The 72,089-nt window shown below is 43.4% G+C and overlaps 2 long non-coding RNA genes across 2 annotated transcripts; both read left to right on the top strand.

Moving 5' to 3' along the window:
• The first annotated feature begins 26,066 nt into the window (after positions 1 to 26,066).
• On the top strand, positions 26,067 to 29,701 carry LOC148687438 (uncharacterized). Its single transcript, XR_015947834.1, has 3 exons — positions 26,067 to 26,447; positions 27,962 to 28,060; positions 29,303 to 29,701. It is a non-coding gene; the product is annotated as an uncharacterized LOC148687438 (long non-coding RNA).
• A 334-nt stretch (positions 29,702 to 30,035) lies between these two features.
• LOC148687437 (uncharacterized) lies at positions 30,036 to 40,510 on the top strand. The gene is made up of 4 exons (XR_015947833.1): positions 30,036 to 30,123; positions 32,176 to 32,324; positions 37,764 to 37,873; positions 40,149 to 40,510. It is a non-coding gene; the product is annotated as an uncharacterized LOC148687437 (long non-coding RNA).
• Positions 40,511 to 72,089: the final 31,579 nt, after the last annotated feature.

The raw sequence follows: 72,089 nt of genomic DNA, 5'->3' as shown, positions 1-72,089 counted from the left end.
CACGAATACAGGATGGGAGACACCTGGCTTGAGAAAAGGATCTAGGAGTCTTTGTAGACCACAAACTTGACATGAGTCTGCAGTGTGATGCAGCAGCTAAAACAGCCAATGCAATTCTGGGCTGCATCAATAGGAGTATAGCATCTAGATCAAGGGAAGTAATAGTACCACTGTATTCTGCTCTGGTCAGACCTCCCCTGGAGTACTGTGTCCAGTTCTGGGCACCACAGTTCAAGAAGGATGCTGACAAGCTGGAGTGTGTCCAGAAGAGGGCAACCAAAATGGTCAAAGGCCTGGAAACGATGCCTTATGAGGAACGGCTTAGGGAGCTGGGTATGTTTAGCCTGGATAAGAGAAGGTTAAGGGGTGATATGATAGCCATGTTCAAATATATAAAAGGATGTCATATAGAGGAGGGAGAAAGGTTGTTTTCTGCTGCTCCAGAGAAGCGGACACGGAGCAATGGATTCAAACTGCAGGAGGGAAGATTCCACCTAAACATTAGGAAGAACTTCCTGACAGTAAGAGCTGTTCGACAGTGGAATTTGCTGCCAAGAAGTGTGGTGGAGTCTCCTTCTTTGGAGGTCTTTAAGCAGAGGCTTGACAGCCATATGTCAGGAATGCTTTGGCAGGGGTTTTTGGCAGGGGTGTTTCCTGCTTGGCAGGGGGTTGGACTGGATGGCCCTTGTGGTTTCTTCCAAGTCTATGATTCAGTGATTCTATGACTCTTTGTGACCCTCTGGATCAGAGCACGCCAGGCACTCCTGTCTTCCACTGCCTCCCGCAGTTTGGTCAGACTCATGTTGGTAGCTTCCAGAACACTGTCCAACCATCTCGTCCTCTGTCGTCTCCTTGTGCCCTCCATCTTTCCCAACATCAGGGTCTTTTCCAGGGAATCTTCTCTTCTCATGAGGTGGCCAAAGTATTGTAGCCTCAGCTTCAGGATCCGTCCTTCCAGTGAGCACTCAGGACTGATTTCCTTCAGAATGGATAGGTTTGATCTTCTTTGTCGGCAAGGTGATGTCTCTGCTTTTTAAGATGCTGTCTAGGTTTGTCATTGCTTTTCTCCCAAGAAGTCGGCGTCTTTTAATTTAGTGACTGCTGTCACCATCTGCAGTGATCATGGAACCCAAGAAAGTAAAATCTCTCACTGCCTTCATTTCTTTCCCTTCTATTTGCCAGGAGGTGATGGGACCAGTGGCCATGATCTTAGTTTTTTTGATGTTGAGCTTCAGACCGTATTTTGTGCTCTCCTCTTTCACCCTCATTAAAAGGTTCTTTAAAAGGCACTTTCTGCCATCAAGGTTGTGTCATCAGCATATCTGAGGTTGTTGATATTTCTTCTGGCAATCTTCATTCTGGCTTGGGATTCATCCAGCCTTTTGCATGATGAATTCTGCATATAAGTTAAATAAGCAGGGAGACAATATACAGTCTTGTCGTACTCCTTTCCCAATTTTGAACCAATCAGTTATTCCATATCCAGTTCTAACTGTGGCTTCTTGATTTCCTGTCTACCGCCACTCCTGAGCAGCGAGGAAACCTCGAGCTCTGAGGTTCCTGGCGCTGCGGAGGGGGGGGAGCCGTGAGAGCAACGCGGCCTCCCAGAAGAACCGCAGATCAAGCTTTCTGGGGTTGTGGAGACTCAGCTAAGCCCTAAAATGACTCCTTCGCCCACCGGCAAGCTCTTTTTAAAAGCCCCGAGAGAGGGTGAAGTAGAGACAAGGGTGCCCTGAGTGGACTCGCTACCTCTGCAGCGCAAAGCTTTGAGCTGACAGCACTTTGAGTGGCAGATACCTCCAAATTTGAAATAATTCAGGACTTTGGTCACCGTGAGTAAAAGAAAGATTTTTAATTCGGAAAAAATTGGCATGGGAGGAGATTTAAAAATGGAGGTCGATCTCCCCCATTGAGAGAACAAAGACGCAGATATCTTGCCCGAAGCCGGGAAGACTGACAGGAAACCTTCAATTTCTCAAAAAGTGGACCTAAAACCTTCTCCCTGAGGCAGGGTAAAGGGAAGAAGGTTGGAATCTATTGAAATCCTTTTATAAATTTGATGTTCGATTGGGTAAGCCCCCCTTTAAGCTGGGGTCGGGTCCCGGGAAGGACCAGCGAGCTGCCATTATGACGTCATAAAGGAAGTAATCTATTTACCTCTTTGAGGTTGTAAACTGTCAATATTGAAGATAATATAAAATATAAGACAGTGAATAAATAGCAAGATAACATTTCTTTTTATAATTGGACTAAATCATGAACAAGATTGAAAAATGAGACTATGCAACCAGTGCGGATATAACTTTTGTTTTTGAAGTCTGGAAATAAGAATCGTGCCAACTTCTGCTCTGCAATCTATGCTGTCCCCACGAAATTTGAGACGACAAGGATGGCAGCAGACACAGCACCACCTGACTCTTCAGACTTTGAACAGCAATTTTTGGAATTAATTTTGGACTTTTAAAGTGAACTGCGTCAGAATGCAATTCAGCCTTTTAAAATAAACCAGAGCTGTACAGAACCTGAAAAGGAACTAATTTCAACAGAGAGTGTGGAGCCACTAAGCCTGGACAATGTAATTGAACCCAAAGAAGAAGAAGAAGAAGAAGAAGAAGAAGAAGAAGAAGAAGAAGAAGAAGAAGAAGAAGAAGAAGAAGAAGAAGAAGAAGAAGAGGAAGAAGAAGAGGAAGAGGAAGAGGAAGAAGAGCAAGGCAAATGGAGCATTGTGCCCCAGTGAGGGGGCGGGGGACAAGACTTATACTTAAATCAATGGGCTTTCAATGAAGAACCAGCATGGAACATTGCACCCTCAGTGAGAGGGGGGGAGCAAGCTCCAAGCAGGGGTCAGAATCTATGGGGAATAAAAACTGGGAAAAGGCTGAAATGTAGATACAAAGTTGGATGGTGTGGTGCTATAGTTAAAGATTTGGGGAGGCAGCAGGGGACGAAGAGGGAAGAGTGGTGGTTGGGCTGGGATAGAGTAGGAGTGGGGCGAGGGGTATCAACGTATGTTATTTTCTGATTGATTAAAATGATCCGGAACTGGAACGATTTAAGGAGCTAGCTGGAGACCCTGAGTCCAGGGGAGGGGGGGGGGCTGAATTAGATTTAATTGTTTAATTGTGATCATGGTAGAAATAGTATTAGTTGAGATGGAATTTTTTGAGAAAAAATATAGGCTATGGGGAGAAATAGAAGATAAATGGATGGGAAAGTAATTTTAGATTTAGAATATTTAATGATTGATAGAATGTGGATAGTTGATGTTTTTTAGATTAGAAACAAGATTAGGGTAAATTGATAATGTTAAAATGTGTTAGATTGATAGACGAAATAATATGAAAACTGCTTAATTTGGATTTAAAAATGGACCCAGTGTGGGGGGAATTGAGGAAGTCAACAATGTTAACTAAAAAATGATAGTAAGAATATGTTTTGCTTTTTATGCTTTGTATTTTTGTATTTTTTCTGTTTTTGTAACTTTGTTTTTGTTTGCGTTTTTTCTTTTTCTTTTTGTGAAGGAACATCAATAAAAATAATTTGAAAAAAACAACAACTAACTGTAGCTTCTTGTCCCACATACAGATTTCTCAGGAGACAGATGAGGTGATCAGGCAATCCCATTTCTTTAAGAAGTTACCATAGTTTGCTGTCGGCGACACAGTCAAAGGCTTTTGCATAGTCAATGAAGCAGAAGTAGACGTTTCTCGGGAACTCTCTAGCTTTCTCCATAATCCAGCGCATGTTTGCTATTTGGTCTCTGGTTCCTCTCCCCCTTCAAAATCCAGCTTGCACTTCTGGGAGTTCTTGGTCCACATACTGCTTAAGCCTGCCTTGTAGAATTTTAAGCATAGCCTTGCTAGCGTGTGAAATGAGGGCAATTGTGCGGTAGTTGGAGCATTCTTTGACACTGCCCTTCTTTGGGATTGGGATGTAGACTGATCTTCTCCAATCCTTTGGCCATTGATGAGTTTTCCAAATTTGCTGACATATTGGGTGTAGCACCTTAACAGCATCATCTTTTAAAATTTTAAATAGTTCAGCTGGAATATCATCACTTCCACTGGCCTTGTTATTAGCAGTGCTTTCTAAGGCCCATTTGACTTCACTCTCCAAGATGTCTGGCTCAAGGTCAGCAACCACACTACCTGGGGTGTACGAGACCTCCATATCTTTCTGGTATAATTCCTCTGTGTATTCTTGCCACCTCTTCTTGATGTCTTCTGCTTCTGTTAGGTCCTTTCCACTTTTGTCCGTTATTATGGTAATCTTTGTACGAAATGTTCCTTTCATATCTCCTATTTTCTTGAACAGATCTCTGGTTTTCCCCATTCTGCTGTTTTCCTCTATTTCTTTGCATTGCTCATTTAAGAAGACCCTCTTGTCTCTCCTTGCTATTTTTTGGAAATATGCATTTAATTTCCTGTATCTTTCACTATCTCCCTCGCATTTTGCCTGCCTTCTCTCCCCTGCCATTTGTAAGGCCTCATTGGACAGCAACTTTGCTTTCTTGCATTTCCTTTTCCTTGGGATGGTTTTCGTTGCTGCCTCCTGTATAATGTTACAAGCCTCCATCCATAGTTCTTCAGGCACTCTGTCCACCAAATCTAAATCCTTAAACCTGTTCCTCACTTCCACTGTGTATTCATAAGGGACTTGATTTAGATTGTATCTTACTGGCCCAGTGGTTTTTATTACTTTCTTCAGTTTAAGCTGGAATTTTGCTATAAGAAGCTGATGATCTGCATTACAGTCAGCTCCAGGTCTTGTTTCGGCTGACTGTATAGAGCTTCTACATCTTTGGCTGCAGAGAATATAATCAATCCGATTTTGATGCTGCCCATCTGGTGATGTCCATGTGTAGAGTCGTCTCTTGTGTTGTTGGAAAAGAGTGTTTGTGATGACCAGCTTGTTCTCTTGACAGAACTCTATTAGCCTTTGCCTTGCTTCATTTTGAACTCCAAGGCCAAACTTGCCAGTTGTTCCTTTTATCTCTTGACTCCCTACGTTGCATTCCAATCCCCTATAATGAGAAGAACATCCTTCTTTGGTGTCATTTCTAGAAGGTATTGTAAGTCTTCATAGAATTGGTCAATTTCAGTTTCTTCAGCACCGATAGTTGGTGTATAAACTTGGATTACTGTGATGTTAAAAGGTCTGCCTTGGATTCGTATCGATATCATTCTGTCATTTCTGAGATTGCATCCCATTACAGCTTTTGCCACTCTTTTGTTGACTATGAGGGCCACTCCATTTCTTCTACGGGATTCTTGCCCACAGTAGTAGATATGATAGTCATCCGAACTGATTTCGCCCATTCCCATCCATTTTAGTTCACTGATGCCCAGGATGTCAGTATTTATTCTTGCCATCTCATTTTTGACCACATCCAGCTTACCTCTATTCATGGTTCTTACATTCCAGGTTCCTATGCAATATTTTTCTTTACAGCATCGGACTTTCCTTTCGCTTCCAGGCATATCCGCAACTGTGTGACCTTTTGGCTTTGCCCAGCAACTTCATCAGCTTTGAATCTACTTGTACTTGTCCTCCGCTCTTCCTCAGTAGCATGTTGGATGCCTTCCGACCTGAGGGGCTCATCTTCCAGCGTTGGCTGTTGTCTTTGTCCATGGAATTTTATTGGCAGGGATACTGGAGTGGCTTGCCGGTTCCTGCTCCAGGTGGATCACGTTTAGTCAAAACTCTCCACTATGACCTGTCCATCTTGGGTGGCCCTGCATGGCATAGCTCATAGCTTCTCTGAGTTATTCAAGCCCCTTCACCATGACAAGGCAGTTATCCATGAAGGAGCACTTATCAGTGTCCAATTCAGAGTTTGTGCAGATCTATTGTTCTATCCAAGTACAATTATCTATGAGTTTCCCTGTGTTGAAGGTCAGTTGCATGCAGGGCTTTTTTGCATCTGGAACTCAGTTCTGACACCTCTCAGGTGGAGACCATTATAAAGGAGAAGGGAAGTGTTTGTGGTCAGTTCCAGTCAGTGGCGAAGCAGCATGCTCTGATACCGGGGGTGGAGAGCAAGCGGGGGCATGGCTGGCACCCTCTGTGGGGAGGATGTGCGCCCAGGGGGCGTGGCACGCATTCTGGGGGTGTGACACACCCCCAGGCATGGTACCTGGCGCACGGGGTGTGTGCCTCGTGTGTCTGGAGCAGTGCCACGATGGCACCGGACCGGAATAGTGGTGTGGGGGGCAGGCTGCTCCCTCCGCACTCCCGTTCCTCCGCCAGTGGTTCAGGTACCCTTTTTTCATGAAAAATAGCAGTGGTGGCATGTATGTTTTGATGATGATACGTTCAATAAATGTAGACCAGAAATGTTGAAATTTGACTGCTTCCTTTGCTTTAACTTTTCAAATGGAGATTTGCACCAATGCACTTTGCCATATTTCCTGGTACAAGTGTTGTGATAGGCAGCTTTCCAATATTACCAGCATAGCGTAAGGAGTAAGGATCTGAAATCAACATTTTCCTGGGTTTAAGCTTCATGTGGAATGCTGATTGGATATGATGAGCAGCCAATCAGGAAATGGTATAGCTGAAATGGGAGGAGTTCTGGAATGCCTGACATCACAAGGGAGGTGGTTCATAGCCAGTGGAAGGATGAAACACCCTTAAGAAGAAATTAGAGAAAAGATTGTTCCGTGACAACACCAAGGTATCCAAACAGGAAGAGGTCTGATGGGTGGAACACGTTCCTTACACGCTATGATATTTGCAGGGTCTCATTCCAGGGCCAAAAGGTCACTAAGCGGCTAAATGTATATACCAGGGGTGGCCAACTCTCAAGAGACTGTGATCTACTTTCAGAATTAAAATCTGGCGGTGATCTACCCCCATTTTGGGGGGTTTGGCTCAAAGTTGTTGAGCTTTTTTAGGGAGAAAGAAAGGGGGTGTGTGACCAGATTTGGTAACCTTTTTGGGGGGAGCACTGCCCCAATAATTTTCTTACAGGGGACAACAGAAACTTTTAGAGATTTCTTGGGAGAGAATTGCATAAAAGCACTTGCAAAACTGTACGCCGCACAAACTCCTTTACCCACTCCATTAACCTACCTATCAAGATTTCTTAAAAAGCACATGCCTTCATCCATTGTTAGCGTGACACCTGCATCACCATTTTGGTAACAAACTGTTCGATACCACGCGAGTTCTGTGTCAGGGCCAGCTTCAGGGAATCCTTAAGGTGCTCATCTGTCATGTTTGAACGTTGCTTACTCTTTGTCATTTTTAAATATGAAAATGCAGATTCACACAAATAAGTAGAACCAAAACATGGGTGTAAAATTTCACTGCATCTTCTCAAATTTGGAAATTTCTGTCTGGGCACAAACTTCCAAAATGATTCTTCTTCTGCACAGGCCCTCAGAAAAATGTCATTTTTCAGAGTTAATATCTCATTTTCAAAGATATTTTCCACAATGAGTAATTTGTACTGATAGTGACAGCAATTTTTTAAATGTCCAAATCAGATTTGAATGGAAATGACATGTACTCTACAATTAATTCAATTTTTTTTGAAGTTGCCAAATCTTTTTTCTAACTCCAGAATAACAGAACCAATTTCAGCCACATACTTCTCTGTTTGAAAAACAAATTCAGGATCCCCCCCCCCAGATGGTCCTGCATATTAGGAAAGTGATCAAAGTTTTTGATTGTAAGGTCAGCCATCATTAGCTTAAATTTTGTTTTGTAGGATGAAACTATTTTAATGTCGCCAATGCATTTACCTTTACCTTGTAGCTCAAGGTTCATATCACTAAGTTTACCTGTGAAATCAGGAAGGAAAGCCAGATCAAACAACCACTCGTCATCTTTTTAAAGGGGGGGGGACCCTAAAGTTGTTGACTTTTTAAGGAAAGGTTCCCCAGAGTTGTTGACCTTTTTTTAGGGAGCTGACACAACGCTGACACGTTATCTCTGCTTGGGAAAAGAAAACCTCAATATTTAAGCTACATAGAAGGTCTACCCTTTGAGTAGTGTTTTAAAAAAGAAAGAAACAGAAGACACAACATATACATGCAGTTTATTCTATCTCATTTTCTGAACTACTGCTATCATTTTCCATTTTCTCTTCCTCTTCCCTTTTGCCATTTTTCTCATGGACTTCTAAAAAACTGCTTTGAAGGAAAATGGGGGGAAAAACCTGTTTTTCCTCCCATTTTTCCGGGTTTTTCCCCCAGGCCCTCATACACGGTAGGCCCTGTTCTAAGAGCTGCATTTTATAGTACTCACTTTTGTGTCTTAAGCCCTAAATAACTTTGGTGGTGGTGGGGAGCTGGGAGGTAGTTTATTCCCATGAAAGCAAATGTGCTGACGTGTGGGGCTGGTATATACCAGGTTTCCCTGCCCCTTTGAGCCACTGGGAGCCAGCTAGGAGCACCCATCTCTCTCTCTCCCCCCAGCTGGTAGCCAGCTAGGGGTACCCATCCACCTCTCTCTCTCTCTCTCTCTCTCTCTCTCTCTCTCTCTCTCACCCCAGCTGGGAGCCAGCTAGGGGCACCCATCCACCTCTCTCTCTCTCTCTCTCTCTCTCTCTCTCTCTCTCTCTCTCTCTCTCTCTCTCTCTCTCTCTCTCTCTCCAGCTGGGAGCCAGCTAGGGGCACCCATCCACCTCTCTCTCTCTCTCTCTCTCTCTCTCCCCAGCTGGGAGCCAGCTAGGGGCACCCATCCACCTCTCTCTCTCTCTCTCTCTCTCTCTCCCCAGCTGGGAGCCAGCTAGGGGCACCCATCCACCTCTCTCTCTCTCTCTCTCTCTCCCCAGCTGGGAGCCAGCTAGGGGCACCCATCCACCTCTCTCTCTCTCTCTCTCTCTCTCTCTCTCTCTCCAGCTGGGAGCCAGCTAGGGGCACCCATCCACCTCTCTCTCTCTCTCTCTCTCTCTCTCTCCCCAGCTGGGAGCCAGCTAGGGGCACCCATCCACCTCTCTCTCTCTCTCTCTCTCTCTCTCTCTCTCTCTCTCTCTCTCTCTCTCCAGCTGGGAGCCAGCTAGGGGCACCCATCCACCTCTCTCTCTCTCTCTCTCTCTCTCTCTCTCTCTCTCTCTCTCTCTCTCTCTCTCTCTCTCTCTCTCTCCCCAGCTGGGAGCCAGCTAGGGGCACCCATCCACCTCTCTCTCTCTCTCTCTCTCACCCCAGCTGGGAGCCAGCTAGGGGCACCCATCCACCTCTCTCTCTCTCTCTCTCTCTCTCTCTCTCTCCAGCTGGGAGCCAGCTAGGGGCACCCATCCACCTCTCTCTCTCTCTCTCTCTCCCCAGCTGGGAGCCAGCTAGGGGCACCCATCCACCTCTCTCTCTCTCTCTCTCTCTCTCTCTCTCTCTCTCTCTCTCTCTCTCTCTCTCTCTCCAGCTGGGAGCCAGCTAGGGGCACCCATCCACCTCTCTCTCTCTCTCTCTCTCCTCTCTCTCTCTCTCTCTCTCTCTCTCTCTCTCTCTCTCTCTCCCCAGCTGGGAGCCAGCTAGGGGCACCCATCCACCTCTCTCTCTCTCTCTCTCTCTCTCTCTCTCTCTCTCTCTCTCTCTCTCCAGCTGGGAGCCAGCTAGGGGCACCCATCCACCTCTCTCTCTCTCTCTCCCCAGCTGGGAGCCAGCTAGGGGCACCCATCCACCTCTCTCTCTCTCTCTCTCTCTCTCTCTCTCTCTCTCTCTCTCTCTCTCCAGCTGGGAGCCAGCTAGGGGCACCCATCCACCTCTCTCTCTCTCTCTCTCTCTCCAGCTGGGAGCCAGCTAGGGGCACCCATCCACCTCTCTCTCTCTCTCTCTCTCTCTCTCTCTCTCTCTCTCTCTCCAGCTGGGAGCCAGCTAGGGGCACCCATGCACCTGTCTCTCTCTCTCTTTCTCCCCCCCCCCAGCTGGGAGCCAGCTAGGAGCGTCTTTCTCTCTCTCTCTGGCTCCCAGTGGCTCAAAGAGACAGGGACAGGGGGGAAATCCCTCTGTGAGTCGGGGCTCCCGCTTTCCTCCAGCTACTCACTCAGGCCCTGTTACGTCCTGAGGAAAGCAAAGCCATTCCCCCCACCCCTCCCTCTCTGCTGGCATGAGGGAGGAGGAGCCGGGGAGCTCTAGGCAGGCAAGCGGGACGGGGAGCGATCCAGGCATTCTGTGCAATGCACTAACACAGTCACACACATACTGGTAAGCTCTGTATCGGAAAGAGGGAAGGAGCTCTCCCTGCAATTGCCCACGGTTATTGAAATTTTGTGGGAGAGAGACAAGAGTTCTTGAGGGTTTTTTTAGGGGGAGAGCTCTTTCTTTTCTTTTAGGCTGGCGATCACTAAGGAACCCACAATCTACCCGGGAGCTACCAGAAACGTCTTGGGGATCTACCGGTAGATCGCGATCTACCTGTTGGCCATGCCTGGTATATACCTTCCATCAAGGATGGGGAGCATGTGGCCCTCCAGATGTTATTGGTCAACAACTCCTGTCATCCCCAACCATTGACCATGATGCCTGTGATGGAGGGAGTTGGCACCCAGGAACATCTGAAGACCTCATAGATAACAATAATAATAGTGTTTTATTACTTATACCCTGCCCATCTGGCTGGGTTTGCCCAGCCACTCTGGGCAGCTGCAAATGGATTAAAAACAGAATAAAACATCACACATTAAAAACTTCCCTAACAGATCCCATGTTATCTATTAAATGGTGAACATCTTACTGGAACCTTGTAAACTAGATGTCCAGGAGTTTAGAGAGGAATAGGATGCAAAATAAGAATGTGCTATATTACTTTAAAAAATATATAAAATGCTTTGGAACCCATATGGAACATCTCTTAACTGAGATTGATCCAGCAAAAGGAAGAAAGAGACGTTTCAGTTAAATTGGACTCAACAATGTCTTTACGGGAAACGATGGTCTAATACTGACAGACGCCACTGACTACCTAATATGCTCCTAGTCTTATACTCCATTTGTTTTTCTCTGTTTCTAGATTGTTGTTTCACATAAAATACTGATAAGATGGGGAATCCAGCGCCTGCAAAGCCTGCAGCACCGGCGGAAGCACCAACAGAAGCACCAGCGGAGGCAGAAACACCAGCAACTATAACTGATGGTCTGTATACAGCAAGTCATATGGGATGAAGTTTCTCATAAAGGAGAGGAATGCACAGGAAATGCAAAGCTTCTGTCTGCTTCTTTTCCAGGTCGAACTCCAGAGTCTTTTTTTTTTTTTTTGTAAATTTATTTATTTGGTTCTTCAACTTAAAATTTTACAACCAGCTTTCCGGTCGCGCCGCGCGGCCATTCAGTCGGGTTTCAGTTCAGCAGGACTGAATGGCAACAGCGGGCGATTCTTCCTAACAAAAGGCTAAAGAATGTACCATGAGTACTTTGGATATTAATCTGACTTAATTTGGAATAAATTGGCCACGGATAAGGGGTTTAAAAGAAGGAAGCCAGCCCCTATCTACTGATTGAAGCGGTAGCAGCAAAAGTTACTGAAGCCGCAAAGTTTTTTTTTGGAGACTAAGACTCTTTCTGGAGAGCTGTCAAACCTCCCCCATAGAGAGGGGGGGGGAGACGATTTAGAGGTACTTAGAGAGCAATTAAGCAATTAAGCAATAAAGAACTAAAGGGAGTCATTTGCTGGAAAAGGAGGACCTGTCAGCTCAGCCAGAGAATACAGGCTTTGTTAGTGTAACAAAGCCTCAAAAGAACTGGAAAAGAGCTGTGAAGTCTGACTCTATATAACTATTTGGAAATTGGAGACAGTGTTATTTGGAAGTTAAGGACTTGCCACATTGTTGGAATTAAGTTATATCAAGAAAACTGCAATAGACTTTGATGGATTTTGGCTATACCCCTATGGACAGAAAGAAAGTACTCGTCGCCTGTGAGAAAGGAGCTTGGTCTCCGGCACCTACCCAGTTGTTTGGGTTACATAAAGGCTTGGTGACCTTGGGAGCCAGCTGGAGAAAAGTGAATGTTTTCCAGCATTGCAGCCACTGTTGGCAATACAGTGGGGTTTCGAATTAAGAGGAAACGAAAGTAATTTCCAGCACATCGGCTGCTGTGTGGATTATAAAATATTTTGGGTTTTGGTGAAAGAGAAGGTGTTTTCCAGCACATCAGCTGCTGTGTGGATTACAAATGATTTGTGTTCTGGATGGAAAAATTTATGTGATTTCCAGCACGTTGGCTGCTGTGTGGATTACAAAATAATTTTAAGGGCAGAAGTTCTACTGGTCTAGCACATTAGCTGCTAAGTGGATTACAAAATTTGGGACTCTGCAAAGAAGGCACCTCTCTGGAACTAAAGACATTATAATCACATTATGGATTACAGTTTTTTGGTTTGGGAAGGCACAACAGCTGCCTGGTGGATTACAAATTATTTGGCAATCATAAAGGTGGAATATACAATTAAAAATGTCGGGCACGGACAAAAAAATGCAATTGAGAAGGGAATCCAGAGATCAAGCTTTTCAAGAGCAAATTTTGGAATTTATGAAAGAAAATAAGCAGAGCCTACAAAGTTTAACTACAGAGGTTAAAGCTACTACAAAGTGCCTCCAGGAATTTAAAGAAGAATTTGGAGTGCTGAAAAAAGATCTTCAGGAAGTAAAAACACAGGTCTCTGGTTTAAATGTAAGAGTGACAGATATTGAAACAACTAAGTTAACGGACTTAGAAAAGTTGCAGGAAGAAACACAAATTAGGCTTGCTTTTATTGAATTAAAAGATAAGGAGAATCAATTACGACTCAGGAATTTGCCGGAACTGGAGAAGGGAAAAGGAGATTTAGGAGATTTAATCGCACAAGAATTTTCTGATTGGTGGGGCCTGGACAAAGAAGAGATAAAAGCCACTATTTTGAGGGCCTACAGAGTAGGCCCAAAAAAGAAAAAAGATTCTAATTTTTTGAATGATTGTATAGTGGTTTTTCAAACAAAGGATCAAAGAGATAAGATACTAGGCCATCACTATCAGAAAAAATTGGAAGTTCTCCAGCATACAATAATTTTGTTTAAAGAAACGCCTAAATTCTTTTTGGCTAAGAGAAATAAATTTATAGACCTGACAACGATTTTGATAAGGAAAAATATTTTCTTTAAGTGGAAATTTCCAGAAGGCCTGGCATTTAAATATAAACAAAAAGAGTATAAGATCCGATCGGTGGAGGATAAAAGAAGATTTCTGGAAAGCCACGCAGAGGATTTTAAATCATCAATTGGAGGAGACCAAGGTTTGGGAGCAGGAGCTGGACCAGGAGCATTCGACTTAGAACTGCTGGCAGGAGCAGGAGCTGGGACTGGTGCTGGGCCAGGGGAAGACGTTTAAATTACAAAGCAAGACAAGATGGCGTTAAGAGTACTTTCGTGGAATGTGAATGGGCTAAATTCAAGCGTTAAAAGAAGGAAGATTTACCATGTAGTCAAAAAACAGAATTTGGATATTATTTGTTTACAAGAGACCCATGTAATTAGAACTCATAGAAAAATTCTGCAAAATAAGTTTTTGGGCCAAGAATTTATATCTGCTGACAAAGTTAAGAAAAGAGGGGTAGTCATCTATGTAAAGGAAAAATACAATCCTAAATTGTTGTTTAAGGATGAAATAGGGAGATATATTGCAGTGGAAATATCTCTGCAAGGCGAAAAATGTTTGATACTCGGAATTTATGCACCAAATGAAGCTAAATCAGACTTTTTCAAAAATATACATACTGCGTTGTTGGATTATTTGGACTATAAGATCATAATGATGGGAGATTTTAATGGGGCTGTATCGACTATGATGGACAGAACTCAAAGACAAAAAATATCTAATGAGGGCAAACTTCCAAAAACATTTTTTGATTTGGTGGAGAACCTGGACTTAGTAGATGTTTGGAGGCTAAGAAACCCATTGGAAAAAGAGTTCACTTTTTTCTCGGACTCGCAAAAGTCAGGAAGTAGATTGGACTACATTTGGATTACAAAGGACTTATGTCCAAAAGTGACAAAAAGCGAGATATGCCCCAGAACTTATTCAGACCACAACACAGTTTTAATGGAATTGAAACAGTATCTGCAGGGTTCTTTTAGATGGAGAATGAATGACTCTTTATTGAGAAATGAGCAGATAAATAATAAGGCCCAGAAAATGTTGAAAGATTATTTCGAATTAAATTTGAATAAAGGACAGAATATTACAGTGGTTTGGGATGCCAGCAAAGCAGTAATGAGAGGATTTTTGATTCAGCAGAACACAATTTGGAAGAAGAGGAGAAATGAAAAGAAGGAAAATATTTTGGACAAATTGAAAGAAAAGGAAAAAAAATTGAGAGATAATCCGAAAAGTCAGGAAGTTCAAAAAGAGATAAAAGCTTTGCAGGTGCAGTACTCCCAAATAATAAATGAAGAAATTGAATGGAAAATTAGAAGAATGAAGCAAAGATCGTTCGAATCGGCTAATAAATGTGGGAAATTGTTGGCCTGGCAATTGAAGAAAAGACAAAAAGAGAATACAATTATAAAGATCATGGATGAAGGAAAATCTATTGAGAACCCTGCAGAGATAAGGAAATGTTTTACAAAATATTACAAACAGTTATATAAAAGGGAAAAAGAAGATTTAGATGGAATAGAGAAGTTTATAAAAGAAAATGGACTGCAGAAAATTCCAGTACAGCAAAAGAACCTACTGAATCGTTTGATTACAAGACAAGAGGTTGAAATGGCAATTCAAGAACTGAAAAATGACAAAGCCCCAGGACCTGATGGACTTACCTCCAAGTATTATAAAACATTAAAAAACTGGTTGATACAACCATTAATGGAGGTAGCAAATGAGATTTTAGGGGGGGGGCAAAGCACCAGAGACTTGGAAAGAAGCTTTTATCTCTCTGATACCAAAACCGGATGTGGACAAGACCCAGGTTAAGAATTATAGACCAATCTCCTTATTAAATGTGGACTATAAGATATTTGCTAGTATTTTGGCGTCAAGGCTGAAAAGGGTGTTGAAAGACTTAATTCATAAAGATCAGGCAGGATTTCTGCCTGGTAGACATATGAAAGACAATATAAGAATCATAATAGACATTTTGGAGAGGTTGGAAGTGAAAATAAACACCAAAGCAATGTTAATTTTTGTGGATGCCGAAAAAGCTTTTGATAATATTTCTTGGACTTTTATGAAAAGAAATTTTGAAAAAATGGAGGTTGGCCAAAATTTTGTTAATGGGATTAATGGTATTTACTCTGAGCAAAGAGCTAAGATCATTGTGAATAATGTGGTATCAGAAGAGATAAGAATTGAGAAAGGAACAAGACAAGGGTGCCCACTCTCCCCCCTGTTATTTATTTCAGTCCTGGAGGTTTTGCTGAATATGATAAGGAGCGATGAAGGTGTCAAAGGAATTACAGTGGGTACAAAACAATATAAGTTAAAAGCCTTTGCAGACGATTTAGTACTGACTTTGCAGAACCCTGAACAGAGTGCGGTGAGAGCACTGCAGATAATTCAAGAATTTGGCAGGGTGGCAGGCTTTAAGTTAAACAAAGGGAAAACTAAAGTATTAGATAAGAACTTGACATTGCAAGAGAGACAGAATATAGAGGATTGCACAGGACTGAAGTGTGCAAAAAAGGTGAAATATCTGGGAGTTAATATGACGTCAAAAAATTTGAATTTGTATAAAGACAATTATGAGAAGTTATGGAAAGAAATCCAAAGAGACTTGGAAGTATGGACAAGGTTGAATTTATCTTTAATGGGTAGAATAGCAACTGTTAAAATGAATGTATTGCCGAGAATGTTGTTCTTATTTCAGGCCCTACCGATAGTTGACAAAATGAAATGCTTTCAAGAGTGGCAGAAGACATTGTCTAAATTTGTCTGGCAGGGGAAGAAGCCAAGAATTAAATATAAACTTTTGACTGATGTAAAAGAAAGAGGAGGATTCTCCTTGCCAGACTTAAAGATTTATTTTGAAGCCGCAGCTTTTTGTTGGTTGAAGGAATGGTTCTTGTTAGATAATGATGATTTGCTGGACCTAGAGGGCCATGACAATGCATTTGGCTGGCATGCATATTTATGGTATGACAAAGTGAAATTGCATAAAGGTTTTAAAAGTCATATAATTAGGAAATCATTGTTCAATGTTTGGATGAGATATAAAGATTTGTTGGAAAGAAAAACTCCTAGGTGGATTTCACCACTTGAGGCAAAGAAACCTAAAAGGACAAATATGGATGAGAATAGGTTGAAATACAAAGATATTTTGATGGAGGTGGGAAACCACTTTAAGTTAAGACCATATGAACAATTGAAAGATAGGTTGAGCGATTAGTTCCAGTATGTGCAGATAAATGAAGCATTCAAGTTAGATAAAAAAATAGGATTTCAACCAGAAAAATCGAAATTAGAAACGGAATTATTAGAGACAGACCACAAGAACTTGTCCAGAATGTACAATTTGTTGTTAGAATGGCATTTGAAAGATGAGCAAACGAAATCAGTTATGATTGAATGGGCCAAGGATCTGGGTCATAATGTGATGATGTCGGAGTGGGAAAAATTGTGGAAGAAAGGTATGAAATTTACGGCTTGTACGGTGTTGAAGGAAAACTTGATGAAAATGATGTATAGATGGTATCTGACGCCGGTCAAGTTAGCTAAAATGTACCACAAAAGCGACAATAAATGTTGGAAATGTAAGCAGGATGTTGGCTCATTCTACCATATGTGGTGGACATGCCCAAAGATAAAAGGCTTCTGGGAAATGATTTATAATGAATTGAAAAAGATGTTTAAAAACACATTTTTGAAAAAACCGGAAGCCTTTTTGCTTGGAATAATTGGGGAAGAAATTCCCAAGGACGATGTTAATTTGTTTATGTATGCCACCACAGCTGCTAGGATTTTAATAGCAAAATATTGGAAAAAAGAGGAATTGCCTTCGATGCAGGAATGGCAAATGAAAATGATGGACTATATGGAACTGGCAGAACTGACAGGAAGACTCCGGGACCAGACAAATGACAAAGTTTTAAAAGATTGGAAGAAATTTAAAACGTATATAGGGAATGTATTTGACAATTAGAGTTTGAATATCCAGGAAAATAAAGAGGTTAAGGCATTAGGGAGATAATAGAAGATTGAAAGTCAGAAATTAGGGTAGATGATATGAAGATGAATTAACTTTGAAGCGTTAAAGGGATTACATGATGGATAAGGAAGATGATTTAGAAACTGCTATAGAAGTTTATAAAAATGAAAATCAGATAGTAGGGAATTGGGGAAGCCGGAAGACAATGAATATTAAAATGGTTGAGAAATGATATATTTTTCCGTTATATGTTGTTTGATTTGTGTTTTTTTTTGTATTTTGTATTTTGATGTTTTCTGTATTTGTATTTTTGTATTTAGTATTTTGTATGTTTGTTGATAAAATTAATAAAAAATATATTAAAAAAAATAAATAAAATTTTTACAACCACATGTTAACATACCATATAAAAACAAGATTCCACAGAATCTCCTGGCCTCTCCTCCTCCCCTTTGTGGGTTCTATTGTTAGTCATTTCCTCCTGCATCTTTTATAATAATGCAAACCTTTTACATTTCTATTATGTCCAAAATTCACCATTAAACTACAAGTGGTAATCCAACTGCACTAAGAATTTTAGCTGTTTACAATGGTTTGAAAGAGATTATAAACATTCCCCATTCCTTTTCTGCTCCTTTGGGATTTTGGCACCTAGAATTCCTAAAAGAAAGGCTTTGGGGTTTTTTTTTGGGGGGGGGGTTTAAACCTTTTCCCCCAATTCATTAAATTTCATTCCCCAAAATTCCTTTACTACCTTACATGTCCACCACATTTGATAAAAGGTGCCTTCTTTTTCCTTATATTTCCAACATATATTTGACCCTGTTTATACATTTTTGCTAATTGAAATCATTTTCATATAATTTTCTTTCAGCGTACAACATGCTGTGAATTTTAAATTCCAATTCCCTAAGTTCTCCCATGCTGCAAGTTGTATATTATACCCCAAATTTTTCACCCAGTCTATCATTGCTGATTTAACCTGCTCATCTTTTGTATACCATTCTAGTATTAATTTATACATCCTTTCGAGTAAATTTGTTTTGTTCTCCAACAGCTCTTTTTCAAATTTAGAGCTTTCATTAGAAAAGCCATTTTTTTGTCCATCTTGAATGTATAATTTAGTTTATGGTGTTGAAATCATTCAGTTAGTAATTCTTTTATGTCCTCAAACATCTTAAATTGTAATTTTACTTCCATTAACAGCTCTTTATACGTTCCCCAGTCATTTCTCATATTCAATTTTTTCTAAGGGTATCACTTCAAGTGGGGAGAGCCACCATGGTGTTTTTTGTTCTAGTAGATTTTTATATTTCCCCCATACCTCATAAACCGATTTTCTTACAACATGATTTCAGAAAGCTCTATGTACTTGAACCTTCTCATACCACAGATATGCATGCCAAACATACCTACTGTCAGAACCTTCAAGGTGTAAAACATCTGTGGTTTTTAATAATATTCATTCCCTTACCCAGCATAGACAGGATGCCTCAAAGTATAGTCTTAAAGCTGGTAGGGAGAATCCACCTCTGTCTTTAGAATCTATTAGCAATTTATATTTTATTATTGGCTTCTTCCCCTGCCAGATTTATTTTTGCCACTCTTTGAAGTGTCCTTCATTGCTGATCAGGCATGTTGATTGAAATAAAAATAACATTCTTGACAATACATTCATTTTGATTCCTGATATCCTTCCCTATAATGATAAGTTCATGCTTCCCCACACATCTAAGTTTTTCTTTATTTCTCTTCAGACTCTTACATAATTATCCTTAAAAATATGTATATTCTTAGCTGTTATCCATACTCCTAAATATTTAACTTTCTTCTCAATAGTCAGTTCTGTTACTCTTTGTAGGTTTTTTAAATATTGCTCTGTCACTTTTTTCACCAATACTTCCATTTTACTTAGTTTGAAACCTGCTACTTCTCCAGACTTGAGAATCTGATCCAAGACCCTCTGTATACTAGCCACAGGGTCTTCTGCAGTTACCAAAGGTCATCTGCAAATGCCAAGGTCTCTAAAACTGAAAACTAATCAATAATGGGGTCAGGGGACATCACATCTTAAATCTTCAATAAGTTCCAGAAGTTGTTTTTGAAAGTCCAAGTCAGATGATGTCGTGTCTATTGACACCCTGCTGGTCTCAAATTTCCTGGGAAAGCAGAGATTACTAGACAGGAATGGTATAGTTCTTATTTCCAAAATTCAGAGAAAAAAGTTATGTCCGATCCGGTTACAAACTCTGATTTTTAATTCTTCTTCATATCTTAAAAATCTTCTGTCCATTTATGAAAAGGGCATTGTCCAACTTCATGTACACAGCCTTATGTTTTGTGCTCTCTTCACTGTTGACAGTTTCCAGCCTCAAAGAGGCAAGCAAATTCCTTTCTATTATGATGTCATAATGGCGGCTTGCTGATCCCTCCAGGGACCCGACTCCAGCTTTCAGGGGGCCTTTCCCCAGCCCAGAATAAAGATCTTTACAGGGGTTTTCTAGGTTCAATCCTTCTCCCCTTTACCCTGCCTTGTTGTTGTTTAGTCGTTTAGTCGTGTCCGACTCTTCGTGACCCCATGGACCAAAGCACGCCCCCTGCCTTAGGGGGAAGGTTTTAGCTCCAATTTTTGATAATTGAATGCTTCCTATCAGTCTTTCCGGCTTTGGGCAAATTAAATGCGTCTCGATTCACTCAATGGGGGAGACCGACTTCCTCTTTAAATCTCCTCCTGTATCCAATTAAAAATATTTCAAAGTCTTTTTCTTTACTTACGGTGTCCAATGTTCTCAAATCCAGCTAATTTAGAATAATCCACCGCTCCAGGCTTCTGGCATGGAGCTTCACGTTGCGGGGGTAGGAGTTTAACTCAAGCATCCCGTCTCAACTCCGCTCGCTCTCAGCGCCCTTATTAGGGCTACCGGGGGGCGGAGAAGACCAAAAACGGTGCAGCTGAGTCCCCACATCCCCAGAACGCTCAATCTGGGGCTCTTTTGGGGAGTCCACGTCGCTCTCACGGCTCCCCCCTCCCTTGTAATGCTAGGGAATCCTGGAGCTCGGGAATCTCTCGCCAGTCAGCAATGGCGGCAGACCAGAAGTCTGTCAACCTTACTCTTGGCAACTTACCCTGCCAAATAAAATAAGAAAGATCCCTTTGCCAACCTTTAAAACATTTTGTCCCAATAATTATTGGGACCGTCTGGGAAAAAAAGAGTGTTTTGGGGAGAATTGACATTTTTATCATGGATATACTACCCAATAGAGACAAGTTCAATTTATTCCATTTATTTAAATATCCTTTGATTTACTTCCACTTTTTCACATAATTATCCTTATACAAATTGGTGTTTTTATTTGTATTCCAGATCCCCAAATACTTAGTTTTCATGGTGATTTTAAGGCCTGTTACCCTTTCCAATTCTTCCTGTTCCTTTACCCCAATATTTTCATTAATAATTTAGATTTTTCTTTATTTAACTTGCAACCCGATACTCCTCCATAATCAGTCATTTTCTTTAAGGCTTCCTGTATACTTTCTTCTGGATTTTGTGTACTAATAATTACATCGTCCGCAAATTACATCGTCCGGGGGTCACCACTAGGGACGTGCCTTAGGCCCTAACCTCCCTAGGCGTCAGACAGGGCCACCCCCCTCCCAGAATCCTTTAACAGAATACCCTTCAATATGTGGGGCAGGTGATGGCTCTACCTCCCCCTTTCCATCTACAGAAATATTCCAATTCCTAACTGCCAATTCCCTAAAAAGGTGTGACAATCTGCTACAAGGTAGACGAAAACCAAGTGGCTGGTGCCAATTTGCGAAGTGGAAAAAATCCTACCAGGCCCCTCTACGGTGACCAACCAAAGTCCATAGCAAGGTCAAGGAAAGAAAACCTTAAAGGGCACGGGGGGGGGACTGGGACCAGAGCAGCTGGAAGCCGGAAAAGAGAGTGATCTCCCAGCTGTGGCCTGTCCTGACAAGACAGAAGTACTGTTTGTGGGGGACAGGAGGCGAGCAGGTGTGGAGGACTCCCTGGTCCTGAATGGGGTAACTGTGCCCCTGAAGGACCAGGTGCGCAGCCTGGGGGTCATTCTGAACTCCCAGCTGTCCATGGAGGCGCAGGTCGATTCTGTGTCCAGGGCAGCTGTCTATCAGCTCCATCTGGTACGCAGGCTGAGACCCTACCTGCCCGCGGACTGTCTCGCCAGAGTGGTGCATGCTCTAGTTATCTTCCACTTGGACTACTGCAATGCGCTCTACATGGGGCTACCTTTGAAGGTGACTCGGAAACTGCAACTAATCCAGAATGCGGCAGATAGACTGGTGACTGGGAGCGGCTGCCGAGACAACATAACACCAGTCTTGAAAGATCTACATTGGCTCCCAGTATGTTTCCGAGCACAATTCAAAGTGTTGGTGCTGACCTTTAAAGCCCTGATCTGATGGGTGGAACACTTTCCTTACAAGCTAAGATATTTGCAGGGTCTCATTCCAGGGCCAAAAGGTCACTAAGCGGCTAAATGATAAACTACAAATGGTTTTTCTGAGTGGTGGTGCAATCTAGGGCTGTGTACAGGTGCTGTCTTGCCAGCGTCCCCTACTGGCTGTTTGGCCAATAACAACCACCAGGCAAGCAAGAGGTTCTTTGGATTCCACTGGACGGAGGACTGACAGACTCTTAGGTAGAGACAAACTTTTATTAATTGGTAAACATTAGCAAAGAAATTGACCAGCAACGTAGAGTAGAGTCTAATATAAAGCCAACAGCAAGTGGAATAAACCAGCGTTTCTCAACCGCTGTTCCGCGGCACACTAGTGTGCCGCGAGACGCTGGCTGGTGTGCCGCGACGTGCGGCGACGAGAAGGGCGATTTGCATTGTCACGTGCCTGGCGGCCGCCAATACTCAACACTGACCCGCTGGAAAGCAATATTTCTCCTCCTCTTTCCCAAAGCTCAGTGCAAACGAGCCTGGCGGCCACCAATACACAACTCTAACCCGCCGGAAAGCAATATTTGGCAAGTGTTTCTTACAGTCATAATTATAATATAGGGTGGCACAGAGTTAATTTTTTTAACCTTTTTAATGGTGGTGTGCCTCGTGATTTTTTTCACGGAACAAGTGTGCCGTAGCCCAAAAAAGGTTGAGAAACACTGGAATAAACTACAAAGCTAGCAATATAACCAATAAGCAAAAGATCTTAGGCAACAGCAACAACATAGATAGGATAGGTTAAGTTCTCTTCAGCCGATGAAGATCTGGAAGGCTTTTCTGGGAAACTTCAGACTGGCCGGCGGTCGTTCTCTTCTCACTATGGAATGGAGCATAGAACAGTGTGTCACAATCTCCCTGTCTCCTTCAGTTGCAGGCCCTTATATAGATCATAGAGTAGGTCTCATGCCAAGCTGGCAACAGACGTAATTCATGATGTAATTCCATTCCCATCCTTTGATCTAGCCTGGGAGTCGACACATGTGGGCATGAGCCTTCATTTGCATTCTTTAGCCCTGTGGTTCGGTCAAAGTAATCTTACTTTCCGTGTTCCCAGACAACAGGTTCCTCCTTCTTTCCCCCATGCAGTCAGGTGTTTGATAGCTGGCCAAGCCATGAAGTTGCTTTCACTTCTTCTCAAACAGCCATGTTCCTTATATTAAAGCTCTAGCTACATTGCAAACCAGGAGCACCACATTCTGTTTTATTCCCTGGCAATACAGGTGCCCTGCTCTGATTCATGGGCCCAGTTTGCAAATCCAGATCTAGATCATGATCCAGAAAATATAGGTCTTTGGGAAACTAGCATATCAAGGGCTGCTAGCTCAGATGGCTTCGAAACGGAATTAGATAACAGCCCTCTCCTTCCTTCCTTCCTTCCTTCCTTCCTTCCTTCCTTCCTTCCTTCCTTCCTTCCTTCCTTCCTTCCTTCCTTCCTTCCTTCCTTTCCTTCTGCCACAGCATCAGATGTAAGGCTGGGTCTTTGAAAAAAGAAAACAAAATAGCACACTTGGAGAGCCTGTGTAACAGCTTCCCCTCTACTTCTTTTCCACGTCCAACTCATGGTCTCCAAAGTCTTGTTAGATTCAGTTGGATTTATATGCATGCAACTGAGACCAGTTCTAGTACTTCATCTTTTCTGATGATCAGGAGGTACCGGTAGTTATATAATTAAATCAAGGATGGGGAGCATGTGGCCCTCCAGATGTTATTGATCTACAACCCCCGTCATCCCCAACCATTGACCATGATGCCTGTGATGGAGGGAGTTGGCACCCAGGAACATCTGAAGACCTCATAGATAACAATAATACTGTAATAGTAATTTATTATTTATACCCTGCCCATCTGGCTGGGTTTGCCCATCTGGCTGGGTTTACCCAGCCACTCTGGGCAGCTGCCAATGGATTAAAAGCAGAATAAAACATCACACATTAAAAACTTCCCTAACAGATCCCATGTTATCTATTAAATGGTGAACATCTTACTGGAACCTTGTAAACTAGATGTCCAGGAGTTTAGAGAGGAATAGGATGCAAAATAAGAATGTGCTATATTACTTAAAAATATATATAAAATGCTTTGGAACCCATATGGAACATCTCTTAACTGAGATTGATCCAGCAAAAGGAAGAAAGAGACATTTCAGTTAAATTGGACTCAACAATGTCTTTACGGGAAACGATGGTCTAATACTGACAGACGCCACTGACTACCTAATATGCTCCTAGTCTTATACTCCATTTGTTTTTCTCTGTTTCTAGATTGTTGTTTCACAGAAAATACTGATAAGATGGGGAATCCAGCGCCTGCAAAGCCTGCAGCACCGGCGGAAGCACCAACAGAAGCACCAGCGGAGGCAGAAACACCAGCAACTATAACTGATGGTCTGTATACAGCAAGTCATATGGGATGAAGTTTCTCATAAAGGAGAGGAATGCACAGGAAATGCAAAGCTTCTGTCTGCTTCTTTTCCAGGTCCAACTCCAGAGTCTTTTTTTTTTGGTAAATTTATTTATTTGGCTTTTCAACTTAAAATTTTATAACCACATGTTAACATACCATATAAAAACAAGATTCCAACGAATCTCCTGGACTTCCCTCCTCCCCTTTGAGAGCCAGTGTGGTGTAGTTGTTAAGAGCGGTAGACTCGTAATCTGGGGAACCGGGTTCGTGTCTCCACTCCTCCACGTGCAGCTGCTGGGTGACCTTGGGCTAGTCACACTTCTCTGAAGTCTCTCAGCCCCACCCACCTCACAGAGTGTTTGTTGTGGGGAGGAGGGGAAAGGAGATTGTTAGCCGCTTTGAGACTCCTTCGGGATATCAAATCCAAACTCTTCTCTTCTTCTTTGTGGGTTCTATTGTTAGTCATTTCCTCCTGCATCTTTTATAATAATGCAAACCTTTTACATTTCTATTATGTCCAAGATTCACCATTAAACTACAAGTGGTAATCCAACTGCACTAAGAATTTTAGCTGTTTACAATGGTTTGAAAGATAGATTATAAACATTCCCCATTCCTTAAAATTTTCCTGACTTGATTCTTCCGTTCATTTTTGCCATTTTGGCATAATCCACCAACTTGATCTGCCATTCTTCTCTGGTAGGGACTTTATCTTCTTTCCATCTCTGGGCCAATAACATCCGTGCAGCCGTGGTCACATACATAGTCTTTTCTGCCCCTTTGGGATTTTGGCACCTAGAATTCCTAACAGGGCCGTCTTAAGCGCCCGTGGCACCGTGGTGCGCCGGATCCCTCCGGCGTCCTCCCGCCCCGTTTCCCAGAGCGGTGGGAAGTGTTGGTGCTGACCTTTTTAAAGCCCTAAATGGCCTCGGTCCAGTATATCTGAAGGAGCGTCTCCACCCCCATCGTTCTGCCCAGACACTGAGGTCCAGCACTGAGGGCCTTCTGGCGGTTCCCTCGTTGCGAGAAGCCAAGTTGCAGGGAACCAGGCAGAGGGCCTTCTCGGTGGTGGCGCCTGCCCTGTGGAACGCCCTCCCATCAGATGTCAAAGAGAAAAACAACTACCAGATTTTTAGAAGACATCTGAAGGCAGCCCTGTTTAGGGAAGCTTTTAATGTTTAATAGATTATTGTATAACAGCCTCTCATTAGCCCTTGATAGTCAGAGCAATGGAATGTTCAGCCATCTTCTGTGGCACCTCAAGCGGAAGTCAAAATCCTTGACATTTGTAGATATGCATCTATTTTAGAAATTATGTTCTTGTAATAGGGAGATTAAGTGCAGGACAACAAAAGTGAACATTGTGAACTCTCATGCTTGATGAGAGATTTATACTCCAGCCAATGTGTTCATACTCTTATCCCCCATGTTATAATGGCTTTTTGTTTCACAGAGAAGATAGAGATACCAACAGATGCAAAGCGTGCAGAGTCCATAAATAAAGAAGTACCGGATTCACCACCAGAAGCAGCAGATGAAACTGATGGTCTGTATACAGCACAGTTATCTGGGATGAGGTTTCTCATAAAATAGAGGAATGCATGGGAAAGGGGAGTTGATGGGGAGACAGGCAGGAAGTGGAACCAGTCATGTTGTGCCAGGAAGGAGTGCAGAGAAAAGCCCACACAGCTCTTTGGGTGCCAGAGGTCCACTAAGCCCCATAGAAACGCCAGGATTCAGCCCCCTCTTTGCTGCTGGCTGTGGTGTTCCTTTAGTGTGTGCAGCCAGGAATGGCTCTACCATTAGGCAGAATGAGGCAGTTGCCTCAGGTAGCAGGTGCTGGGGTGGGTAGGGATGTGTAGACCACACAAGCTGCACTCCACCTTCTCACTTAGTCTGCTGCCCCATCAGCAGCATCGAAATCAGCCAATGGCCAGTCCAGCCCAGCTTCTGTATGTGGAATTATGTGTTTGAAGGGAGCATCTTCTCATTTGCCTAGTGGGCAGAAAGTCCTTTAGTATCAAAGGCTACTGTATCCTGATCCAGACGTTGGTCAGAAAGGTTTCCTCAAGCAGCAAGGTATCCCCCCTTGCTTCCTCCACCTGCTTACCCACCCAGATTACCAGCCCTTGAACAGTTGACTGTCTCTGGCTGATGGCTGCCACAGCATAGGGAAACCCCTTTTCCTGGAGTGGCAATGGCATGTTGGCTTGTTGCTGTTTAGTCGTTTAGTCATGTCCGACTCTTTGTGACCCCATGGACCAGAGCACGCCAGGCACTCCTGTCTTCCACTGCCTCCCACAGTTTGGTCAAACTCACATTGTTAGCTTCGAGAACACTGTTGGCTACTGATGGCTAAATCAAAATTTTCTTTCTTCAAGCATCTGCTTTTCAGGAGTTGGTTACCTTCTTAAAATCTCCAACGGGTGAAAGATTTATCGTACTTGAGATTTTCATCTTTACTGTCCTGACACTGCTGCTTTTCCTTCTGTGTAAGTACATAATTAGTATACTTTGCAACTAATGTCACGGGCTTTCCTTCAAGGCCAATAGCAATTCCAAAAAGAGATGGCAGGATCCACCTTCCATTTACCCTTTTCATCTCTCTTTGATATCAGGGAGGGAGTTAATGGCAATGGCACTGTTTTGTTCTCCCTGAATAAGTGAGTTCCAGCACTTGGAACAGAAGCACAGGCTAACACAAGTCCCTGGGACTCCCTGGGCAATTCCCTTTCCCAGCTTGCAATTCTCTCCTCCTTTCCCAACTAATCCCCATTTGCTGTGGGAGAGCCCCCATTCCTGATCCTCGCCACCCTGCCCTCTGCTAGGGCTCCAGTCCCTTGAAGGAAAGTGCTTGGGAAAAACAGACTGCAAAGGCTAAGGCCATGGCCAAAGTGGGTGGGTCCACAGCCTACCTAACTGTTGAGATATATGCAGAACTTTTTTTCAGCCGAAATTCATCAGGACTCTGTTCTGGCCCCTATCAGGTGGGCGCCAGTGCCATTGTAAGAGAACAAGGGAGGCATTCATGCTGAGTTCCAGCACCATCTTTTCTAGAAAAATAGCACTGGATAGATGACCTATTTGCCTAGCTAATTCATTCTTAAAGGGCACTCCAAGGTAATCAAAGCTCAGGGGAGGGAACAAAATGACCCCAGAATTTGCATATTTTAAGCATACGGTAGGGCATGAGGCAGCTTGGCAAATGCAAGTCTGTAGGACAAAGAGGACAGGTGTATCTGGACACCCAAAAATTTACAGCTCTCTAAGGAAGGCCAACCACCTGATGGCAGAAGCAACAGGCCAAATGGAAACAGGACTTCAGACCCCCAGAGCAGCCAAAGTCAAGGCAAATATAAGGCCTGAGAGCAGAGAATATTAATAGAAGTCATAGTCATGTTTTTGTTGATTTGATTTTTTATTCACCCTTCTCCCTAAGGTCCCGGGACATGTTACAAGTCAGCGCTTAAAATTCAATATTAAAAGCAGTTTGAAACCAAGTATCCCCTGTGACAGTTATATTACCCTATTGAGCGATTTACGACTCAATTAGGGCTACTCACGTCGCCCGGCACACTTCCTTGCAACTCTGCTGCGTGGACCCGGGCTCGGCAGTGAGAATGCAGAGTCTCTCCTCCTTTTGCGCACAGCGGTAGCTTGTATAGCCCTCAGATATAAAGCCTTGTAAGAACACAACAAAGTCCAGGTTCTTCTACTCACTACTGAAGTTTATTTACAGAGAAAATACAGACGTCCTGGGGAGATCGCCGACATCTTGCCTCTCTCTCCCAGACAGAATCGAAACCAACTGTTACACAAAGAAAGTTCCCCGTATGTTCTGGGAACTGTAACTGTAACACGATCTCTTCCCAGTGGTCAGGTGGTACACTGTACACAGTTTAACCCCTTGGTTACCTGTTACTCCTCACATCCCCTCCCCCAGGTCATCAGACTAGTGTGCTAGAACACAATTTATTCATTTCTTTTCTACCTACCTCCTTCTTAGATCAGAAGGAACTGAAAAAAAGAGAAGAGTTTCAAAGGGGAATGGATATGATTCGAAATGCTGTTGTTGGGATTGATTCAAATCATAAGGACAAGGATGGTAAGCATTTTATATAGAAATCCTCACTTTTGCTAGAACATGTTTAATTTAAACAGATTTCAATTCCTGTAGTTCAATTTGGGATTCATATTGAGTGAGCAATACATATATTCAATGAAACTAATCACCCAGCAGAGTTTATCACTTTTTCATTGCTCAGCAGGAAGAAAAGCAGGTGATTGCAATTCTCACATCTTCCCACTAGAGATGCTGTCCTCCCCCATCACACTGTAATTCACAATGCTTGTGCTAGTGCAAGATTCTAGCACTAGCACAAGGGAACGTTGCCCCCACTTCTCCCTGCATGCCATCACCAAAGCTGCTCTCCAGGGTGGTGGGAAACTTCAGAACAGATTGGAGGGAAAGGGGCTGAAGATTGCATTGCACAAGGAGAAATCCTGGCAGTGACATAAGGTCCGGCTTAGCTCTATGTGGAATACAACTCAATATTCATCAGAAAACGAGTTTGGGTGCCTCTATTTTCTTAGATCTCACAAAGCATAATTAAAACTGCAAAGTATTGTTTGCATATTTGGCTTTTCTGTGGGACTCGAGGTGCTAATTGGTTTGTGACCCTGTGATATTCCCAGCAGAAAAGGAGGACATAGGAGGGGAACATAAAAGATACTTCATGCCAGTGTGGTGTAGTGGTTAAGAGCGGTAGACTCGTAATCTGGGGAACCGGGTTCGCGTCTCCACTCCTCCACATGCAGCTAGTCACACTCTGAAGTCTCTCAGCCCCACTCACCTCACAGAGTGTCTGTTGTGGGGGAGGAGGGGAAAGGAGATTGTTAGCCGCTTTGAGACTCCTTCGGGTAGTGATAAAGCAGGATATCAAATCCAAACTCCTCCTCCTCCTCCTCCTCCCCCTCCCCCTCCTCCTCCTCTTCTTCTTCTTCTTCTTCTTCTTCTTCTTCTTCTTCTTCTTCTTCTTCTTCTTCTTCTTCTTCTTCTTCTTCTTCTTCTTCTTCTTCTTCTTCTTCCGTCACTTTTAATATGAGAATAGGATAGTAGATTGCATGGGTCTTTGGTCTCATCCAGCTGCAGGATTCTTCTGAGGCTTTCTATTGGTGATCTCAGCCGCAGAGAATCAAGTCTGTCCTCATATTCATAAGAACCCCATCCTGGAGCTCTGCTTCTTGTTTTAGGCTTGAGTGTTCCAAAATGTTTGGAAATGGTTTCTTAATATTTGCAGATTGCTATTTCAGATATCCCTGCCTTAAACTGTTTCATATCTTTTAGACTTCCAAATACTCGCTGTAGTTGAAAACTTAACAGAGGAAGTGCGGTATCGTACCAAAAGAAATGACCAACTGCAAAAGGAAATTGGTAAGATACCCTATGATGCTGAAGAATTGTAGTGCAGTGGGAACCTGCCCTGAGTCTGCACCAGCTGAAAGGCCCTCAGAGGACAGGATCACACTTCAAAATGACCATAACAGATTAGACAACTGGGCCAAAGCAAACAAGATGAATTTTAAAAAGGAGAAATGTAAAGTACTACACTTGGGCAATAAATAAATAAATTAAATTCTATGATTCTAGATTTGTGAAATGTAGATATTAGTGATGAATGTTAGAATATCATAAGGAGGGTTTGAGGGAAGTCATGACCCTAAAAAGCCAAAATGTTGAAATATAGAAAATAAGGTGATGGAAATTTTTACTGTAGTTAAAAAGTAATAAAAAATTATATGGCAACCCCCCCCCACTCACATTCAAGCCACCTCCCAGCTTCTTTCTTCGCCCTCACCTCTGCCGTATACCAGGGGGCCAAACAGGATGCATGAAGTGGAAGAGTTTGCTCAGGGCCAATTGTGTCGATGGCCCAAGCCAAGGTGTCATTGGAAAGAATAATTACTGTATCTGCCTTTCCGACGACATCTGTTCACGGAAATTTTTAATGGTTGGACTCCAATTGTGTTTTATTTTGCTATTTCAGATATCCCTGCCTTAAACTGTTTCATATCTTTTAGACTTCCAAATACTCGCTGTAGTTGAAAACTTAACAGAGGAAGTGCGGTATCGTACCAAAAGAAATGACCAACTGCAAAAGGAAATTGGTAAGATACCCTATGATGCTGAAGAATTGTAGTGCAGTGGGAACCTGCCCTGAGTCTGCACCAGCTGAAAGGCCCTCAGAGGACAGGATCACACTTCAAAATGACCATAACAGATTAGACAACTGGGCCAAAGCAAACAAGATGAATTTTAAAAAGGAGAAATGTAAAGTACTACACTTGGGCAATAAATAAATAAATTAAATTCTATGATTCTAGATTTGTGAAATGTAGATATTAGTGATGAATGTTAGAATATCATAAGGAGGGTTTGAGGGAAGTCATGACCCTAAAAAGCCAAAATGTTGAAATATAGAAAATAAGGTGATGGAAATTTTTACTGTAGTTAAAAAGTAATAAAAAATTATATGGCAACCCCCCCCCACTCACATTCAAGCCACCTCCCAGCTTCTTTCTTCGCCCTCACCTCTGCCGTATACCAGGGGGCCAAACAGGATGCATGAAGTGGAAGAGTTTGCTCAGGGCCAATTGTGTCGATGGCCCAAGCCAAGGTGTCATTGGAAAGAATAATTACTGTATCTGCCTTTCCGACGACATCTGTTCACGGAAATTTTTAATGGTTGGACTCCAATTGTGTTTTATTTTGTTGGAATTCGCTCAGAGTTGCTGAGGAAAAAACAAAAATCCTTCCAGTAGCACCTTAGAGACCAACTAAGTTTGTCATAGGTATGAGCTTTCGTGTGCATGCACACTTCTTCAGATACACGGAAGCTCATACCTATGACAAACTTAGTTGGTCTCTAAGGTCCTACTGGAAGGATTTTTTATTTTTATTTTGACTGCGTCAGACCAACACGGCTACCTACCTGTAACTGAGGAAAAACAGTTAGATGGGCAGAATATTACAGTCATACCTTGGTTTAAGTATGCCTCGGTTTGAGTACTTTCAGTTTAAGTACTCCGCAGACCCGCCTGGAACAGATTAATCCACTTTCCATTACTTTCAATGGGAAAGTACGCTTCAGGTTAAGTACGGACTTCCGGAACCAATTGTGTTTGTAAACTGAGGCACCACTGCATGAAGTATCATTGTTGTCGTCGTAGTCATCATCATCATCATTATTCAGTTGTTCCACAGCTCGGCCAAAGCTTGGCAGGAGCACCACCCACTTTCAGATCAGCTGGAAAATCACCCAGAGACATTTGGAGGCCCACTGGATCCATCCTGCCAGCTCAGGCAGGGAGACTGCTGGGCAGCAAAGTGGGTGGTAAACAAGCAGGATTCCTCATCTGTCCCAGTTGCCCAATGCCAGGTAAAGGTAAAGGGACCCCTGACCATTAGGTCCAGTCGTGTCCGCTTCTGGGGTTGCGCGCTCATCTCGCATTATTGGCCGAGGGAGCCGGCGTATAGCTTCCGGTCATGTGGCCAGCATGACAAAGCCACTTCTGGCAAACCAGAGCAGCACATGGAAACGCCGTTTACCTTCCCGCTGTAGCGGTTCCTATTTATCTACTTGCATTTTGACGTACTTTCGAACTGCTAGGTTGGCAGGAGCTGGGACCGAGCAACGGGAGCTCACTCCGTCACAGGGATTCGAACCGCCGACCTTCTGATCAGCAAGCCCTAGGCTCAGTGGTTTAACCACAGCGCCACCTGGGTCCCGCCCAATGCCAGGAACAAACATTTTAGATTCCCCTCCCTCCCCGTCCGCAACTGGACAGAGAGCCTGGAGAGAGAAAGATAATTTTGATAAACCACAGCTACTCCCCCTCCTCAACCTTCAAGTCTGCCCTGATCCTGCCCTGAGTATCCAGGTGGAAACAAGTGGGGGAGGTTCTTGACTGCACTCCCTGTTCCAGCTATGCCCACCCAGGTATTTACCGCAGCATCAGCATGGGTTGAAGAGTTAATGTTGTTCTTTTTTAAAAGATTTCTGAGCTTCCTAGATGAATACAGTATATGTTGTCATGTGCCCAGAGAAATGAACTTAACAAAAATATTTGAAATCTGCACAGACATACAAGGTGGTTCCCCTTAAATTCCCTATCTTGTTTTCTTTTTCTCTTCTTCCTCCATACCTGGCTGGCTCAAAGACATCCTTTCTAGAAAAGGTTGGGTTGTAAATACAAATGAAAATGCGTACTATTGGTTTTCTGAGGAGGAACAATCATGGATGAATTCCCGAAAAGCGTGTGAGAGGGATGGCGCCCAGCTCGTTTCTATAGAAACAAGGAATGAACTGGTGAGCATCAAAGCTAAGTATAGGAATCATAGACTCATAGAATCGTAGAGTTGGAAGAGACCACAAGGGCCACCCAGTCCAACCCCTTGCCGAGCAGGAAACACCATCAAAGCATTCTTGACATATGCCTGTCAAGCCTCAGCTTAATGACCTCCAAAGAAGGAGACTCCACCACACTTCTTGGCAGCAAATTCCACTGTCGAACAGCTCTTACTGTCAGGAAGTTCTTCCTAATGTTTACGTGGAATCTTCTTTCATGTAGTTTGAATCCATTGCTCCGTGTCCGCTTCTCTGGAGCAGCAGAAAACAACCTCCCTCCCTCCTCTATATGACATCCTTTTATATATTTGAACATGGCTATCATATCACCCCTTAACCTTCTCTTCTCCAGGCTAAACATACCCAGTTCCCTAAGCCGTTCCTCATAAGGCATCGTTTCCAGGCCTTTGACCATTTTGGTTGCCCTCCTCTGGATATGTTCCAGCTTGTCAGTATCCTTCTTGAACTGTGGTGCCCAGAACTGGACACAGTACTCCAGGTAAGGTCTGACCAGAGCAGAATACAGTGGTACTATTACTTCCCTTGATCTAGATGCTATACTCCTATTGATGCAGCCCAGAATTGCATTGGCTTTTTAAGCTGCTGCATCACACTGTTGACTCATGTCAAGTTTGTGGTCTACCAAGACTCCTAGATCCTTTTCACATGTACTACTCTCAAGCCAGGTGTCTCCCATCCTGTATTTGTGACTTTCATATATTTTTTTTGCCCAAGTGTAGTACTTTACATTTCTCCTTGTTAAAATTCATCTTGTTTGCTTTGGCCCAGTTGTCCAATCTGTTAAGGTCATCTTGAAGTGTGATCCTGTCCTCTGGAGTATTAGCCACCCCTCCCAATTTTGTGTCATCTGCAAACTTGCTCAGGATGCCCTCAAGCCCATCATCCAAGTCATTGATAAAGATGTTGAATGAGACTGGGCCCAAGACAGAACCCTGTGGCACCCCACTAGTCACTACTCTCCAGGATGAGGAGGAGCCATTGATGAGCACCCTTTGGGTTTGGTCAGCCAGCCAGTTACAAATCCACTGAATGGTAGCATTTTCTAGCCCGCATTTTACCAGCTTCTTTACAAGAATATCATGGGGCACCTTGTCAAAGGCCTTGCTGAAATCAAGATAGGCTACATCCACAGTGTTCCCTTCATCTACCAGGCTTGTAATTCTGTCAAAAAATGAGATCAGATTTGCTTAATGATCTGCTCTAGAATCTTTCCTGGTGTTGATGTCATGCTGACTGGGCGGTAATTGTTTGGGTCCTCTCTTTCCCCCTTTTTGAAAATAGGGACAAGATTTGCCCTCCTCCAGTCTGCTGGAACTTCGCCTGTTCTCCAGGAATTTTCAAAGATTATTGCCAGTGATTCTGAAATCACCTCTGCCAGTTCTTTTAATACTCTTGGATGTAGTTCATCTGGCCCTGGAGACTTGAATACATCTAAACTAGCCAAGTATTCTTGTACTACCTCCTTACGTATTCTGGGCTGTGTTTCCCCTGCTGAATCATCTGCTCCATATTCTTCAGGTCGGGCATTGTTTTCTTTTTTGGAGAAGACTGAGGCAAAGAAGGCGTTGAGGAGTTCTGCCCTTTCTCTATCCCCTGTTGGCTATATGTTTGAATTCCTCTCTGGTGATTTCCCCCCTTTTCCATTTTTTGTACATATCCCTTTTAAATCTTAATTCAGTTAAAAGTTCTTTAGATAGCCACCCTGGCTTCTTTAGAAACCTTCCATGTTTCCGTCTCATTGGTATTGCCTGAAGTTGTGCTTTTAATATCTCCCTTTTAACAAACTCCCTTCCCTTTTAGTATTGCTGTCCATGGGATCTCACCCAGCGTTTCCCTAAGTTTTTTGAAGTCAGCTTTCTTAAAGTCTAGGATTTGAGTCTTAGTATGCTTGGTTGCTCCTTTCCGCCACTTCTACCCCACTAACCAGGTCATCACTATTGGTTAGGACCAGATCTAAAATGGCTGATCCTCTTGTTGCTTCTCCCACTTTTTGGATACTGAAATTGTCTGCAAGGCCAGTGACGAATCTGTTCAACCTTATGCTCTTGGCTGAGTTTGACATCCAACAAATATCAGGATAGTTGAAATTCCCCATTACTACTATCTCACTTCCTGTAGAATGCTTGGTCATCTGTTCCAGGAAGGCATCATCTGTGTCCTCAGTTTGGCTTGGGGATCTATAGTAAACTCCCACAATGAGATCACTGTTATTTTTTCTCTCCCTTAATTTTGACCCAGATACTCTCAACTTGGCTTTGAAGTTTTAAATCCTGGATCTCTTCACAGGTATACACATTCCTGACATATAACACTACTCCTCCTCCTTTCCTGTTTGGTCTATTTCTCTGAAATAGATTGTATCCCTCTATTACTGCATTCCAATCATGAGACTCATCCCACCAGGTTTCAGTGATGCCTATTATGTCGTATTTAGTTTGCTGTACCAAGAGCTCAGGTTCATCTTTTTTATTTCCCATGCTCTGTGCATTAGTATGCAGACATTGAAGACCATTGATCATTCCCCCATGTCTCTTATTTAAGGATATTTCCCTCCCACCACTAGGTCTGTGTGCTTTTTGCTCCATTTGGTCCTTGACATTTGGATGATCATCTTCAGAACTTGATAGACTCCTACCTTCAGGACCATTGTCTCCCTCCCCCACATGTTGTTGTTGTTTAGTCGTTTAGTCGTGTCCGACTCTTCGTGACCCCATGGACCATAGCACGCCAGGCACTCCTGTCTTGCACTGCCTCCTTGGTCCTTGACATTTGGATGAACATCTTCAGCACTTGATAGACTCCTACCTTCAGGACCACTGTCTCCCTCCCCCACATAAGTCAGTTTAAAGCCCTCCTGATGAGGTTTTTGAGTTTCATAGCAAAACATTCCTCCCAACCTTTGTGAGGTGAAGCCCCTCACTTGCCAGAGGTCCATCTTCAAGAAACTGCAGACCGTGATCTAAGAATCCAAACCGTTCCTGTTTGCACCATTTGTGAAGCCAGTTGTTCACTTCCCCTATTTTCCCCTCTCTCCAAAGGCCATGTCGTTCAACTGGGAGGACAGATGAGATGACAATTTGTGCATTTAATTGCTTCAACTTCCTGCCCAGAGCCTCATAATCACTTTTGATCTTCTGGAGGCTATGGCTTGCAGTGTCATTGGTTCCCACATGGACCAAAAGGAAGGGGTATTTATCAGTGGGTATTATGATTCCTTGCAGCCGTTCTGTTACATCTTTGATCTTGGCCCCGGGGAGACAGCACACCTCTCGAGACATCTTGTCAGGCCCACAGATCACTGCTTCTGTACCCCTCAGTAGGGAATCCCCTATCACCACTACACGCCTCTTCATAGGCTTGGTTAGGATTCTTCCATGTGCTGTCCCTTCCAAGGTTACCTGCATATTCCCGGAGGACTGACTTTGCTGCTCGTCTTCATATTCCTGATCAACTTTGATGAGGGAGAGATCTTCAAATGGAGTCTGTTCCTCGTCTTCCGTGTTAAGGGAGAGCACTTCAAATCGATTGTGTAGTTCTAAACACTCAGAGCGATCCCTGGGCCTTCTGCTTCTATGAGACAAACCCACAAAACCTACAGAGTGTCTCCCAAGCTCATCTCACCTTGTGCTCCCTTCCTCAGCCACTGCACTCCAAACACTGACTAGCTCCCCCCACAGCTAGTAAACTGACTCACCAGAAGCCCTAACCTCTCCCCATAGGAGAGGTAGGGGATGTCCTTGAGTCAAAGGGCTTCTATTAAGAAGGTCCTATCCACCTGTGTAGGGACACAGGTGGCGCTGTGGGTTAAACCACAGAGCCTAGGGCTTGGTGATCAGAAGGTTGGCGGTTAAAATCCCCACGACGGGGTGAGCTCCCGTTGCTCGGTCCCAGCTCCTGCCAACCTGGCAGTTCGAAAGCACGTCAAAGTGCAAGTAGATAAATAGGTACCGCTACAGCGGGAAGGGAAACGGTGTTTCCATGTGCTGCTCTGGTTCGCCAGAAGTGGCTTTGTCATGCTGGCCACATGACCTGGAAGCTGTACACCGGCTCCCTAGGCCAATAATGCGATATGAGCGCGCAACCCCAGAGTCGGTCACGACTGGACCTAATGGTCAGGGGTCCCTTTACCTTTACCTTCACCCACCTGTAGGCAGGCAATACAGCAACTCCATCAGTCAAGCCCAAGGGGTGGGAGGGCCAGGGAGCAGCTGCTACCATCTGGAACTCAATAAGGTTTCTTGGAGCTGCTGAGCTCTAATAGAATGAAGCTGGCAGTCAGGAAGGAGGTCGAGGAGGAGGAGAAGGAGATGATACTTCACAGGCATCTATCTCTTGGATTCTCTGTAAATTCTTCCTCTGCTCTTTGAGATGTATTGAGTGCTTAGAAAAAAGGCTTCCCTCACCACCCTAACCCTAACCTGGCATGAGGGTATCATGGAGACGACTCTAGCGGAGCTTGCAAGGTATATCCCTCTGTCAGCCCCATAGCCCAGGTAGAGGAGCTACAGGGGTGCTACAGGGCACAGACATGGGTGAGACCCCATTGTCATGCCATCAAGTATATCACAACCAGACGGATCCCAGTAGCTCTGTAACCAACAAACAAGCATAGATACAGAAATGGGAGTATTTGCCACACAGGGTCACTGTCCTGCTAGATGGTTCCAAGACCAACTGTTCTATGGCACAGTCATTTACAGTACAGTGGTACCTCTACTTACAAATAACTCTACTTACGAATGTTTCTACTTACAAATGGAGCTCTGTCCGCCATCTTGGATGCGGTTTAGATAGGATTTTTTCTACTTACGAATTTTTAGATAGGGTTGCTTCGACTTACAAATTTTTTCTCCCAATGCATTCCTATGGGATTCGACTTACAATTTTTTTCGACTTACAAATGTGTGTTCGGAATGCATTAAATTCGTAAGTAGAGGTACCACTGTATCTGGAAATTGGAACTCTGTGTCATGACTGGAACACATATCCAGCCAGTCTCGGTGAGGGCAGGTGAAGTTACCCTTCACTACAATATATCCTCTTTGGGGTGCTTCCTTGATTCCATCATCAGCAACATCTTGGGTCAGGGGGACAATAGCATATCCTCAGTACAAAATTATTCTTGGTTCTTGATGCAACCATACTTGGAATACTATGCATAGTTTGGATCACGGCTTCCTTCAAAAATATGGATTTTGCCTTCAAAGGTGACACCTGCGTCTTTTGAAATGTGTTTGTTTTATGCCTGTTGGATGTTTGTAAAGGGCTATAGTAGCTCAGAGAAAGGGACGTGGTCTAGAAAGGCTTTGAGAGAAGTGCCTTGCTCCTCATTCCTACTGAAGAATTTCTGTTTTTTCTTTCTCCCCACCGCTACCCTAGAAATTTGTGGAGAAAGAAGTAAACATCCGAAAAAAGACTTTTTGGCTTGGACTCTTGAAATACGAGCCAAAGAAATGGAAATGGCTGTCAGGCGCAATACTTAAAGATGAGTAAGTTTATGAAGAAACATTTGTTAATGGCATGCATTCCAAAAAGTTGCAGATGTTGTTTACATAATTGATCATTTCCCTCTCCAAATATATTTTGCCCTGCATTTTGCTCTATTACCAAAGATCTACATACCCTCCACATCATTATGCAGATGAGTGCCTGCTTCTTCTCACAAGGTTGGAGCGGCAGGAAGGCGACTCTTTTTGCTTCTCTAACCTAGTGAATGCAGTGATTCAGAAGAGGATGAAGGCATACCATACTTTTAAATGGTTTCTGCTGATTAACTCAGCTTCCAAAGGAGTTGCAGGAACCTAAAACTGAGCAACACTCTCTTTAGGAAAATATTTCTACAGTTATCTGCTAAACAATCTGAATAACCAGCAATCTCAAACCTAAAAGAATAGGAGCAGGTGAAGTGTGCGAGAGGGTAGATGAATCTCACTCTCTTGGATACAAATTTGAATACATGGGCCAAAGCAAACAAGATGAATTTTAACAAGGAGAAATGTAAAGTACTACACTTGGGCAAAAAAATTGAAAGGCACAAATACAGGATGGGAGACACCTGGCTTGAGAGCAGTACATGTGAAAAGGATCTAGGAGTCTTGGTAGACCACAAACTTGACGTGAGTCAACAGTGTGATGCAGCAGCTTAAAAAGCCAATGCAATTCTGGGCTGCATCAATAGGAGTATAGCATCTAGATCAAGGGAAGTAATAGTACCACTGTATTCCGCTCTGGTCAGACCTCACCTGGAGTACTGTGTCCAGTTCTGGGCACCACAGTTTAAGAAGGATACTGACAAGCTGGAACGTGTCCAGAGGAGGGCAACCAAAATGGTCAAAGGCCTGGAAACGATGCCTTATGAGGAACGGCTTAGGGAGCTGGGTATGTTTAGCCTGGATAAGAGAAGGTTAAGGGGTGATACGATAGCCATGTTCAAATATATAAAAGGATGTCATATAGAGGAGGGTGAAAGGTTGTTTTCTGCTGCTCCAGAGAAGCGGACACGGAGCAATGGATTCAAACTACAAGAAAGAAGATTCCACCTAAACATTAGGAAGAACTTCCTGACAGTAAGAGCTGTTCGACAGTGGAATTTGCTGCCAAGAAGTGTGGTGGAGTCTCCTTCTTTGGAGGTCTTTAAGCAGAGGCTTGACAGCCATCTGTCAGGAATGCTTTGATGGTGTTTCCTGCTTGGCAGGGGGTTGGACTGGATGGCCCTTGTGGTCTCTTCCAACTCTATGATTCTATGAGTCTATGTATTCGATATTCTTGTTAAATAGACCTTCCCAGAAGAATGTGTAGCCTCCTTTTTCTTCCTTCAGTTGTCCCTCGCCTGCTCTTTGAGTCTCTTGAAGCGCTGCAATATCAATGTTAAAATGTCGCAGCTCTCTTGCATTGATGGCAGTTCTGTGTTCAGGACACTCGCTGTCTGTGTTATTCCATGTTCCAAAGTTTAATTGTCTTTTACGACCGCTAGGTGGTGACTCCACAGGGTGCGGTAATCCAGTCAGGGGAAAAGGGAGGCAGACTATGTTTAGGGCACCTTTTCTAGCCCCTCCTCCTTCTTGGGGTGAGCAGAGTGGATCCTAAAAAGGGCTGCTCAGTTATGGATACAGCTGCCAAGCTGCTCAACTGCCTCGTTCCTTGAGTCAGAATGACTGAATCTGTATCCACCGCCCATGTGCCAGTTCATGACTAGGGGTTTCCAGATTTCATGATCCTGCCCCCATTACCATTTGCTGATCGCCATGAGACTTTTGGGGTTTGGGTGGGGGTTTTGGAAGACGCCTGTGCGTGATTTTGTTTCCTATGAGAAATCACTTCATGTGAAAAGAAAATAGACAGTCTTGACCCACAGTTGTGGGTCTTCGAAAGTTGGGCTTCCGTGGGCCGTTTCTGGCAAAGCTACAAGGCTTTTACCACAACAAGAATCCAGCCGCTGTGCTTAATGCTCTGCAAAGAGAACTGTTTTTGGTCTGCGCAGCAGAAGCGTTTTACTGGACCAGTGCAGAAAAAACTCTTAACAGTTACCCCATTCAGGACCAGGGAGTGTTGTTGTTGTTGTTGTTGTTGTTGTTGTTGTTGTTTTCCATGTTGTTTTCCATGGTTAGAATTTAAAACATGGGGAGAAAAATCCATCACAATTGTGAGTGGGTGTTAAGAGAGAAAGAGCTGAACATCTTTTTAATTCTAGAAGGCATGGGGAGCAGGTGAAGAAGTAGACATCCAATTTTGATTGATCAGTGCTGCTCTTTCTTTTCTTTTCAGCTTCTGGCTTGTGAATGAGCCAAGGAATGCCCCGAAGTACGACTGTGGTGCAATGACCTATGGTGGCTATTTTACAAGTTGCTGGGTAGCATTAATCTGTGAGCACATGACGCAGTATATTTGCAAGAAGGTGCCGGATGATGCTTGGCTCTCTTAAGACACTTGAAGATGGACAAAACTGGACCTCATGATCACTACGCAAAAAGCACTACCCACCCCACTGTTTTAATGCAGAATCCACACTCTGCCATTTAGATTATGGGACTCTCTGGCATCAGACCTCAAAAACACATTGAAAAGACCTTATTCTGCAAGCTCAAACATAGATGACTACAAAATAAAGAATGGAAGGGTTCAGTCATAGCCTGTTTTCTGTTTAATGTATTTATTTGCAATGCATACCAAAATTTGTTTCCTTACTCTGTGTGTTTGATGCCCGGTTGCCCCTTCTGATCTCCATGGTCGCTACCTTACAAGGCACAGAAGGACAACCATGCATGCCAGGCAAGGAGAATGGGGGCCACCCAGCGTTTGGTGTCCCATCTAGAAGACTCATCACAAATACTGTACAACTTTGGATTCATCACTGGGAAATTCTGGCGCCCTTACGGCAACAAACACATTGAACTGCTCTTGATTTCTTCAGAATTTGGCAGGGGGCAAGGCTGGGGTCCACACGATTGCTGGCACAGCACTGGCAGCATGTGGTTCTCCTTCCATTGCATTCATGGTGGCAGGGGTGCCAACTTGAATAAAATATAATATAAAATATAAAATAAAAGTTTCCCGTCACCCTGCTGCATCACACTCTTGACTCATGTTAAGCTTGTGGTCTCCTTAGACCCCTAAATCCTAGTAGCCATTTTATTTTCTTATTATTATTAGATTTCTATAACGCACTTCACTCAACGATCACAGTGTGATAGCTTGCATTTTTGTGGTACAGAAAGCCTTAATCTAAGTGTAGAGATCATTTCTTACCTATTGATTCACGTAGAAGGTTCTGGAATTTTCTCTGTGAGACACAAGCTGGATGTTGGTTCCTTCTCTAGCTGGTGCAACCTGGAACATTTTAGCTGACAAGTAAGTTTCCATTCTGCTGAGAGCAGGTGTTGTTTTGGGTTAAGCTGGTTTAAGAAGAATGACCAGGTCCTGTAATCTATCTTCCAAGGTCATGGTGTCTTTCAATAACAGGCCAGAGGGAGCCTGGTTTAATTCTCTCTTTTTCTTTCTTGGTTCTCTCTCTGCTTTGTTTCTATGTGTTTTTTCTCATTTGAGTGGTGATTTGTATGTGGTATATTTCTATTTGGTTGCCCAGCTAAAGAATGGAAAGGCCCCAGGTCATGATGACCTTCCACTGGAAGTGTTTAAAATCGACCCGAATTGGTGGGCACCCGTATTAGTGGCCCTCTTCTCTCATATTGACAGAACAACTCAGATCCCAGAGGACTGGGGGCTGTCAATTATTATTCCCATCTATAAAAAAGGCCCGATAGATGATCCAAACAACTACAGGCCAATAAGTCTTTTGAACATCTTAAGCAAACTTTACACCAGTTACTTGAGTGAGAAGCTGTGGACGTGGATAGAATTGGATAATATACTTAACGATGCTCAAGCAGGCTTTAGACAGGGAAGATCAACACTAGACCATTGCCTAACTCTCCAACATCTGGCTGAGAAATACACCTCACAATTCAACACTAATCTCTTTGCAGCATTTATCGATTTTAAAGCTGCCTTCGATTCGATCCCACGCACCCGCCTCTGGGATAAACTCATTAAATCATCTATAGATCGGTGATTACTGCTTTTAATATTCAAATTATACACTAATACATACCTGCGAGTAAGATGTAATCGGGAAGGCCTACTCTCGAACCCACTCAAAACAACAAAAGGAGTTAAACAGGGATGTATTCTGGCCCCTCACCTGTTTTATATTTATATTAACTCTCTTATCATCCAGATAGAAGAGGCAGACTCGCATCCCCCCAAACTGACGAACCAAAGGATCCTCATCTGACTCTACGCAGATGATGCGGTCATTCTGTCACAGACCCATGTTGGCCTACAAAGAGCATTAAACAAACTGGCACAATACTGCAAGGTGGAACAGCTTTTAGTGAACTTTCAAAAAACTAAAATAATGATATTTTCCAACAAAAGGAAAACATTTATCTGGCAAATAGATAACCAACCTATCAAGCAGGTGACCTGCTTTAAGTACTTGGGTGTAGTCTTCCAATCCTCCAGGAAGAACACGGCGCATATTAAACATGCATCCTTGTTAGCACAAAGAAGTGTGGCTGCGATTGTAAGATACCATCGCTCAACAGGGGGGAATTATATCCCAGCAGCCCTCAAGTTATGTTACATATAGGTCCAGGCAATGGGGTTGTCGCAATCTCTTTATTCACAGCAGACAAGTGAAAGACAAAGACCAACTCCCAGCCTACTGCTATATATATGTAGCCAACTGGGCTAGCCTACAAACTCCAGGTGAAACTAATTAACTAACTAAAACAGTCACTCCTAGCCTTAACTCCTTCCTGGCTACTCTGCTCCTGTGTTGTGCTTGCTATTCAATACACAACAAGTTATTTGCGGCCAAACCACTAGCCCAACTACTGTATGGCGCCCCATTTATGATAACCTCTAAATTGGATGCATATGAGAAAATCCAATCGGGATTCTTAAGATCTATATTCCTCACGCCCAAATGCGTTCCTAATGCAGCCTTACGATTGGAAGCTGGACTACAGGAAGTAGAATCCAAAGTATGGCAATCAGCTCTACTGTACAGTGGTGCCTCGCTAGACGAATGCCCTGCTAGACAAAAATTCCGCTTAACGAAAGGATTTTCTGATCGGAGGTTGCCTCGCTATACGGCGAAGTTTTCTATGGCCACCGCTTCGTCTTGCGAAGCGTGGCCATTAAAACCTCCGATCAGAAAATCAGGGCATTCATCTAGCGAAAGGGGAACCAGCTGTAGCAAGGAAAGAAGGCAAAGGAAGATCAGCTGAGAGGCGCTGACAGCTGTCACCGCCTCTCAGCTGATCTTCCTTTGCCTTCTTTCCCCGTTGCAGCTGGTTCCCCTTTGTGTTCCGCTGGTCTTTGCCCCGGCAGAGACCAGCGGAACACAAAGAGGAACTAGCGGGGGAGGAACTAGGTGTCCGCCCGCTTGCCTTTGCCGAGGCGGCGCTTTCTCCGCGAAGGCAAGCGGGCGGGTTAGGTGTCCCTCCCCCGCTTGCCTTGCCGAGAAAGCTGGGTGCCTTCCCGGCGAAGGCAAGCGGGTGGGCTACGTGTCCCCCGCTTGCCTTCCCTGAGTAAGCTGGGCGCCTTCTCAGCGAAGGCAAGCGGGCAGGCTACATGTCCCCTGCTGCTCGCCTGCGGAACTTCTCCAGGGGGCCTCTTGGAAGCCACAGAGCCTTTGCTCCTGGGGGCTAGGACTTCTGGACTGTGCCGCCTGCACCAAAGGGTTATTGGCCCCGATTCTGGAAACCCAGGAGGCACCCACTGGACAGCAGGGCGCCCCAGTACCTAAGCAAAGGCACCTAGAATCATAGAGTTGGAAGAGACCACAAGGGTCATCCAGTCCAACCCCCTGCCAAGCAGGAAACACCATCAAAGCATTCTTGACATATGCCTGTCAAGCCTCTGCTTAAAGACCTCCAAAGAAGGAGACTCCACTCTGAAGGTTTTCTAATGAGTAATTTATTACCTCATTAGAGCTTTGCCAAAACATTGCAACAGTCCAGGCACTTCTGCTGCCACTCCTGGCAAAGAATTGCAGTTATCTCCTCTCCTGTCGCAGCGTGAAGACTGTGTGAACTTGCAGGGCCAATACACTAATAAATCACAAAGAACAGTTTCTCTCTTCTAAGCTAAAGTCTTTTATTTACAAAGCATAAATCAGCAGACTCCCCTGCGAGCAGCTTTCCATGGCTGACTCCCTGTTGAAAACGAAACCAATTACAACAACATACAGAGAACAAAGGAACATTCCCGGATGTAGGGACTCCTCCCTTCTTCTCCTCACACAGCTTCAGGCTGCTTAACCCTTTTGTTGTTGTTTAGTCGTTTAGTCGTGTCCGACTCTTCGTGACCCCATGGACCATAGCACGCCAGGCACTCCTGTCTTGCACTGCCTCCCGCAGTTTGGTCAAACTCATGTTCGTAGCTTCGAGAACACTGTCCAACCATCTTGTCCTCTGTCGTCCCCTTCTCCTAGTGCCCTCCATCTTTCCCAACATCAGGGTCTTTTCCAAGGATTCTTCTCTTCTCATGAGGTGGCCAAAGTATTGGAGCCTCAGCTTCACGATCTGTCCTTCCAGGGAGCACTCAGGGCTGATTTCCTTAAGAATGGATAGGTTTGATCTTCTTGCAGTCCATGGGACTCTCAAGAGTCTCCTCCAGCACCATAATTCGAAAGCATCAATTCTTCGGCGATCAGCCTTCTTTATGGTCCAGAAGGCTTAACCCTTTAACAGCCTGATATTCCTCACACCCCCTCTCGCCTGGACACTTAACCCTTTAACAGCCTGATATTCCTCACACCCCCTCTCGCCTGGACACTGGGGAACAGTGGGTATCCAAACCTACCCCAAAACCAACCCCTTGCAGAATTCCTCATGACGTTGGAAACTCAAGGGCTTTGTGAACCCATCTGCTAGGTTCTCCTGTTGCTTGGAGGCAGCGCTCCACTCCTTCTTCAGGGCCTCCACCAACACCCGAAGTTTCTCGGCCTGCTCCTGGGAGCTCTGCGCTTCGGCTTTCATAGTTGAGCACCTCTCAGCTGCCCGGGAAGCAGCAGTGGCCATTTCCGACTGCAGGATCCGCAGCCTCTCCTCCAGCTTCTTGCTCTTCTCGGACTCAGCCAGGGCCAGCCGCCTCCGGTCCTTGATCTCCATGGGTGTTCTGACACCCTTGCAGTCAGACATTCTGAACTTCTCAAGCAACTGCTCAATCTTGCCTTTCTGACTGAGCAAGAAACTACCATTCTCAACTTGTCAACTTGCACTCCTAGGTAAACTTTCACTGCACCTAGGTTCTTGAGCTTGAACCGCTTTCCTAGCTCCTGTGCAAACATCTGCACCTGCTTCTGACTTTTAGCCAGATAGATGATGTCATCAACAAAGACCAGTAACAGCTTTTGCTGTTCTCCTTCACTTCTGAGATACAGACACCTGTCAGCTAGACACCTCCTGAACCCTAAGCTCTCCAAAACATCATGCAAACATAAGTTCCAGTTCCTCGCGGACTGTTTTAAACCATAGATTGACTTGTGCAGCTTCCACACCTGACCTGGCACATCGCCCTCAAACCCTGGTGGAGGCAACATGTACAGTTCCACCGCAAGATCTGAGTTCAAATAAGCTGTGTCCACGTCAAAGTGGTTGACAACTAAACCTCTCTGTGCTGCTGTCGCTAAAAGCATCCTAAACGATTCACTGTGAGCTGTCGGAGAATACACATCCGTGAAGTGCAATCCTTTCAGACCTAGGATAAGAGCACGTCTTAGCTTTCGCTTTCTTTCTTTCTTTTAAAAAATATTTATTAAAGATTTTTATACATACAAAAATACTAGACACAATAAACACAAACAAAAATACAAAAAGAATACAAAATACAAAAAACAAAACACACAAAAATAGAAAAATATACAAAATTCAAAAGCTTCTTATTTTTAAAACCTTATTTCTAATCTAATGACTTCCTCTTCCTCCTCCTGCTCCTCCTCATATTTAGTAAATTCTATATCTTACATGAATTCTAAATTTGCATCAATATTACCATAATATTATATCTATTTTTCCTTATCTTTAAAACACTCAATCTTTCATCTTAATTCTAATATCCCTATCTTCTAACGATATTTATTTTCAAACCCTTGTGTAATCTACAACATCCTTGTATCTCCCTCACCACCACTAGATCAATCTATTACGTGTTTATTTTTCAAATAGCTTTTAAATTTCATCCAATCCTGCTTCTTCACTCCGATCCCGGAGTCTCCCCGTCAACTCAGACAGTTCCATATATTCTATCACTTTCTTCTGCCATTCATCCACAGTTGGTAATTCTTCATTCTTCCAATTCTTTGCCAGTAGTATTCTTGCTGCTGTTGTGGCATACAGAAAGAAAACAACATCTTTCTTGGGGATATCATCCCCTGTAATCCCAAGTAGAAAGGCCTCTGGTTTCTTAACAAAAGTGCATTTCAGCACTTTTTTCAATTCATTATAAATCTTTTCCCAGAAGTCTCTCACTTGCGGGCACATCCACCACATGTGGAAGAAGGTACCTTCCTGCTTTTTGCATTTCCAGCACTTATTGTCTTTTTTGTGATAAATCTTAGCTAACTTTACCGGAGTCAGATACCATCTATACATCATTTTCATTAAATTTTCTTTTAAAACTGTACTCGCGGTAAATTTCATATTGTGCTTCCATAACCTTTCCCAATCTTCCACCATGATGTTGTGCCCCACATCATTTGCCCATTTGATCATAACACTTTTTGTTTGCTCATCTTTTGTATGCCATTCCAACAATACATTATACATTTTTGATAGATTTTTACTTTTAGAATCTAACAATTCTGTTTCTATTTTCGACTTTTGCATTTGAAAACCAACTTTCTTATCCATTTTAAACATTTCATTCATCTGATGATATTGAAACCAATCTGTTACTTTACTCTTCAACTCCTCATATGATTTTAACTTTATCTGCTCACCATCTTGCATTAAAATATCCCTATATCTCAACCAATTTGTTGACATATTCAATCTTTTTTGAGTTTTGGCTTCCGCCGGTGAAATCCATCTGGGTGTTTTTGGTTCTAACAAAACTTTATACCTATTCCATACATTAAAGAGAGTTTTCCTGATAAGATGATTTTTAAAGCCTCTATGAACTTTGACCTTGTCATACCATAAATATGCATGCCATCCAAAAGCATTATCATGACCTTCCAAATCTAAAACATCATCATTTTCTAAGGCAAACCATTCTCTTAACCAGCAAAAGGCTGCTGCTTCAAAATATATCTTCAAATCTGGTAGGGAAAAACCTCCTCTTTCACATCTGTTAAAAGTTTATATTTAATTCTAGGCTTTTTCCCTTGCCAGATGAATTTAGATAAAACCTTTTGCCATTCTTTAAAACATGCAACATTATCAACAATTGGTAATGCTTGGACAAAAATAACATTTTTGGCAATACATTCATCTTTATAACAGCAATACGGCCCATCATTGACAACTTTAGATTAGACCATCCTTCTAATCTAGGTCATGTTTTATCTCTTTCCAAACTTTTTCATAATTATTTTTTAACAGATTGGTATTTTTAGCTGTCATATTCACCCCTAGGTATTTCACCTTTTTCATAAAAGTCAATCCCATGATATCTTGTAAATTATTAATTTCATCTATTGTCAAATCTTTGCCTAAAACCTTTGTCTTTGTTTTATTTAGTTTAAATCCTGCCAGCTGTCCGAACTCCTGAATCAATTCCAGCGCTTTTACAGCGCTTGTCTCTGGCTCCTGTAATGTCAATACTAAATCATCAGCAAAGGCTTTTAACTTATATTGCTTTGCGCCTACTGTAATTCCTTTCACCTCCTCATTCTTCCTAATCATATTCAATAAAACTTCCAGGACTGAAATAAATAAAAGAGGGGATAGTGGGCACCCTTGCCTGGTACCCTTTTCAATCCTAATTTCCTCTGAGACTATATTGTTGATTATTATCTTAGCTTTCTGGTCAGAATAAATTGCTTTTATGCCATTAAAAAATCCTTGTCACATCTCCATGTTTTCCAGATTCTGTATCATAAAACTCCATGAAATATTGTCAAAGGCTTTTTCTGCATCTATGAACATTAACACAGCTTTAGTATTTATCTTTACTTCTAACCGTTCTAGAATATCAATAATATTTCTAATATTATCTTTCATATGCCTTGCAGGCAGGAAACCCGCTTGGTCTTGATGAATCTGATCTTTCAATACTTTTTTCAGTCTTGCAGCCAAGATATTTGCTAAAATTTTGTAATCCACATTTAGCAAGGAGATGGGACGGTAATTCATCATTTGTGTCCTGTCCATATCCGGTTTGGGTATCAGAGTTATGTAGGCCTCTTTCCAGGTGTCGGGTGCTTTTTTAAAAAAAATCATCTTTATTCATTTTACACATAGAATACAAATTACCAAATACAAGAAAGAAGAATGAGCACAAAAAAGAAGAAAAAGGGAAAAAAAGAAAAAAAATACAAAAATACAAAAAAAGCAACAGCTACAAAAAGAATAAGAATATCTAATAATCTTATATCATTCTTAATTCATTTGGACTCCCCCGGTTCCCCCCTCATTGGCTTCTTATTTCAATCCTTATAGAGCAGTTTTCACAAAATACCAATTATTTTAAAATCAATTAACATTTCCTCTCAAATTACCACCTTTCAATTTTATCCGCCCCCGCGGATTTCCCCCCCCTCCGCAGTAGCCAGAAGCCTTGGAGCTGAGGCTTCTGCGCCCTCTCGCCAGCGCAGCAGACCGGAAGTCTCCCCAGGTGTCGGGTGCTTTGCCCCCTCTTAAAATGTTGTTACACATGTCTTTCAGCGGTTCTACCAGCCAGTCCTTTAGTACTTTATAATACTTTGCTGAGAGTCAATCAGGTCCTGGTGTTTTACCTAGCTTCATTTGTCCTATTGCAAATTCTATTTCCTGAGTTGTTATGTTGTAACTAAGTAAATTCTTCATTTCTGGCGGGATCTTCTGCAGTCCATTCTTTTCCAGGAATCGTTTAATCTTGGCCGTTTGATCTTTTTCTTTCTTATAAAGTCGTTTGTAGTAGTTCTGAAAACAACGCCTTATTTCAACAGGGTTCTGTATTATTTCCTCATCTTTCTTTAAAGTTGTAATCGTATTCATCTTCTGTCTTCTCTTCAGCTGCCATGCGAGCAATTTCCCACATTTATTTGCAGATTCAAAAGTCTTTTGGTTCATCATTTTTATCTTCCATTCAATTTCCTGATTTAATAACTGCGAATACTGAAATTGTAATAATTTTATACTTTTCTAGAACTGTTGATTTTTTGGGTCTGTTCTTAACTTCTTTTCCTTTTCTTTTAATTGTTCCAGAATCTTTTCTTTTTTTCTCATTTTGTTGTTTTTTCTTTATTGCATTTTGTTGTATCAAAAATCCTCGCATGACGGCTTTACTTGCATCCCAGATCACCCTTTTATCCATTTCAGATCTCAGATTGATCTCAAAATAGTCTTTCAGGGTTTTTTGGGCCTCTTTTACTATTTTCTCATTCCTCATTATGGCATCATTCATCCTCCATCGAAAAGCCCCCTGTATATTTAGCTTGATGTCAAGGCCTACTGCATTGTGATCAGAACACGTTCTTGGGTATATCTCCGCTTTAGATATCCTAGGTATCAGTTCTCTAGAGATCCAAATATAGTCAATTCTTGACCACGATTTTTGAGATTCTGGATAGAAAGTTCATTCTTTTCTAATGGGTTTTTAATTCTCCACGCGTCTATTAAGTCCAAATTTTCCACCAACTCAAAGAAGGATTTAGGTAATCTTCCATCGTTTGTGAACCTCTGCCTTTGTGATCTGTCCATTAAAGTGGATGATCCCCCAGAATCAGTGTCTTATAATCCATATAGTCCAATAGGATATCATGAATCTTCTGGAAAAAAATTGCTTTCGCATCATTTGGCGCATAGATTCCCAAAACAAGCCATTTTTCGCCTTGTGCTGTTACTTCCACTGCAATGTATCTGCCTTCTTCATCTTTAAATAATAATTTAGTTTCCCATTTATCTTTGACATAAATCACAATTCCTCTTTTCTTCACTTTATCCGACGTAATGTAAGCTTGCCCTAGTTTTTTGTTAAGTAGAAATTTTCTATGCTGTCTTTTGATGTGTGTCTCCTGCAGGCAGATAATATCCAAATTCTGCTTTATCAAATCATGTTGTAGACGGCTTCTTTTAACTTTGGCATTTAGGCCTCGTACATTTAATGTTAAAAGTTTTAATGCCATTTTCCTCTTTACTTTCCTCCGACTGCTCCCAGGGAATCTAGTTATGGTTCTGGCAATTCTGGTACTTCCACGTTCAAATCCTTAGCGTTTCTCTCCAGAAACTTGCTCTTATCTTCCAAATTTTTGATTCTTGTTGTTTTATCTTTGTAAGTGAAGGTCAAGCCCTCGGGAAATTCCCAGCGAAATGGAATATTCTTCTTTTTCAGGGCACTTGCCAGATCCAGGTACTGGTTTCTAAATGCAAGGAATAATTTCGGGATAAATTTAAACAAAATAACTTGTTGACCTTTTATCTTCAAATTTTCTTTAAAGTGCCAGTTGAGAATTTCGTCTCGTTGGGCTCTTGTCTGAAACTCTACGATGCAATCTCCAAGTATCTTGGCTCCCTTCTGTCCTCTTGGTCGCAGTCTGTAGACCTTTTGTATCGTTTTCTGAAGTTCCTCTCTATCCAATTTCCACTGGTTTGTGAAGTCGTCTATCACCTGATCTTTCAGATTTAGTTCTTCTCTGTCTGCCTCTGGGTATTTTCTTAAAATTAAGTGATGTTCGCGGTCCTGCATCTGAAGAAAAGCCACCAAGATCTGTGTAGCTTGCTCCTGTCGTTGGAGAGAAATTCTTTGCTGTTCCAGTTCTGCGATTCTGTCCGCAGCTGCTTTAACTTGCTCTTTACATTCCTTTGCTTCTTTTGTAGCCAATTCCGAATCTTTTTGCACTTTACTGATTGCTTCAGTGTTGGCTTTCACCGATGCATCAATTCCATCCAATCTATTGATCACTGCTTTGACCGATGCATCAACTGCGTTGACATCTGCTGAGTTCACATCCAATTGGTCTTTGATTTCTGTCAGGGCTGTTAGAAGCTGCTCAAATTGTGTTCCTTGTAATCCTTGTTGTGGTCCCTGTAGTTCTCCAGGCTGTAGTACTGGATTTGATGCTCTTCTAGGTTGCCCCGCAGCCTGTGCTTGTCTAGCTTTTTCCAGTTTTTGTGGTCAGTTCCGGTCAGTGGCAAAGCAGCATGCTCTACTACCGGGGGTGGAGAGCAAGCGGGGCATGGCTGGCACCCTCTGTGGGGAGGATGTGTGCCCAGGGGGTGTGACGTGCATCCCGGGGGTGTGGTATGCCACCTGCAAGGGCGTGACGCGCATTCTAGGGGTGTGACACACCACCGGGCAAGGTACCCGGCACACGGGGGGTGTGAGTTGTGCGTCTGGGGCAGTGCCCCGATGGCACCGGACCGGAATAGTGGTGCAGGGGGCAGGCTGCTCCCTCCGCACTCCCGTTCCTCCACCAGTGATTCTGTTACCCTTTTTTTCTGGAGAAATAGCAGTGGTAGCATGTATGTTTTGATGATACATTCAATAAATGTAGACCAGAAATGTTGAAATTTGACTGCTTCTTTTCCTTTTCCTTTTGCTTTAACTTTTCAAATGGAGATTTACACTAACACACTTTGCCATATTTCCTGGTACAAGTGTTGTGATAGGCAGCTTTCCAATATTACTAGCATAGCGTAAGGAGTAAAGATCTGAAACCAACATTTTCCTGGGTTTAAGCTTCATGTGGAATGCTGATTGGATATGATGAGCAGCCAATCAGGAAATGGTATAGCTGAAATGGGAGGAGTTCTGGAATGCCTGACATCACAAGGGAGGTGGTTCATAGCCAGTGGAAGGATGAAACACGCTTAAGAAGAAATTAGAGAAAAGATTGTTCCATGACAACACCAAGGTATCCAAACAGGAAGAGGTCTGATGGGTGGAACACTTTCCTTACAAGCTATGATATTTGCAGGGTCTCATTCCAGGGCGAAAGGGTCACTAAGCGGCTAAATGATAAGGACCTTTTATAAACTACAAATGGTTTTTCTGAGTGGTGGTGCAGTCTAGGGCTGTGTACAGGTGCTGTCTTGCCAGCGTCCCCTACTGGCTGTTTGGCCAATAACAACCACCAGGCAAGCAAGAGGTTCTTTGGATTCCACTGGACGGAGGACTGACAGACTCTTAGGTAGAGACAAACTTTTATTAATTGGTAAAAACATTAGCAAAGAAATTGACCAGCAACATAGAGTAGAGTCTAATATAAAGCCAACAGCAGGGTGGAATAAACTGCAAAGCTAGCAATATAACCAATAAGCAAAAGATCTTAGGCAGCAGCAGCAGCAGCAGCAGCAACAACAACAACAACAACAACAACAACAACAACAACAACAACAACGATAGGATAGTTCTCGTTACAGGTAGGTAGCCGTGTTGGTCTGAGTCGAAACAAAATAAAAAAATTCCTTCAGTAGCACCTTAAAGACCAACTAAGTTTTTATTTTGGTATGAGCTTTCGTGTGCATGCACACTTCATCAGATACCAAGTGTGCATGCACACGAAAGCTCATACCAAAATAAAAACTTAGTTGGTATTTAAGGTGCTACTGAAGGAATTTTTTTTATAGATAGGATAGGTTCAGTTCTTCATGTCTCTCCAGCCGATGAAGATCTGGAAGGCTTTTATGGGAAACTTCAGACTGGCAGACGGTCGTTCTCTTCACATTCTGGAATGGAGTATAGAACAGTGTGTCAAGATCTCCCTTTCTCCTTTAGCTGCTGGTCTCTTCCAACTCTATGATTTATGATTCTAAGTTAAATAAGCAGGGAGACAATATATAGCCTTGTCAAACTCCTTTCCCAATTTTGAACCGATCAGTTGTTCCATATCTAGTTCTAACTGTAGCTTCTTGTCCCACTTAGAGATTTCTCAGGAGACAGATGAGGTGATCAGGCACTCCCATTTCTTTAAGAACTTGCCATAGTTTACTGTCGGCGACACAGTCAAATGCTTTTGCATAGTCAATGAAGCAGAAGTAGACGTTTTTCTGGAACTCTCTAGCTTTCTCCATAACACAGCGCATGTTTGTAATTTGGTCTCTGGTTCCTCTGCCCCTCTGCTATATTACCTAAACAAAGTTTTAAAAATGCCTTGGAATCCATATGGAACATCTCTTTTGGTTTAAAACTGAGATTGATCCAGCAAAAGCAAAAAATGATATTTCAATTATATTGGACTCAGCAACGTCTTTATGGGAAAGGATGGTCTAATACTGACACCACTTTCTACCTAATGTGCTCATAATCTTATTCTCCATTTGTTATTGTCCTTTTCTAGCTTGTTTCACAGACAAAACTGATAAGATGGGGAAACCAGCGCCCACACAGCCCGCAAAGCCCGCAAAGCCCGCAAAGCCTGCAGAGCCTGAAGCTCCAGAAGAAGCACCAGCGGAGGAAGAACCACCTATAACTAATGGTCTGTATACTGCACGGTCACATGGGATGAGGTTTCTCATAAAGTAGAGGAATGCACGGGAAATTCACTGCTTCCATTGGCTTCTTTTCCAGGTCCAACTCATGGTCTCCAAAGTCTTTTTGTTTCTTGTAAATTTATTGATTTGGTTTTTCAAACTAAAATTTTACAATCACGTGTTTTTTTATATATTGCTCTGTCACATTTTTCACCAATACTTTCATTTTACTTAGTTTGAAACCTGCTACTTCTCCAGACTTGAGAATCTGATCCAAGACCCTCAGTAAGTATACTAGCCACAGGGTCTTCTGCAGTTACCAGAAGGTCATATGCAAATGCCAATGTCTCTAAAACTGAAAACTAATCAATAATGGGGACAGGGGACATCCCTGTCTCGTCCCTTTCGTTATTTTGCATTTTTCTGTTATTACATTATTTACTATCAGCATAGCCTCTTGGTCATAGCCTCTTGGTCAATTCCTCTAAAGCAGGCATCCCCAACCTTCGGCCCTCCAGATGTTTTGGACTACAATTCCCATCTTCCCCGACCACTGGTCCCATTAGCTGGGGATCATGGGAGTTGTAGGCCAAAACATCTGGAGGGCCGCAGTTTGGGGATGCCTGCTCTAAAGAATGAGTCTCCAAAATCCATCATCTCTATAATCTTCTTCATAAAAGTCCATAAAACATTATCAAAGGCCTTCTCTGTGTCTATAAACATCAATGCTGTTTGCTTATCATTTCTGACCTCAGGATATTCTATCAATTATATTCATATTATCCTTCATCTGGTGGCCTGGTAAAGAAACCTGCCTGGTCTTTATGAATTAAGTCCTTTAATACCACTTTCATGCGGTTTGCCAATATGTTTGCAAGCAGTTTATAGTTATTATTTAATAGAGAGATCAGCCTATAATTGTTCTTTTAATAATTTTTACTGTTTCCCATTTTTATCATAATCACATCATGTCAAATAACAACAAGTTCAATTCCCAGATTTACCCCTCCCCCCACGACTTCCCTCAACTTCCCCTTCCGTTTTTTTTCATATTAACTTCTCTTGGTTGCTTTATTGTACCTTAATAATACGTTGTATTATTATATTGTATTGTTATATTCTTATCATTTTAACATCATCTTTGTAATTTCTGTATTTGTTTTGATAATTGTGTTTACTCAAATCCTGCTAGTGAGTCCATTTCTTTACATTGTTTCTGTAAGTACAATATAAATGGTTCCCAGACTTTTAAAAAGTTTCTATTGACCTTGTGTCTGAGTCTTTCAGTTAGCTTCGCCATTTCAGCATATTCCATCAATTTTTCTTGCCATTCTTCTTTAGTTGGTGTTTCATCAATTTTCCATCTTTGGGCGAACAATATACTAACTGCGGTTGTAGCATACATAAAAAGCTTCTTTTTTCTCTTTTGGCAAATCATGACCTGAAATACCTAATAAAAAGCTTCTGGTCTTTTCACAAATGCTATCTTAAACATTCTTTTCATTTCATTATAAATCATTTCCCAGTAATTTTTTTATTATTTAACAATTCCACCAAATATGAAAAAAGTGCCTTCTTTTTCTTTACGCTTCCAACACTTATTGGAGCCTGTTCTATACATGTACCATCGATACATCACTTTCATATAATTCTCTTTTAAAAATATAGAATCGGTAAATTTTAAATTCACTTTCCATAATTTTTCCCAGTCTTACATTTGTATATTATGTCCTAAATCTTGTGCCCAGTTAATCATTACACAGGAAAGATTCTAGAGCAGATCATTAAGCAAACGGTCTGTGAGCACCTAGAAAGAAACTCTGTGATCACTAAAAGTCAGCATGGGTTTCTGAAAAATAAGTCATGTCAGACTGATCTCATTTTTTGACAGAATTACAGGCCTGGTAGATGAAGGGAACGTTGTGGATATAGCCTATCTTGATTTCACAAGGCCTTTGACAAGGTGCCCCATGATATTCTTGTAAGGAAGCTGGTAAAATGCGGGCTAGACAATGCTACCATTCAGTGGATTTGTAACTGGCTGACTGACCGAACCCAAAGGGTGCTCATCAATGGCTCCTCCTCATCCTGGAGAGTAGTGACTAGTGGGGTGCCACAGGGTTCTGTCTTGGGCCCAATCTTATTCAACATCTTTATCAATGACTTGGATGATGGGCTTGAGGGCATTTTCCAACCCGGAACTTGGCACCTATGTTTCTCCGGCGTCTTGCCTGCCTTGCGTGGCCAGGAGCACAATCCCTCACCCGTACACCGAGTGTGCTGCTCCGGAGGTCATCAATAGTCTTCAATATTGTTTATGTTCTCTTTGCTGGTTCAATACAGTTCTGAATTATACCTTACAAATGGCTTTCTTATGTCTTTCGGATTATCTAAAACTTTCCCTTCTATATTTCATTTATTTATTAAGTTTGTGTCTTGTTTTTTCTTTAGCTGCCATACCAGAAGGTTGCCTGGCTGGCTGACAAAATAAATAAAAAATTCTGCCATATCATTTTAATCTTCCATTCAATTTGTTGATTTACCAACATCAAATATTGTGTTTCTAACATATTTATGGTTTGTTTTACTGAATCCTTTCCAGGTTTTTTTAATCAATTCTTCTTCATTTTTAATCAATTCTTCCAGCAGGTCTCATTTGTTTGTTTGTTGTTGTTTGTTTGTTGTTGTTCGCTCATCTTTTTTTGGAAAGCATTTTGTTGGATAAAAAAAAACCCACATTACCGCTTTACTTGAATCCCAGACAACCCTCAGATCCACTCCTTGATTTAAGTTTAACTCAAAATAGTCTTTCAAAGCTTTTTCAGCTTTGTGTAAAATTGTTTGGCTATCAAGAAGTCCATCATTTAATCTCCACCTAAATGTGTTTTTTTCCCACCTTTCAATTCCTGTAATACTGGATTGTGTTCCGAATGCGTCCTTGGTTGTTTTTCTACTTTTTTTTTTGTTCTCGATGATAGTTCATTAGATATCCATATCAAGTTGGTTTGTTCAACAGATTGCTTTGGTTCTGAAAAAAGTAATTTCTTTATCCAGTGGGTGTTTAAATCTCCATATATCAATCAAGTTAAAGTTCTCCACAATTTTAAAGAAAGTTGGGGGTAGTCTCCCCTCCATGGAATCTATTAAATGGTGAACATCTGGTAATGTATTGTGAGGAAGCCACTTTCAGCCGGAGGGCTGGTGTCTTAATGAAAACAGCTCTGGTTGCTGCTCCAAAAGGGACAAACACAAAATTGAAAGGCATTCGGACTTTTAGGCATGGTAATTTGGCACAGTAAGTAATAGTGACGTCATATGACATTGATTGACAGACAGGCGGGGCAAATGGAGAGTCCTGGAAGGCCCCTGCTTTCAACTGATTTTGGAATCATAAGAAGAGTCTGAGTGCTAGACCATGTGAAAAGTCCATCCAGTACTGTATCCTGACCACTCCATGGCCAACCAGACGTCTCTGGGAAAATCCTATTATTTCCTCCTGCTATTCAATAGAAGCCAAAGCACTCAAAGAAGATAGTCTATCAATAAACACCAATAAATGTTACAAAGCAATATATTTATTTTCAGCACACACCAAGTAACTGAGATTTCAGCTGCAATATTAAAAAGAACCAAAAATTCTCCATCTGATCTTATCAGCTGATCTTATCATTATGTACAGATATCATAATGAACCCATTTCTTCCACAAAGAAGATTGCCCCAAATTTGGTTTACCCCATAAAATAAATATACAGAGAACATATGGATCAAACCCATAACTGTTGTTTGCAAATGTACTGAAGTCCTATAAACTAGATATCCAGGAGCTTAGAGGAGAATAGAATGCAAATGAGAATGCTATAGTATCTAAATAAATCTAAATACCTTTGAATCCACATGGAACATCTTTTTGGTTTAAGATGGAGATTGATCCAGCAAAAGAAAAAGAAAGACATTTCAGTTATATTGGACTCAACTATGTCTTTACGGGAAATGATTGTCTAATATTTACCAATATTTTAATTGTGTAATGTTGGAAATGCCTCATTGAGACATATTTTTGGCCAGAAGTTGTTGTCCATTTCAACTTTGTACCGATGAAATCCTTGACACTTGTATTTTTTAAAATCTTTTTTATTAAATTTCCCAATTTAACAATCCAATCAAATTACATGAAATATTCCACATTATACATATACATATCAAATAATCCAAACATTGTGCCAAATTATATTTTTGGGGGGACTTCCCAAGCTTTGAAACTTTGGAGGGGTCTAATCAACATAGTTGATATAATAACGTTGGTATTATAGTTATAATATAGTTGATATAATAACGTTGGACGTTGATATAATATGGTTTTAAAAGCATAACCTGTGTGGAAATGAAAAAAAAAATATTGTATTTTCATTTCCACACAGGTTATGCTTTTAAAACCATATTATATCAACGGACACTAAAAATTCCAAACTTTTGATTCTCACTTGCTATAAATGTTATGAACGGTTATTCTAGGAGGGTTTTGTTAGGTAAATAGTAAGGCACAATAATAAAGAAAGTCTCTCCCCCCTTTCCGTTCCGTTCAACATACCACTCTGGCTCTGATGTAATCTTTCCTCAATTGTCTTTTATCTCCTCAGTGGCTGGGCTTTTTAGCAAAGTAATTCCTCCCTCCTCGTCCAAAGCATGTCCAAAACTAATCTAATTTTTCATCTTAAGTAGTGGAACGACGCACTCAAGGGGATAGCGTATGGGAGAGCCGGCTATCTTGGGGGCTTTCCATCCAGTGCCCCCCAGCCCCTCCTTCCTTCCGAATTTGGGAGCGGGTTGATGGGCACCTGCAAATGAGACTGCATCTTCCCTACTCCGGGAAGATTTTGGGAGGCTGCTTACTCCCATAACAGCCTCTAATTAGCCCTTTATAATTGGAGCAATGGAATGGTCCGCCATCTTCCGTGGCACCTCAAGCAGAAGTCGAAATCCTTGACATTTGTAGATATGCATCTATTTTAAAAATTACATTCTTGTAATAGGGAGATTGAGTGGAGAACAACAAAAGCCAATTTTGTGAGCTTTCAAGCTTGACAAGAGACTAATACTCTGAGCCTGGAAGGGGGGGAAAAACCCCACCCAACCAATATGTTCATAGTCGTTATTATAGCTTCTTATTTCACAGATGCAACTGAAGGGGATCAGTGGCATCTGTGAAACAAGAAGCTATTTATTTCTGAGAAAGTCCAGAAATGATGGAGCATCCAGAAAATATTCAGCAACAGCAAAACAAACTGATGGTCTGTATACAGCCCAGTCATCTGGGATGAGGTTTCTCATAAAATAGAGGAATGCATGGAAAAGGGGAGTTGATGGAGAGACAGGCAGGAAGTGGAACCAGTCGTGTTGTGCCAGGAAGGAATGCAGATAAAAGCCCACACAGCTCTTTGGGTGCCAGAGGTCCACTAAGCTCCACAGAAATGCCAGGATTCAGCCCACTCTTTGCTGCTGGCTGTGGTGTTCCTTTACTGTGTGCAGCCAGGAATGGCTCTGCCATTAGGCAGAATGAGGCAGTTGCCTCAGGTAGCAGGTGCTGGGGTGGGTAGGGATGTGTAGACCACACAAGCTGCACTCCACCTTCTCACTTAGTCTGCTGCCCCATCAGCAGCATCGAAATCAGCCAATGGCCAGTCCAGCCCAGCTTCTGTATGTGGAATTATGTGTTTGAAGGGAGCATCTTCTCATTTGCCTGGTGGGCAGAAAGTCCTTTAGTATCAAAGGCTACTGTATCCTGATCCAGACGTTGGTCAGAAAGGTTTCCTCAAGCAGCAAGGTATCCCCCCTTGCTTCCTCCACCTGCTTACCCACCCAGATTTCCAGCCCTTGAACAGTTGACTGTCTCTGGCTGATGGCTGCCACAGCATAGGGAAACCCCTTTTCCTAGATTGGCAATGGCATGTTGGCTTGTTGCTGTTTAGTCGTTTAGTCATGTCCGACTCTTTGTGACGCCATGGACCAGAGCACGCCAGGCACTCCTGTCTTCCACTGCCTCCCACAGTTTGGTCAAACTCACGTTGGTAGCTTCGAGAACACTGTTGGCTACTGATGGCTAAATCAGAATTTTCTTTCTTCAAGCATCTCCTTTTAAGGACTTGGTTGCCTTCTTAACATCTCCAAAGGGAGAAAGATTTATCGTACTTGAGATTTTCATCTTTACTGCCCTGACACTGCTGCTTTTCCTTCTATGTAAGTACATAATGAGCATACTTTGCAACTAATGTCACGGGCTTTCCTTCAAGGCCAATAGCATTTCCAAAAAGAGATGGCAGGAACAGAAGCACAGGCTAACACAAGTCCCTGGGACTCCCTGGGCAATTCCCTTTCCCAGCTTGCAATTCTCTCCTCCTTTCCAAACTAATCCCCATTTGCTGTGGGAGAGCTCCCATTCCTGATCCTCGCCACCCTGCCCTCTGCTAGGGCTCTAGTCCCCTGAAGGAAAGAAAGTGCTTGGGGGAACCAGGCTGCAAAGGATAAGGCCATGGCCAAAGTGGGTGGGTCCACAGCCTATCTAACTATTGAGATATATGCAGGGCTTTTTTCAGCCGAAATTCATCAAGACTCAGTTCCGGCCCCTCTCAGGTGGGCGCCGTTGCCATTCTAAGAGAACAAGGGAGGCATTCATGCTGAGTTCCAGCACCATCTTTTCTAGAAAAATAGCACTGGAGAGATGACTTATTTGCCTAGCTAATTCATTCTTAAAGGGCACTCCAAGGTAATCAAAGCTCAGGGGAGGGAACAAAATGATCCCAGAATTTGCATATTTTAAGCATACGGTAGGGCATGAGGCAGCTTGGCAAATGCAAGTCTGTAGGACAAAAAGGACAGGTGTATCTGGACACCCAAAAATTTACAGCTCTCTAAGGAAGGCCAACCACCTGATGACAGAAGCAACAGGCCAAATGGAAACAGGACTTCAGACCCCCAGAACAGCCAAAGTCAAGGCAAATATAAGGCCTGAGAGCAGAGAATATTAATAGAAGTCATAGTCATGTTTTTGTTGATTTGATTTCTTAATTCACCCTTCTCCCTAAGGTCCTGGGACATGTTACAAGTCAGCATTTAAAATTCAATATTAAAAGCAGTTTGAAACCAAGTATCCCCTCCCCCAGGTCATCAGACTAGTGTGCTAGAACACAATTTCTTCATTTCTTTTCTACCTACCTCCTTCTTAGATCAGAAGGAACTGAAAAAAAGAGGAGAGCTTCAAAATGGAATGGATATGATTCGAAATGCTGTTGTTGGGATTGATCCAAGCTATAAGGACAAGGATGGTAAGCATTTTATATAGAAATCCTCACTTTTGCTAGAACATGTTTAATTTAAACAGATTTCAGTTCCTGTAGTTCAATTTGGGATTCATATTGAGTGAGCAATACATATATTCAATGAAACTCATCACCCAGCAGAGTTTATCACTTTTTCATTGCTCAGCAGGAAGAAAAGCAGACGGTTGTGATTCTCACATCTCCCCACTAGAAATGCTGTCCTCCCCCATCACACTGTAATTCACAATGCTTGTGCTAGTGCAAGATTCTAGTGCCCCCACTTGCTAGTGCCCCCACTTCTCCCTGCATGCCATCACCAAAGCTGCTCTCCAGGGTGGGGGGAAACTTCAGAACAGATTGGAGGGAAAGGGGCTGAAGATTGTAATGCACAAGGCGAAATCCTTGCAGTGACATAACGTTCTGCTTAGCTCTATGTGGAATGCAACTCAGTATTTATCAGAAAACGAGTTTGGGTGCCTCTATTTTCTTAGATCTCACAAAGCATAATTAAAACTGCAAAGTATTGTTTGCATATTTGGCTTTTCTGTGGGACTCGAGGTGCTAATTGGTTTGTGACCTGTGATATTCCCAGCAGAAAAGGAGGACATAGGAGGGGAACATAAAAGATACTTCATGCGCCACTTTTAATATGAGAATAGGATAGTGGATTGCATGGGTCTTTGGTCTCATCCAGCTGCAGGATTCTTCTGTGGCTTTCTATTGGTGATCTCAGCCGCAGAGAATCAAGTCTGTCCTCATATTCATAAGAACCCCATCCTGGAGCTCTGCTTCTTGTTTTAGGCTTGAGTGTTCCAAAATGTTTGGAAATGGTTTCTTAATATTTGCAGATTGCTATTTCAGATATCCCTGCCTTAAACTGTTTCATATCTTTTAGACTTCCAAATACTCGCTGTAGTTGAAAACTTAACAGAGGAAGTGCGGTATCGTACCAAAAGAAATGACCAACTGCAAAAGGAAATTGGTAAGATACCCTATGATGCTGAAGAATTGTAGTGCAGTGGGAACCTGCCCTGAGTCTGCACCAGCTGAAAGGCCCTCCTCTAGCTGAAAACTCTTAGAGCCAGAACAGAAAGCTGCTCTCCTTTGCATTCAGCCACCCTAAGGAAACATCACAGATATTCAGTTCAGCTCTCCTGAACTTTTGAATTGATTTAGTTCTATAGTGAGGAAAGAAATGATTTTGCCATTCCTTGCTGTACAAGAGACAATCAAAACAGGTGAGCTAAAAGACCTATCCTTCATCATATTCCTGCATGATAGAGAGATTCTTAAATAGCACTCCCGAGGCAACTTCCGCCACCTTGGTCAGAGAGACTGCTGGACAGTGGGGTGATTGGTGCAACAGCAAAATCTCTCTCCTGTTTCACAAGCCCATCATCAGAAAGAAGCCCTCAAGCCTGCTCACATGGACCATGGCAACTCTCACTCTACCCACAGGCCTGTTCTGGTCCCACAGCAAGTACCCAGACCGCCAAAGCTAGATCACAATAGGGTCCTCCATTTATCTGCACAGGTCTCTAAGGTGGGCTCTCCTTCACTCAAAACACTTCCTTTATAGGAAAAGAGATTATAAAGATGTTTTAAAGCTTTTTATGCAAAAGCAGAAAAGGGGAATGAGTTTTGCAGTATTCTATGATTGGATATCATGTATCAAATCAGAACACAGCTGCTCAGAATCCTTAGTCCAGACTCAAGCTCAGGCAAACAGAGACCACTGAATACATAACACCCTTCCCCCTTAGGCATGAACACTCATCCCTGTCAACACAAATATTCATCAAAGTGGTGTGGGCAGTGCCTCACCCACTGAGATTGGTGAAGCTCATCCCCTTGTGTTGTTGGGGATCCCAATGGAGCTGGAGCTGGGTGTCATTGCCTCCACACTGTTTGGCGTTGCAGTGTTGGGGCCCTGTTTCTCAGACCTACCTTGGGCTGCAGTGTTCTCCTCAGGTACATCAGCTTGTGAGTCAGGCTGATTGTTCACTTTGTCCCTGTGCTCTGGCATGGTAGCAGTGGCCTGGCGTTGGGGCATCGGATAGGCGTCAACATATTTGGTCCACATGCCGGCAGTGGACCTGAACATCCGGTGTGGCAACCTTGTCGCCCAGGTAACAGCAGTGGAGATAAAGGCAGGGTGATCCCCATAGTTCCAGATGTAGACAGGGTCGTCCAGTGTGAATGACCTGGGGGATGCAGGAGCCCCCGGCCAGGAGGCCAATCAGAGTGGGGTTCTGTCAGGAATGCTTTGATGGTGTTTCCTGCTTGGCAGGGGGTTGGACTGGATGGCCCTTGTGGTCTCTTCCAACTCGATTATTCTATGATTCTAGGAGTGATGCCAGCTTCCGGTTCATGAGGAGCTCTGCTGGGCTTCAACCTGTGGCAATGCAGGGTTTGATGTGCTGCTGCTGCTGCTGCTGCTGCTGCAGGAAACCCACTAGGCACTTGTTCCAGTCCCTATGGGCAATCCAGGTGAGGGATTCCTTGGTGGTCCTCAGCATTCTCTAGGCCTGTCCATTTGTTGATGGTTGAAACGGTGTTGCTGTGACATGCTGGATTAGGTTGTTGGCCATGAACTTCTGGAACTCGGCTGACATGAACTGTACTCCATGATCAGACATGATGGTGTCTGGCAGGCCATGTATGGTGAAGAAAGACCCAAAGCAGGGCCCAGATGACGATCCTGGAGGTAATTGCTGAGACTGGCACCACCTCAAGCCACTTTGACAAGGAGTCCATAATGATCAAGAATGTCTGACCTTGGCACGAACCAGCAAAATTAATGTGGAGTCTTGACCATGGTGTGCCTGTCATCTCCTACCTTTGTATTGGGGCCTGAGGCATGGCTGGTCAGGACTCTTGTCTGGTCTGGCAGTGCTGGGCCCACTCTTCCACTGCTGCATCACTGCCTGGCCACCAGATGTAGCTACTGGCCAGAACTTTCATATGGACAATGCCTGGGTGACTCACATGGGGAGCCTCCAAAACTCTGGTCCACTGCTTAGCAGGGATCATCACCTGGTTTCCCCACAGAAGGAATCCCTTGTGATTGACAGCTTGTGTTGCCGGGAGACAAGTGGGGATAATTCTTCATCAAGGCAACTCTCTGGCCACCCCTTCCACATCCAGTTGAGGACACGGGAGATGGTGCGATGCTTCACCAAGTGTGTGGCGAAATCTGTGGCATGGAGCGGCGGCTGGGGCAGAGTCTCCAGCAGCATCACACAGTGGGCTGGGGATGGATTAGCGTCTATGTCTGGTAATGGCAGGTAGCTTAGGGCATCTGTGTGGCCCAGGCTCTTGGCAGGAACATTGTGCAACACGTATTCATATGCATTGAGAAAGATGGACCACCTTAGCATCCTCAGGAACAGGATCTGGGGCGTCTTTCAAACAACAGCAAAAGGCCCAGCAGAGACATGTGGTCACTCATGTGTCATGACAAAGTTCTGGATTAGAATGCATTGGGGGCCTCTCACCCATCTGGCAACTGGTGGCTTAGGACTGTGCCAATTCCATATGGGTGGTGGGGTGGGACAGGCGAGCACAAAAAGCTTGGTCTCATCAAAATGGGTATGGACGCTTTCAGAGGAGAACAGTCCTGAGCATGGCCCCAAATCCAAGGAGATTTCTTGTCCAATAACCAGTGCAGGGCCTCCGCGATTGCAGCCCTGTGTGGAAGAAAGGAATGGCATGATTCGATATCATGTATCGAATCTGAACACGGGGTCAGAATCCTTAGTTCATATTCAAATTCAGGCAAACACAGAGCATTGAATACATAATAGGTAAAGTGATTATAAAATCGTTTATAAAGCTTTAGATGTGAAAGCAAAGAAGGGGAACGAATGCAGAATGTACATAAAAACAAGTGAAGGATGTTCAGCACCAAAACACACATTTTGTGGAAGTTGTATAATGCCATTTCCCCTCTTTCTCTCTGACCTTGGGAAATATGATTACCTTTAAAGACATTATGCCAAAACCAGGCTTAAGCCCTGATTGAAGGTGAGATTAGCAACTGAAGGACAGTTACTTAGATTTTTCTGAGCCCAGGGAACAACAACAACAACAACAACAACAACAACAACAACAACAACAACAACAACAATTTATACTCTGCCCATCTGGCTGGGTTTCTAAGGAGTGATTTTACTAAATTAATCACCTTTCTAGTCCAGCCAGCTGTCCCCTCCCTGCTAGTTTGTACCAGCCACAAGGGGCAGGGTCCAGTGAGCAAGTGGTTTTCCTGACCGATCCAAGCACCTTGTCCACATTTGTGAACCTTACTGACTGAAACACACCCAACGCAACGGAAACCGACTCTGCTCTGGGCACCATAGAATCATCAAGTTGGAAGAAGAGACCACAAGGGTCATCCAGTCCAACCCCCTGCCAAGCAGGAAACACCATCAAAGCATTCCTGACAGATGGCTGTCAAGCCTCCACTTAAAGACCTCCAAAGAAGGAGACTCCACCACACTCCTTGGCAGCAAATTCCACTGTCGAACAGCTCTTACTGTCAGGAAGTTATTCCTAATGTTGAGGTGGAATATTCTTTCTTGTAGCTTGAATCCATTGCTCCGTGTCCGCTTCTCTGGAGCAGCAGAAAACAACCTTTCTCCCTCCTCTATATGACATCTTTTTATAACCCTTCAAGGTTTGTCTGCTGTCAAATCAGGATCAAGATGCAAGCAATTTTATCCTCAAAATGCTTTGCAAGCAAGTCACAGAAAGCTGCTTTCAGTTCTGTCATCTCCTTCGGGCCACACTGTAGCAGGCCCCACACTACCTGGGAAGGAAAGCTCTGCTGGATGGAGGAAGCAAAGCAAGGCTTCTTTGTAGCCTTCAATTCCTCTTGGTAGACTCAAGGATGAGCTCTCACCAGTAGTTGATTGGATTCAACCAGATTTTCCCTCCACTCAAACCAGAAGCTTTTCTATTGGTACTGGAATTAAAAAACAAGATGTCAAACTTTTCAAATATGCAGTAAGTGCAGTGAGAATATTAATTGCACAAAAATGGAAACAAGAAGAATCACCGACAAAGGAAGACTTGATAGAGTATGCGGGAAGAATCCGAGAACAGCGGGACCAGAAGTTCATCAAAGATTGGACTAAATTTACTGATTATTTGAAAGACAATTGCACTCAATTGAATACATTAGTAGGATTGTGGGAAGCTTTGTAAGGTAAAGAAGGAAAGTCACTGTAGTATGGAATTCCAGTGATTAATGTAAGAGTAATAATTTAAGGCAGTGATAGATTTGTGAAATGTAGATATTAGTGATGAATGTTCGCATATCATAAGGAGGGTTTGAAGGAAGTCATGGCCCTAAAAAGACAAAATGTTGAAATATGGAAAATAAGGTGATGGATATTATTACTGTAGTTAAAAAGTAAAAAAAAATTATATGGCAAAAAAGCCACCTCCCTGCTTCTTTCTTCGCCCTCACCTCTACAGAATACCAGGGGGGGGGGGCAAACAGGCTGCATGAAGCGGAAGAGGTTGCTCAGGGCCAATTGTGTCGATGGCCCAAGCCAAGGTATCATTGAAAAAAACAACCACTGTATCTGCCTTTCTGACGACATCTGTTCACGGAAATTTTTAATGGTTGGACTCCAATTGTGTTTTATTTTGTTGGAATTTGCTCAGAGTTGCTGAGGAAAACCCAGTTAGATGAGCAGCGTATTACAGTCATACCTCGGTTTAAGTACGCCTCGGTTTGAGTACTTTCAGTTTAAGTACTCAACGGACCTCTCTGGAACGGATTAATCCACTTTCCATTACTTTCAATGGGAAAGTTCGCTTCAGGTTAAGTACGGACTTCCGGAACCAATTACACTCATACCTCGGGTTAAGTACGCTTCTGGTTGAGTACTCCGTGGACCCGCCTGGAACAGATTAATCCACTTTCCATTACTTTCAATGGGAAAGTACGCTTCAGGTTAAGTACAGACTTCCGGAACCAATTGTGTTTGTAAACCGACACACCACTGTATGAAGTATCACTGTTGTCGTCGTAGTCATTATCATCATCATTATTCAGTTGTTCCACAGCTCGGCCAAAACTCGGCAGGAGCACCACCCACTTTCAGATCAGCTGGAAAATCCCCCAGAGACATTTGGAGGCCCACTGGATCCATCCTGCCAGCTCAGGCAGGGAGACTGCTGGGCAGCAAAGTGGGTGGTAAACAAGCAGGATTCCTCATCTGTCCCAGTTGCCCAATGCCAGGAACAAACATTTTAGATTCCCCTCCCTCCCCGTCCGCAACTGGACAGAGAGCCTGGAGAGAGAAAGAGAATTTTGATAAACCACAGCTACTCCCCCTCCTCAACCTTCAAGTCTGCCCTGATGCTGCCCTGAGTATCCAGGTGGAAACAAGTAGGTGAGGTTCTTGACTGCACTCCCTGTTCCAGCTATGCCCACCCAGGTATTTACCGCAGCATCAGCATGGGTTGAAGAGTTAATGTTGTTCTTTTTTAAAAGATTTCTGAGCTTCCTAGATGAATATATTGTCAGTGTTTATTGCCCTAATGAGAGATTTACGAGCTCATTAGGTCTTTGCCAAACTTCACCTCTCAGTCCGGCACGCTTCTGCGTCAGCGCACTCTGGCAAAGAAATATAGCAGTTTTCCTCTCTTGTCGTGTAGCGAAAGCTTGTGTGGCTTTCTGGAAGTAGCTCACTAATAAATCCACGAAGCACAGTTTCTTTCTAACTCTACTGGAACTTTATTTACAAAAGAAACAAACAACTAAACCGGGAGAGACAGCGGACATTGCTTCTCTCTTCCGAGCGAAAACGAAACCGATTTACAACACACAGAGACAAAGAAAAAAATCCCCGTATGTAACATAATCCCTCCCAGTGATCAGGTGACACTTACTATACAGCTTAACCGCTTAGTGGGTCCCTTCTACTCCTCACACCCCCTCTCACCTGAACACTGGGGAAACAGTGGGTAGCCAAACTCACCCCAAAACCAACCCTTTGCAGAATTCCCCATGACGTTGGAAACTCAAGGGCTTTGTGAACCCATCCACTAGGTTCTCCTGGCTTGGACAGTACTTCAGCTTTACCAAGCCCGCCTGAACGGCCTCGCATACGTTTCGGAAGCGAATGTCCAAGTGTTTGGTTCTGGCCTTGAACTGTCCAGACTGTGCCAGTTTCAAAGATGGCTGATTGTCACCCCAGACAGTGATGGGCAAGCTACAATCACCATAGATCTCCTGGACCAAACATCTGTAGTACTCCAACTCAGTACAAACTGCGGACAACGCACAAAACTCAGCTTCCGTGGATGACATAGTGATCAGGCTTTGCTTGCGCGAACACCAACCAATCAGAGAATTTCCAAACCTTACTACCAAACCAGACACTGACGTCCTGTCCTCCTGATTGGCCCAATCTGCATCTGCAAAACAAGTGAGCTGTGGCTCACCTTGTGCTGACAACTCCAAACAGAACTCCTTGGTATCCTGCAAATACCTCAGCACTCTCTTAATGCCATTCCAGGCTTGCACACTAGGCTTTGAAGCCTCTCTGCTAAGCAAATTGACTGCAAAAGCAATATCTGGTCTACTCCACTGTGACAAATACAACAGACTCCCTAGAGCAGACTGAAACACTTCAGGACTCTCAAACGCTACTCTGTCCTTTACCTGTGAGTCTTTCACAAAGCTTGTCTCCATGGGTGTTCTGACACCCTTGCAGTCAGACATTCTGAACTTCTCAAGCAACTGCTCAATCTTGCCTTTCTGACTGAGCAAGAAACTACCATCCTCAGACCTGTCAATCTGCACACCTAGATAAACTGTCACTGCACCTAGGTTCTTGAGCTTGAACCGCTTTCCTAGCTCTTTTGCAAACTTCTGTACCTGCGGCTGGCCCTTAGCCAGGTAGATGATGTCATCTACATAGACCAGTAACAGCTCTTGCTGTTCTCCTTCACCTCTGAGATACAGACAGCTGTCAGCTAGACTCTTCCTGAACCCTAAGCTCTCTAACACAGAATCAAGACACGAATTCCAGTTTCTCGCAGATTGTTTCAGACTGTAGATTGACTTGTGCAGCTTCCACACCTGACCTGGCACATCGCCCTCAAACCTTGGTGGAGGCAACATGTACAGTTCCTCCTCAAGATCAGAGTTCAAATAGGCGGTGTCCACGTCAAAGTGGTTGACCACTAAACCTTTCTGCGCTGCTGTCGCTAAAAGCATCCTAAGCTATTCGCTTCTAGCTGTTGGGCTATACACTTCTGAGAAGTGAACTCCTTTCCGCTGTGTGAAACCTCTTGCCACTAACCTAGCCTTGTACTGTGGCTCACCAGTCGCTGTGGGTTTCAACCTGTAGACCCACCGACTGCTCACTGCTTTCTTACCTTCTGGCAACTGTGTTAAACTATACACACCAAGAGATTGCATGGAGTTCAACTCCTTCTCCATTGCAACTTTCCACTTACTAGTTTCCTCTACTGGCAACTGTTGAACCTCCTCAAAACTTTCAGGTTCGCACACTGCTAGGTTCGCCCATACACTGATGGCTGAGAACCTGTCAGGTGGTTTACCTTTCGTGGTGCGTTTTGAACGCCTTGGTCCCACTGCCTCCTCCTCTGCTTCTGAGGTGCTTGTCTCAGACTGAGACTCTCTTGTGCCTGAGCACTTCCAAGAGACCTACTCCGCTTCAGAGCACCCCCTGGGCTAGGCTTGGGAGAAGTGGGTGACCGACCACGCTTGCTGTACTTCCCAGGCTCGGCCTGGGGAGAAACTGGTGCACTTCTGGTTTCTTGCTGCACTTCCCTAGGAGTTGCACCACTGGGACCAGCTGCCTGATCTGGGTCCTGATCTGGGTCTGGCCCTTGGCCTGGACCTCCAGCATCAGGAACTCCAGCATCAGGCGCCTGAGTTTCCTCTTCCTGGTAAAGAGCGGTTGACCAGTCAAGAAGAACTTCAGGGTTAGCATGAATGCGTCTCCAGCCTTCCTGCTCACAGAACACAGTACTCCTGCTAATGTGTATCTGGGACTGATCCCCCCTCTGCTGGCACAAATCTCCACGCTTTTGAGTTTGGCTCATAGCTACAGAAAATCATCTTCTTGGACCTTGGTCCACCCTTTCTGCGTTTTCCCTTTGGAATCAGCACCCACGCCTCGCACCCAAAGGTTCTGAAGTAGTGAACTTTGGGGACCTTGCCATACGATATGTAATAGGGCGTGGTATCTACAACTGAGCTGTACGTGCGATTCGTACAAAAATTCACTGTTCTATAAGCTTCCCCCCAAAACTTCTGTGATAGCCCTGCATCAAAAAGAAGTGCCTCCGCCAGTTCAGACAATGTCTGAAAACGCCATTCAGCAACGCCATTACACTGTGGCGAATACGGGGCGGACTTCCTGTGTCTTATTCCCTTGCTACGAAAGAACTTCTGTAGCTCTGCACCCAAAAATCCCCCCTGTCACTCTGAAAGCATTTGACAGTAAGGGAGAACTGTCGTTCCACCTCGGCTACCCACTCCTGTATCACTTTGGCCGCCTCCCCTTTTTCTTTCAATGGGATAAGCCAAGAAAAACGACTGTAATCATCAACAAGAACCAGAGCATAACGTGATCCACTGAGGCTAGGGGTAGCCATCGGTCCAGAAACATCCATATGGACCAGTTCAAATGGCTGTGTGCTCTTCCTTTCAGACCTAGGATAAGAACAAGTATTTGCTTTGGCTTTGGAACATGCTCTGCATTCCAAGTGTTTGTTGCAGGGTTTGAACCTGCACCCTTGTGTACACTCAGGGGCCTTTGCCACGTATCTAAAAGACAAGTGACACATTTTCCAGTGCCATTCGTGAATGCATCCGTCATGAATAGGGGCATTTGGGGTATTAGCGCACTTAGCTTGGGCTTCACCAGTGTTACTTCCACCTGTTTGCCCCCTCCCATCCAGGACAAACAGCCCATCTGACCCAACAGTAACTCTGACTAGCACAATCCCATCCCTGGAAATGGTACAGACTTCATTATCAAAGCACACTTTAAAACCATCACGCATTAAAGATGACACACTTAAAAGACAGCTTTTCATGCCTGGTAACACATAAACATCAAGATCAGTGTCCAAACATTGCATATAAAAAACACCACTGGTTTTACTAGTTGCTGTAGAACCATCAGCCAAATTGAGGCTTTTTTCCTCTTCAAGTGGCCTGCAATCTCGAATAAGTCCACTGGGCGGCATCATGTGGTGGGACGATCCTGAAGTCAGGCTGTTTACTTCTTTCTTCTTCACTGTTGCCATGGCTGAACTCACGACATTATCAGCAACTTTCTCACAACATTGGCCTTGCAGCTGCGCTTCTTCTTGCTCCTTGCCCCCACCTTTGGGCTGGTCACCATGGAAACCTGGCTGAGTGGCCTTGGCTCCCAGTAGAGCTCTGCAAAACACGGCCCGGTGCTCAGGAAGATTGCGCCGAAAACAAGTGCCTGCAAACGCCTGTCCAGTGGCTTCCGATGGGTTTTTAGCAACTGCCCCCCCACTGGGCTCCTTGCGCATGGGGAACCGCTGCAAATGGCAATTTGAGCCACAGATCCAGCAAAGCTTATCAACAGCGCCCTCAGCACGTTCTCTGGCGACGTATGCACTTGCCTCGCCCCCTCTGCTTCCAGCAGATCGGCCCCCTCTGAAACCCCCTCCTCTCTTCTCCTTGAGAGTAGCAGCCTCTCCATCTGCTGCTTTTGGTGGGCTTGGGCCCTGGGCTCCAAGCTTGGCACCATCCCTCTGGGACTTTAGCTGCTTCTCCCTGCAACTGCCTGCCAAAGGAGTGGTCTCCAAGACCTCTGTGTGGCTCTGGATTTCAGCAGGCATCCCTCTGTAGCTTTGCGTCTCAGCCAATTACTGCTGTGGGGTTTCTGCACTTAGCCAGCCCCTCCTTTGCATTGCTAGGGATATTGTTGCTGCTTGCACATGCATTTCTGCTTCCACAGCCCCAGGCATCGTAACACAGTCTCTGGGTTTCTCTAGCTCTTTCCTCCTGAAGCTGCTCCGCCATCTTCTCCATCCCCGGGCTACGCTTCCAGCATATTACTCACTCAGACCAGCTGCTGTGTTGCTCCTACGGGCAGAATGGCGGCATTCCATTCACCAGCAAGTTCCCCTAACCCTGCCGACTGCAGGGGCAGGTATGTCAAGCTGGCCTTTTTGTGAGCACTTCCGAAACGCTCACACAGCTATAAATCACCCTTAAACGCCTCGGTGACCTTC

Source organism: Zootoca vivipara, chromosome Z1 (genome assembly GCF_965207765.1).
Source record: "Zootoca vivipara chromosome Z1, rZooViv2.hap1.1, whole genome shotgun sequence".
NCBI classification, from domain to species: domain Eukaryota; kingdom Metazoa; phylum Chordata; class Lepidosauria; order Squamata; family Lacertidae; genus Zootoca; species Zootoca vivipara.
Note: the sequence above shows the minus strand (reverse complement) of the source record. Positions and strands in the feature narration are given on the sequence as shown.